At 25.8% G+C, this 72,089-nt stretch overlaps 4 protein-coding genes and 1 pseudogene across 4 annotated transcripts; 1 reads left to right on the forward strand and 4 right to left on the reverse strand.

Moving 5' to 3' along the window:
- Positions 1-1,640: 1,640 nt before the first annotated feature.
- LOC112686410 (acyl-CoA Delta(11) desaturase-like) lies at positions 1,641-18,755 on the reverse strand. Its single transcript, XM_025558665.1, has 6 exons — positions 18,477-18,755; positions 3,636-3,889; positions 3,026-3,156; positions 2,715-2,920; positions 2,474-2,659; positions 1,641-2,407 (listed from the first exon to the last, which is right to left on the reverse strand). Exons 2-6 carry the CDS (start codon positions 3,856-3,858, stop codon positions 2,143-2,145), a joined length of 1,011 nt encoding a protein of 336 aa, XP_025414450.1. The 5' UTR covers positions 3,859-3,889; positions 18,477-18,755; the 3' UTR covers positions 1,641-2,142.
- Positions 18,756-26,402: 7,647 nt separating this feature from the next.
- On the reverse strand, positions 26,403-27,252 carry LOC112686317. Its single transcript, XM_025558537.1, has 2 exons — positions 26,803-27,252; positions 26,403-26,745 (listed from the first exon to the last, which is right to left on the reverse strand). Exons 1-2 carry the CDS (start codon positions 27,224-27,226, stop codon positions 26,729-26,731), a joined length of 441 nt encoding a protein of 146 aa, XP_025414322.1. The 5' UTR covers positions 27,227-27,252; the 3' UTR covers positions 26,403-26,728.
- A 251-nt stretch (positions 27,253-27,503) lies between these two features.
- On the reverse strand, positions 27,504-28,008 carry LOC112686307 (annotated as a pseudogene).
- Positions 28,009-30,150: 2,142 nt separating this feature from the next.
- Positions 30,151-33,696, reverse strand: LOC112686326 (ATP-dependent DNA helicase PIF1). Its single transcript, XM_025558547.1, has 7 exons — positions 33,286-33,696; positions 32,965-33,217; positions 32,566-32,834; positions 32,265-32,500; positions 31,876-32,198; positions 30,600-30,745; positions 30,151-30,519 (listed from the first exon to the last, which is right to left on the reverse strand). Exons 1-7 carry the CDS (start codon positions 33,613-33,615, stop codon positions 30,304-30,306), a joined length of 1,773 nt encoding a protein of 590 aa, XP_025414332.1. The 5' UTR covers positions 33,616-33,696; the 3' UTR covers positions 30,151-30,303.
- Positions 33,697-44,148: 10,452 nt separating this feature from the next.
- On the forward strand, positions 44,149-71,607 carry LOC112686291 (MICAL-like protein 1). Its single transcript, XM_025558506.1, has 10 exons — positions 44,149-44,520; positions 55,972-56,127; positions 57,445-57,629; positions 60,930-61,021; positions 66,642-67,720; positions 68,647-69,089; positions 69,147-69,246; positions 69,309-69,434; positions 69,508-69,623; positions 70,975-71,607. The coding sequence occupies exons 2-10, from the start codon at positions 55,976-55,978 to the stop codon at positions 71,205-71,207; spliced, it is 2,526 nt and encodes an 841-aa protein (XP_025414291.1). The 5' UTR covers positions 44,149-44,520; positions 55,972-55,975; the 3' UTR covers positions 71,208-71,607.
- The last annotated feature ends 482 nt before the right edge of the window (positions 71,608-72,089 follow it).

Genomic DNA, 72,089 nt, shown 5'->3' on the forward strand with positions numbered 1-72,089 from the left:
GTTTTCGCATTGACCATGCGCAAAAACGGTAAATCATATTTACACAAATCACTATCGCGGATCCTGACCCCATCAATATTTCCTAATTAGTGACAATTTTAAATCGATTGAACACCAAATAAATTATTAGGTCGAGTTGGATTGGTTGACCTTATAACATTTTCTGTCGATACCAAACATTCTGATTATATTAATAATATACACATGAATATATTAATTCACAACATATTATGGTCATTACTAATTTAACAAATGTACATCATTATTAATGGATCACTAATTATTATTATGCTAATAATATATTAATAATGGTTTAACATTGAATAAGAACAGCTGTAATACACTCATCAACCATGCTAAGGCTATCAATACAACATCGTTTTTATCCTTAGTCAATTAAATAAATTTTTTTACCTAACAATAATCGAGCATTAAATATACATATCAAGTCTTAAACATTTATTAATCATATAGCGGGAAAGATATTTTGTTATTTTGATGTACTTTGCATATTAAATTATGACTAAAATGTCAATGTTTTACACAATTTATAAAAGTATTAAAAACAATTTACAAAACCCAAGTGGGATTTTATACTCCACCATCTTGACTACTTATATTGGTATAAAGGTAAATAATCTCAGTCATATTGCTAAGATTAAGATACGATTTGAAAAAAAAAATTGAGAAAAATTATTTATGCCAATATAAGTTTAAGCATATCTATATACTTATTATAATAGATTAAAATATATCCAAGCTACCATCTAAAAGTTCTATTAATAGTAGTTTTAAAAATGTTTATAAAAAAAAATTAAAACATAATGCTCGTTAAACTATGATTATAGCTTCTCATAATACTATAGCCACTAAATTCATATATTTTGTACATTGAAATAAACTATCAGCATTTTAGTTGAGTTTTCATTAATATTAAAATATACTCACACCATCAACTTAATTAGCATGTTCATTAACAAACAATACTGATTTTTGTATGTTTGTTTTAATTGTAAATAAAATGTTATTTATTTCAGTTCTTCATTTTATGTCTAATTATTAATATTCATAATCATAATATTATATTAAATGAAAGAACACTGGAAAATCAAAATTGCCTACACCTATACTTATTTAGGGCTTAATATTATGATGTGTATAATATATGTGTTTATGTGAACATGAATTTTGCTATCTATATTTTAAAAAATATACAATGAATATATAATATATTCATAAATAAAAACTAGAGTAATCATTGATTTCTTAGTGGAATCTGTTAAAATAATATATTTTGCTTATGTAAAAAATACAGATATAGACAAAATACAATGTTAACTAAATCAACATCAGAGCAATAATAATGAAGTTTTGATTAAGAAATTAATACAAGGTAAAAAATATTATAGAATTTACAATTAAATTTTGCATTAATTATATTTATGTCTTAATAATATAAATCTTATCAATGTCCAGTATTCATGAATTAAAAATCTATAGTTAAAATCTTTACTGAACAGATTGAAATTATAAAAAATGTCACATAGACCTAGTGCGACTTTACAATATCATGTTCACATATCCTTCATATATATACTTTTTTGCATTCATGACCTAATGTCATATTCATAAGCTCATTGTGAAATGTACCAATTTTTATTATAAATAATTATACTCAATACCTATCTAAATTTTGGGCAATGAACACGATTGGGTACTAATGTTTGAGCATTATTAGCACAATGTGCTGATTGTTTCCACAATCACCATATTTAATTAAATACTTCAAAAAGCTATCAGTAATATATACTTGTAATGGTAAATTATCCTTAAAATAAATATCAAGTGGGCAATAATATACATAAGTAAATTTAAATATGTTTGTAAAGATGCAAGTACTTTTTACCCAATCGCGTTGCTAATATTCACACAAAAATAAAAACTAAAAAATTACACCAAATTTAAAATAAAACAAAAACTATTGAAATACTGGATGCCATTTTCAGTAATTATCAATTTATAGGTGAACATAGATGTATTCTAGTCTTCATAATTATAAGATATTAAATAACATTCTATGAAGGCATTTAAAAGTTGATGAAGTCTTATAAATTAGAAAAATGCATTAGTAATGATAATAATCTAATTGCATTCAACTGGAACTTCTTGCCAACTTCCATCGCCATGCTTACTAGCAACTTGTTTGACAAGCTCCGCAGATGGTGTTTTGCGGTCATATACCCATCCAATTTTAGCAAACATATCCAATAACAAGGTGGTTGGATTGGTCATGTTACCTCCAAACTCTTCTGCTCTATAATCCCAAGGGAATGCATGATGATAGTTGTGCCAGCCTTCACCAGTAGTCAATATAGCCAAAGCCATGTTTTGCACAGGTAAAATGCGCCTGCAAAATAAAATTTAATAAATAATAAAAATAATAAAACGGTCTTGCATTAAAGAAGTAAATTACGTGTCGTATGGTTTAGATCCCCAAAAATGAGCAAAGCTGTTGATCGAAAATGTCATATTAGTGAAAATCACAAACCGCAATACACCACTGATTCCAATAGCTTCCATCCAACTTTCATTCCAACAAAAAACAGGTACAAGTACAGGCAAAACAAAACAAAGTGTTATTTTGAAGAACCAATAATATCTGTAAAAAATTGAATTAAAAAAATGATTTGTCATGTTTAAGAAGTTAAATTTACTTAGTGTGAAATTGGACTAAAGGATCATTGTTGATGTCAGACATATCAATGGTTTTACTACGACGAAATACTTCTGGGTGTCCACGCTGCATCAACCAACCAATATGAGAGAAGAACAATCCTCTTCTAGCATTATGAGGATCACCATCTGTATCACTAAATTTGTGATGCAATCTGTGATCATGAACCCAATCTGTTACTCTGTACTGGAACACAAATATAGAATATGTTAGGTTGTTATTATTATTATTAGATTTAATAACTTAATTAAATTTATTTAATAAAATATTAAAAATAATAGTTTGAATTACCTGTCCTGCAACTGAATAGCAAGCAAGAAGTATAATTTGCAAAGGGATTTTGGCTTTGAATGATTTGTGAGTATAATATCTATGGACACCAGCTGTTACACCAAACTGTCCAGTAAATCCAACAAGAAGACCTAATAAGAAAAAATAATTTAATAGCAATTCAATTTATTTATATTAAATTTATATATAAAAACCAAGATACATAATAGTACTTAATAATATCACTTTAATTTCCACCTTTTTCCTCGCAAATTAAACAAATAACATACTTATTTAAGCTATAAAAAAATAACAATAATGACCTTTTTAATAATAAACAATAAAATAAAAAAAAACTTTGGATTGATCAGGATACAAATAAAATCAGAATTTTTAACTTTAATATAATGCATTATAATCAAACAATTTTATTTTCCTCTTTTTTATGATACCTATTATTAGTCAAAATATATTTTCTAGAATAAATTTGTTATATAAATGAGTTTAAGGAATTATTAAAAAAGGGAAAAAAACAATTATAGTAATCTTTTTAATTAAATAATAAGTAGTGAAAATCCAAACCCAAAAAAAACTAAATGTCAATTCAATAAATAATAACAGTTGTACTTACTCCATGCAATGGTCATCAGTTTAACATTCTTCCAGTAGAGTATGGTACAGATAACCGCCAAGACATGCCAAGTGGTCAAATATATAGCTGTGGCCCACAATATTTCACGTTTTTGAGGAGCTTCTGGTTTAAATTCTTCTAATTCCTCTGTGCTTTCTTTGTTGTTATTTTCAATAAGTGGCTCAGCCTTCTCTTCGGTCTTCGTTCTTAGTTGTACTCCCATCTTAAAAATGTATGAGATTCAATATAGGTACCTGTGAAATTAAAAAATTGTAGTTCAACAACTAATTATATTTTGATCAAGTATATTACATAATTACTTAATGCACTATTAAATATACCAGATATCTAGTAAAAAATAAATTTCTTATACCAACAGACTAACAATATTTTTTCGTATTTCACTCTTTAAATATGAATATTTTGTTCAATTTAAAGTTATTAATCTAAACTAAAAAAAAAAAAAAAAATAAGATTCATATTGATTAGGGGAGAGGGGGGACTAAAACTGTAAATTATAGGAATTAAATTAAATTGGTTCTGTGAAATAAAAATTAAAAGTTAAAAGAAAAATTATATTATACTCCAAGTTGCGAATATACACTTCAATAAAATTAAAATAATCAAGTTTCAAGTATTAAATATTTAACTACATAAATGATTAATGAAGGCCATTTACTCTAAGGTTCGTCATAAATTCAAAAAAACGAATTCATATTACTTCTTTCACTATTCATAATTTCATTGATATCGTAAATAGAATTAATGTTAACTTAAAATATCTCAATTTTATAAATTTATTTATACAACATAGATATCATGAAGATGTAAATCTACTGATTTTTTTTACAAAAATATCTATTGAAATATTATATTTAATAAAAATAGATTTACACTTGTTAATTAACCGACAAATCAACACGCGTATTATCACGTGTTTGCTTTATATTTTTCGATAGCAAAATAACCCATTGGAACATAGATAAATATTATATTTTATTATAAAAGCCACACCTGAGCGGTAGATAAATCAGATAAGATATGATTATGGAGAACTTAAGATACATTTAACGATTAGAATAATTCTAATCGTTAAATGTATCTATAATATATATGTATCTATGTATGATATAATTATTATATCATTAAATCACCTGAACAAATCAAGCACCACTTAAAACAAGTTATATAATTCAATAAACAAGGAATTTTTTTATTTCCCAATACGAATTTAATTAATACATCATGTGTCAATAATTTAATCCAATAATAAAAATCTATAGTTTAAAAGTAGTAAAAATAAATCAAATCAATAACAGATATTTCTTTACTATCATTAAAGTAACATTATCTGAATTACAATTCTATGCATGTTATACACATTTCCTAGATTAGGAACAATACATTGTTATATATAAAAACATTTCCGACACAACAAAATACAATTTCATTATCATATTCATTTTCGCTAACAATAGATTTATTTTTAATATGCGTGTTCCGTTAAAACAATTCATGTCATGAATATAATTCGATAAATTATCATAGAAATACAATGACAAATTAATAAAAAAAAAAAAAATCATAGAAATAATAATCGTCAATTGACGATAACCACACATACTTATGACAATTTAATCAAATTTAATCAAATAAATCAGCGATTCTTAACCTGTGGTCCGCGGACCCCTGGGGGTTTGAAGCATCATATTCAAATCGTTTTAAAAACATTTAAGTTAAAAAGTTGACTAAAATTAAAAATAAAGAATTCCGACGTTGATGATAAAAAAGAAGTTATTTTTTTTTTTTTATTAGATTATTACATATTATTCACTAACACTACTTTTTTTTTGATTTTTCCGTTAATTTTAAAACTATATCATACTATTGTCTTATCTTATCGCTTTGAAAGAACGCTGGAGGGAGAGACAGCGCATTCAGCGGTCAGTCAGATGATTGGATTTGCGTAGATAACCATGAATCAGCTTACTCTATAAGCATAGTATTATAGCTAGCGAATGCGATACAAAGAATAATGCAGTGAGTTATTTACAAGCCCGTAGCATTTTGCATAATCCGTGATTATGTAAAAATAAATATTAAATGGTTTTGCAACTCACTGACAAACAAAATCGTTGGGGTACCAATTCTTAACAGTTACTTGGTCGAGTATGCGTGGCGTAAGCAATACGGTCCTAATAATTTATTTGAAACAATGCTACAACATATTGCACACTTCATGCCCCCGGAATTAAAATAATATAATATATAATAATCTAAAAAAAAAAAAACTGTAAAACCAAAGAAAAAAAAAAAGGATAGTGAATTAACGGAAAAGGTCCAAAATAATTATATATGTGTATGTTTTATAATTCCTACTAATGTAATTTGTAATATAAAATCATTATTGTAATTTTGGTTATAATAACATGAGATCATTGATTACAAAGTAATAGTATTTATAATCAATAATAAGATGTTTTGTAAAAAAGATATTAAAAAAAAAATTATAATGGTCTACGATTTCTAAAAATCTTTCACCAGGGATCTCGTTTCCGTGATTAAAAAAAAAAGATTAAGGATTGTTAAAATAAATCATAATATCGGACAGTCGTAGATTAAAATATATAAATATATAATAGGTAAATAACAGTGGTCATTACATTACTACTTGAATGAATATTGAACGAAATTCCTGTAAAAATGCATCATAATTAAAATGCATTAACAAGATATTGTTAGAAACCTACAACAATAAAGGGTGTTCAATTGACATAATTCCTAAAATAAATCATTTAAAACATAATTTTCAATGAGCATATAAGATACATAGACATAATTGTTACCAACTTTTAAGTGTAATTTCTTTTCAAAATGTCAGTTACGCAGAATATATTAAGTTTGTTGCTGCACGTTAAATATGTGCCACGGCCTATAATGTCTAAAAACTATGCTATAACATAATCTCATATTTAAAATAACTAAAATATTTATAACAATAAGCACCATCAATTCGAATGCATTTAGTATCACAAATCACAATATTCCACCAATCCAAGTTACATACATCCTTAATTATATAATTAATTATGTAATAACAAAAGCTACAATTAAATATTGTACATCATATAACAAAATAAAATTTTAAGAAAATGAATTATTGCATATAATTAAACAATATGTCCATAGCAACCCCGAATTTAGAAATTTTGGATTTGACAATTTTAAAATTGTTGGTAAGTAATAAAATAAATTTACCAAAACCGTATTTCAAAATAAAATATTGGAGCTCAATTTTCAATTTTATCTTTGAACGATACTGAAATTGTAAAAGGTATAAAAATATTTTGTTAGTAATTTATAAAAAAATACACTATAGCGAATTCTAGAAGTTCGGGAAGTCAGGCACCGATATTTATCAAATATAATATACTTATTTTCAGTAATATTCGGGAGATATATTACTTAATGATACACGACTAAGAAACGAAAAAAATATGGTTTTATATAATTTATACCATAAAAATCTAAAGCACTTCTTACATTTGTCAACGAGATAGCAAACACTACAACCGATAAACATGTTTCCAAGTTATCAAAAATATATTATTAAACAAATACATAACTAAAAAGCATGATCAACAACTTCTAACATACAAAAATATTTGTTCAGATGTAACTTTTAAAAGCACTTACATTGAACCAATTGAGAGACGACAATAATCGTGTTTATCAATAATCTTCAATAAAAAATAGGTAGCATTTAAAAATATATTAAACCAGTTAATACTGCTTTCAATTCTTTGAAAATAACAAGTATAGGTTAGTATAAACTATAAACCTGTACATTAAAACGAATACGTGTATTTTTTTAATAATCCACATATTACAAACCATGGAAAATGGGAACTGGTTTGTTGGTTAGTTTCTAATACATACTATCTACCTTCACAAAACACTCTTACCTAAATTAGGTAAAGCAATGCATATTAACTACACAATGATCCACTGTAAGTGAAACCATTTGACATATCGATTTACAGACGTTTATCTAATATTATAGCTTTGACTAATTTTTATTTCTAAAATACTTTGAATTATTTGGCTTTTATTACATTTTATTCTGTTTTAATGAAATTTAATACTCACTTCAATTATACATAATTTAATTATAAACATGTATTGCTAAATTTTTATTTAACGTATTACTAACTAACCTAACGTGTTCTTCAATAAATATTATTAAATGCAAAAATAGATACTTGAAATAATAATAACATGCATTTTTGCAACACCACGTTTCATGATTTTAGAAGAATAATTAAAACTGCTAAATAAGCTATAATTAGATTATTATGTACAAATAAGGATTACATTTACTTAGATTTTTCAAATAATCGTACCAGAATTTGAATTTCAAAAAATGTAATTTATTTTAGTAACTGTATACGTCAAGTTTACCTACTTTAAAATAATAGTCAGCTAATTAGACAAAAAAAATAAGTAATATTTGTGAAACTACAGTTTTGAGAACTCGTTGTGTAGTATAGATATCACATTAGATGGTTATACCGACCAATCTGTATTCCAGCAGTGACATTCTGTCTATTATATTGGTACAGAAGATTCATCAAAAAACTACATTTAAAATTAAATTTAAATTAAAAAATTTGTAAAAAATTAATACATTTTTTAAATTTAAAATATTATAACAAATTTCGAATAAAAAAAAACTAATTTACTGCAAAGGTACCACAAAAGCAATTACTTGGGATCAAGTTATTTATTGATTATTTTTGTCAGTCTAAGGTTTATTTGATAGTTATTATTAAATATACCTGTTTGTATAATTGTTGGTGCCATTTATCAGTGCTAAAATTTCACTGAAAGGATTATTCAAAACCACAAATGATATCCGTGATGACAGCATTAAAAAATAACATTTTTGAACGATATACTCCCAGAAAATAATTAAATTTGATAGGTTATTTGATAAGAAAATATCTTAACATTATGTGTACCATTTTTGGAACATTGTTCATTTGCCATTCGAGCTAATCCAAAAAGTACCGAACATGCCTTATTCGCTAGGTACGAACTTAAAACTTCATGAGAAAGTTTGACATTTTTATTTTAGTTTATTATGATTATAAAATGTGATTTTGCATCGAAATTAATGATTATCAATCGTATAATAAATTATGGTACACGTGGTCCCCCCGGAATTGTCAAATCTAAATATAATTCGATAATTAATAATAATTTCATTAATTAGGTTATCTCGTTTAATAGTAACTGTAAATAATATGTATATTTGAAAACTTGTTGAGTGCAGTTCATTACTGATAATGATTTTGGTATTATTAATAATGTAAAATATGGTTGTTGGAAAAAAAGGCAAAACGTGTACACAAAATGTGAAATATGTGTACGATTTAATTGTCTACAATGCTTAGCACCATAATATCAAAGTAAAATAATATTTTGTAATATTTCTTTAATAATTATGTTCAATTTATTATATAAATTATTATTTTATTATTTAATAAAATATTATTATTATTATTATTATTTATTATTATTTATTATATAAATGTATTATTTAAAATCATTATTGTTCTCCTAAATTTCTTTTATCTAAAACATTGAGTTCATAAGATATCAAAAAAGCAAGTTGCAAATTTATTTTGCTATAGGGTATGAAATATTTTCATGTGTTTAATTCATATTTACGTGTACCATAATAAATATATATATAACACTTTTAGCAGACTCCAGTTTGTCAAAACAATAAGTGTACCAAAAATGGTACACGTAAGTATCCAGGCAATGTATAGAAAAATAATGAAACCGAATAACGAATAAACGAATAACCTGCAAAGCCAATCAGTTCTTTAATAATTGAGTAAAATATTGAACTTAAATTATAATTCAGTACATTAAAAAAAAACTAAACTTCAGATTTCCAAAGCGTAACACTTTTATACTATTAATGTATAGAATATATACGAGACATTTCTATTGAGTAACCATTATTTGAATGTAGTCCAGAGATTTTTCTAAAAATACAGACTATAGTGACAATGACATGTATCATTCCTATGTCCTTGACAGGAAAATAAAGGAAAAATATTAAGGGGCTAGTTTGATGATTCAATAAATAAAATGTTCATAATAACACTTCCTCAGCATATTCCGATTTAATCTCGTCATTGTCTTTATCGTCGATTATATGTAGATAAATCTTATCAAAACTGTGAGCAAAATTTGAGATTTAATCATGTGTATATTTGAAAATCATAACATAATTACATTAAAGATATTATTAAATCAATTATTTAATTTTACCAAAATGGGTAGTTATATAGTTTATAATTTAAATAGCCTAGAAATATTTATATTGTTTGTCGTAAAACTGTACCTAACTATGATATAGAAAAATATTCAATTGTTATTAATTCAAATAGTTTACTTTTAAATATTACATTGGGGTATTAGTTAATTAAATGAAAAATGCGTTTAACAATATTAGTTTTGTACAACTTATATCATAATCAGCATTAGAAAAAATTAATAATTACTCAAAAATAAGAGGTTCAAATAAACGATTTTATCAACATATCTATTAAATTGAAAATTTAACAATAACACGAAATTAGTTATGAAAAACCGCAATTAAATATAAATATTTCCAATATTCTTATACTAAACATTGAAAATATGTTTGAAAAGTACATGACCATGAGTTAAACTTGAAAAAAATAATGTTTAACAACGAAATATAAAAGTATAGTATAGAATAATTCTTTATATTAAAGAACTGAATATAAATGAAACAGAAAATAATACTATTCAATATTATAATACACAGTTTCAAAAATTCGCATTTTCTAATGGAAAAAATTCAAACAAAATATAAAACATGAATAAAATAAACTAAATAAGTTACAAATCTCATAATAATTAATAATTATACACAAAATGTATGGAAAATTATACTTTTTTATTGGTCTCGTTCAACAATCATGATTACTGATAACACAAGACAATAATTTATTAGAATATTTTTAAAGATGAATTTGTTTTCATTAAATCACATATTTCAAAACTAGACTTAGACCTTGAATGTCAATAAAACCCATGAAGGTATGCATGAAATGAATGGTTACGAACATTTATTTACACCAGCAATTCAGCACAACAATAAAAATTTAACTTCAATAATTTTAATAAAATTAAACGTAAATGATAATTAAGATCATATTTATAAAGAAGCAATTATTTTCAACAATTTTAAAACAATACATTAATATGTTAAAAAGCCATTCTCAATTTCATTACCGCTTTTATCCTATACATTCATAATTATAGTATATTTAAATAGTTCTATTAAATTATCGTTATTGTAGTTATTTCTTAATGTAAAATTATTAATATTTGTACTTTAAATGCAGAACTATAAATTAATCTATACATTTATTTTAGTTTTACTTGATATAACTTATTTTTTTATTCAGATTGATTTTCACTGTCATAATGCATGACTAGTGAAAAAATGTTTAATAGACAAACATAGAGATTAAAATAATGAAAATTGAAGGAACTCAATTATATTTCTTATAACCATATCCCATTTTAATCAATTAGTTAAAATTTACCAGGTAATTAATAAATCTCACTACCAGTGTCATTATTGTCAGAGATAATTGTTTAGTTTAAAAAAATAGAAGCGAACTTATTCCATTATAGATTGATCAAAATCAAAATATGTTAATCGACACTATTAGGAAGCAGGTTTAAACCATTCATTTTAATCATCAATGCAAAACACAATAAAACGAACTTTAACCTGAATAAATAATGTGGCATATTAGGTATAGGGTCAATGTGAATCTTATCAAGAAAGTTTTTAGAATCATTTTTAGATAAGTACATATTCATGTGAAAAATATCTAATTTTAAAAACATTGTGTTATATTCAAGTATTTATAAAAAAAATTAAAATACATGAATCTTATTATATTATTCAAAACTAAAATTAATAGTGTTGGACGAGAATAGTTTTTTGAATTTGAGTAGAGTCGAATTAAAAACTTGATTAGTTGACAATTAGAATTGCCGAGTTCTTGACAAATGACTAGAAAAAAAATTCGAGTAGCTAAAAAATATCGAGTACTCAAGAAAAAAGTTGTGTTTACTATCTTTATAAGATGTCATTATCACGATAATAAAATATTAAAACTATAACACTCAATTATTAATAATTTAAACCATCAACCTTTCTGGTATTTCTACCGGAAAAATTTGGCTCGCAGTTATTTATAGTTTAAACATTTATTTTTCAATTAAGTAATGAAATACACTAACTGGAGTACTCGATTGAAGTCGAATACTCGATTAGTCCAATAAAAATGAGTTTTCGTATTTACGAATACAAACATTTTACGAAATCGAAAACTCGTCAAACTCTAAAAAATATACTTCTTATTTCTAAGAATAAATAATGTGTAAATAATCAAAATAATTATTTATATTTAAAAGTAAAAATTTTTTGTAATTAAACATATATACCAAAAATCATCAAATCAAATTACTTTAAGCAATAGAGTAATAGTATTATATCATAAATGGGTTAGATTTAAGCTTGTTAGAAATTTATAATATAAAGATAAGATAAAAAGAAACCTCTTTACTCAATACAGAACACTTTTCATTTTTTAGGTTTCAACACGTTAATCATCGTAAATACAAAACGCCAACAACAATTAAACTCACTTGCGGGATATATTAGTTACAATAAATAATAATACGTTTAATCAATATTAATATTTCACAGCATCAATTATTTGTGCAAAGTATTTTGCAGTATAAATTAAAATGTATAAGTGGTGGTAACATGAGATTGGCTAACTCTAGTATAGAATAAATAACATTTAAGATTACCTAATAATTAAATAAACAACGAAACACAATTCATCTAACATTCTATCAGTTAAGTATAGAAGTATACCATATACTTAAAATACCACCAAAGTACAAGTAGAAAAAAAGCTTTCCACAGTAAAATATTAATAAAATAATCTATTTAAAATAATACTAAATAATATAGAATTCAACAAAACTCCACTCCTGTTAAAGGATAGCCAGTTTAAAATTATAAATTTCTACCTATAATTAATTGCATGATATTGCTAATATTGTATTATGGTATAGTATCAAAACGGGCTAATACATGATGAAAAAGTGATTAAGTAAATTCCCGAAAATGTGTACGTAAAAATTAATTTTTTGCAAGAATATACAACTTACTGAAATTAGTAAAAAAATTATCTTCGAGTGCTCTATTATATGTTTCATCGAATTTCATTTGATGCGATATGTACTGGTACTGATCTACCGATATATTAATGGTATTTATTAAAGCTTATAGATTTATTTTACATCATACCATGGAAAAATCTAAAATGGCACTTCTGATAATAAAATAAATAACATTATAATTTATAGTTTACACGTAATGATAAAAAATGCAGACAAATATATTCAACATATTCAATACTATTCAATATAACATATTAGTCAGCATGAAAATATATATGTAACTGTATAATTGCTATTAATTTTTTGTAGGTTAATACTAAATATGTGATGAAAAAAGGTATAGCAAAATAAATAGTATCACAAACATTCAAGTAGAATGTACATCCCACTCCTTGATTATTGACCCAAAACCAACTTAATAAGTTGGCATATATGTCATATTCATTCACAGCTACTCAGAATAAATAATGGATATAATATATTTTAACAGCCCTTTAAATCCATGAAAACTTTCTTATAAAATGTTTAACGACTAACACTTACTCGTATTTAATAAATGTATAAATTAATGCTTTTCTCATCAATGTCTATGGAGCAATAACTAAAACGTACCTAATGCTTACTGGTAAAACTCATTTATTATTATTATTATTATTATTATTATTATTATTATTATTATTGTTACATCAAACATACAATGTATTTATTGTTTATGTATATCTCTAATGCGTAAGTTATTATTTTTTACTTTTAAAGTCCCAAGTTAATAACGAAATAAAAAAATGAGATCACAGTCCGTAGTATATAATATATTATACTTACAATTTGTTATCAACATTTTTATTCGAAAATCAATTTAAATACATTTAATTATCTACTACGATGTTTTTTAATTATTCAAAATTACATTTCATTTGGTAACAAATTGATTCAATGATGATAACATTTAATATGAATACTACGTATAATTTTATACAAATTTATTATGTTACACAGATAACTTCTGATGTGCAATATAAATCGCTAAAATAAACACGTTTTAACTGTAATTCAATACTTATATTTTGTACTGTATAAATTTAGCAAAGTACATAATATATAAATAGATTAATATGAAAATATTAGAAATATTTTTAATATAACAATATCCAAAGTGAAATAATTCGAACGATAAAAAAATGAATGTTATAATTATATATACCAGTATTTTCAACATACTATGCAAATACATATTATAAAATGTGATTTAGATATTTAAATTTGCTTTTAGTAATCATTCAAAAATATACATATAAACAACTATTAATACTAAACCATATATAACATATTTCTATATTCTGCAACAAATAATAATGATAACCACTTAATAAATTATTTAATATCTAATTATACAAAACAATTGTTAGTTAAAAAGTACATGAAATTAATAGAATTACTTCATATTAAAATATAATATAATGCAAAGTTTTCATTAACAAAAAATTAGATATAAGATTATACTATAAATTAAATTAAATACTACATCAAATACTATCGCTAAAATAAACATTTAACATTATTATAATTTATGTTCTATATCTATAGTTGATTAAGCATATAACTAACTGTTAACTGAATTTGTATTAATATTTATCTATACCCATGATTTATTAAAGTGGATAATTTTTATAAAATTAATAAAATAAATGGTTTTTAATTTTGTAATAATATTACGTGAAAATATAAGTTAATTTATCTAAAATTCAATTTCAGTGAACTAAAAAATAAATAAAAAATTGAAACCTCAACAATTTAAGAACAATAAGCTCTATAAAATTACCATCTTCAATTTTTTCGAAAATATACAGTAAAAAATAATTTATTTAAATTGTTAACCCATTGACGAAAATCGTGAGGAAGGGCTTGGAGGATTTAGCCCCTCTAAAATCCTACCAAGCCCCTTAAAAATTATTATAGAAGTATACAAAATGTAGTCTCAAACATATTTTTAAAAAAAATCTCAACTTCTTCAATAGATTAATAGGAATGTGGAATATTTTTAAAGGACACCTGTACATAAAATCACATTTTTATTCTTACTGTCTAAATTTATAATTGGAAATATGTGACTAGATATTATTTAACTTATAATACAAATCAAATGTTTAAAACTAATTTGAAAGATGGAAAGTAAAAATAATATTCAAATAGGTACTAATTTTAAAATTTAAATTTAAATAACATACAAAAGAAGGCTTAGCGTGTTGAACCATTAGAACTAGTTGGGGGAGTTCCTCAATAAAAAATTAAAGCACCATTATTTATTTCGTTTATTTACAAATTAATGAAGACAAACCCCTATGGTTTAATCGATCCATTTATATACACACTTTTAAACACTAGCAATAGACAACAATTCATTTTGTAAATCGATATCGCCTGATTTTGCCAATATTGAATCATATCGTAAATTGTACGACATCGAAAATATCTAAGATACATATTTTAAAATATTACCTACTAAGTATTTATTAGTTATTACTTATTAATAATTATTAATTCGAAAATTTACTTTACCTAGAAAATAAGAAAAATAAACTAATTATATTCAAAAAATAAATTAATGATAATATAAATTTTATAAAAAATTAAAACTATTTTTATTAAAATAATGAATGTTTTTAATCTTCAAACCCGATAGCTGTATTCTAGCAAATAAATTCATGAATATTTTACTTTTGTTTTCTATCAAAAATGAAAATATATGTCGATTTCTTACCAAAGAATGGTCAGAAGTCTTAAAGGATTTATAATATGAATTAAAATAGAGAAGATTGTTAATTCGATCTGGATATAGTCTACTTCTTCGAACAACTACAGTAGACCATTCTATTTAGTATATTAAATCTATGCAACTACCGACAAATATATTTCACCAATGCTGATCCTTCTGGGTATAAATATAAAAATTTTCCACCATTTAAGTAGACCTTCGTCACTATATTTAATACAAATAATACTATACAATTTATTATAGATCTTATCTAAGACTGGCAAATTAAATTCTGATTTTGATATCCCGATATATCGTACAATATAAATCAAAATAGAAAATTGGTCACGATATCGACACAGTATCGATTTATTGATAATATTGCCCACCACTACTAAATACTTACTAGCCACAACATAAAGATATTCTAGACAATAAAATTAATTGAAAAATTTCACAAACTTTTATAACGAAAATAAAAGACTAAATTGATATACAGAGCTCAAAAATATTTGGTATATTTATTATATTGATAATGTTAATGCTTTTAAATTTTATTTAACTATCAATATTATTACATTCTAAGAGGTTTTGTAATATTTATATATTATTCTATGTATACAAAATACCTAAATAATAAAAATAAAGATAACTAATATTCCGCGACCAATACTGTGTGTTGGTATTTTTAATCTATAACGAGTAATGGACATATTACCACGTTTGAACACTTAATTTGTTAAACATATTATTAACATATATTTTTCGAGGATATTTCTCAATGTTATTTTTATTTTTGAATCCTTTATTTGTAGAAACATCACGGCACGAATAAAAAACCAAGACTTAGTTGTTAATTTAAAAACGATTATGCAATACGAATATCCATTATTTTGAAAACACAATCGGCATGTGTCGACTTTATTGGTCATAACAACATGAATGATGACAAGCTTGGCCACAACAAATAATTAATAGACTAATAAGACTATTATGGTGCAATACATAATAATATGTATATCAATATTCAAAATCATATTTTTCCAAATTCTAAACACAGAAATATTCGCTTAGAAATAACTTTTTCACGATCAAGACAACGTAACATGTATACACATAGATACAATAAGTACATAGCCAGGTGTTGTGTAAACGATATATGAATATCGTTGTGCGACTCATATCGAGAAAATTACAACACAAAGCTGTGCGTATTGCGGATTCGTAGACCTCCTTCCGGCGCACCACACAAGGCCTATCAATTCTAGTAACCCTCATACGTGATTATATTCGATATAGATCGGCGTATGTGATCTGTTTTGTAACTCCACAGCCAACTGTAACGATAACGATAGATAATACCTGTACCGTCGTGTCGGACGTGTAATGGAAAATTAGTTGTGAACAGAGCGAAGGCCGCACATCCACGGTATCGAGTTACACTTTGCCTTACGCCAATTAACATTATGATCTGTTCCGACGGACGGAACGTAAAAGGTCGAAATCGCGTTATATTATTTAACTCGCGTGCGTACAACAGTGTACGTGTGAGTGACCGGTATGCGCGTGCGGGTGCGCGCGCGTGAAATAACGACGTGGAACGTTCAACGGAACAGTATCAATTCGAAACGTATTACACTGTCCGCGAAGGAGTATTGAACCGGCTGCATTGTATCGCAAGAACGTATCTCCGTGTGACGGTAAAAATGATTAATTCGGAGGATAAAATTAAAATACAAAAGGAAAGAAAAAAAAAAACGAAAAAAAAATTGAAAAAATCGTTGCGATTTTCGAATGAGAATCCGTTACGGCCAACTCGTTCCGATCAATTTTAAACGTGTGCGTGTTTCGTATCCCCCGCTCCGTACACCTTTTTTCAGTACAATGCGATGGTTATTACGGTATCACGAGTAGAGGTCACCCACCGGCTTCGAGTTCATGCGGTACGACCGGCATCGAAAACGGCGGCAGCGGGGGGTAGGGGGTGCACGGGAAACAAAAATCGTAGTAGCGACTGCCGACAGGACATAAAAAACCCAGTTCCGTGTTCAGACCTAAGAAAACTACACGAAACCGTGCTTACGAAATATTTACAACATTATACGCTGATGGTTTACCGTATACACAATATAATGGAAATAAAAATAATAACAATACAATAATAGTAATTATAACAATAATAATAGTAATAATAATATTAATATTAATAATAATAATAATAGGTTTTCGTCGTAGGGCCATTAAGACCTTCAAGATCAATCAATACAGTGTTCGTATGACGTTAACAAACTCGAACGTTTGTCCGACGTGTTTCATGCGAGGGATAATAATGAAAGAAATTCACTATCGTGAACGTGATCCGCCCGGTTACGCGGTCCGGGACGGAGACGATAAATAATTTTCGTTTTACCTTCACACGCGGTTGTAGAGCGCGTGGTGGGGGTCCGGCGCACGGCTATTGATTTACAAAATGACATTTTCGCGTGCACGAGGGGCAGTTTTATCGAGTGCCGGAAGAACAAAACCTAAGCTACCGGCAAGCAATCGAACATAACCGACAAAACGTGAAACGTATTAGAACTGTGGTCAAGTCGCGCGTACACCGACGCCGTAGCTGGGCCGCGACAGGTTATGTGTAGACGTTGGAACGCGATCGGCGGGGAAGGAGTCGAAGGAACGTCGTGTAGAGTCCGCGGAAAATCGAGAAAAATAAAATTAATAATATTGCAATAGAAACACCGTGCACATTTCACACGAACAGTACTTACTCGAATAGATTTGTAGTTGACGTTGGACTGCAGGCACGCGGCAGGAAAATATAACCTTATTCGTAAGATTTTAATTACTACCGAATATATAGGATTAAAAAAAAAAAAAATTGATTATATAAATATATATACTACGTAATGTATATATTTATATAATATATATATATATATATATATTTATATATATGAATATATAATTATATAAATATATATATATTGGAGATATTCTACGCGTGATCACGCAGAAGCACGATGGTGGTGCGCGTTCGACTGACTGGGCTCGGCTCCTGCCGGTTTTCGTTATTTAAGCGGTCGTCTCACGGGCAGTGAGTAGCTCGGGCGGAGGTGTACCGCGCGCACTCTTTTTTATAGACGTACGTACAGAGCGGTTCGCGCGACCCGTGCTCCTCACGACCGGTATCCGGTGTCGTCCGAACGAAACGCCGCGGTACCGTTAATAATAATGAATAATAAATGTAAATCGTCGCCGTGACGTCGATTATTACCCGATACGGCGATGGTCGTGTGGTTTTATACAACCGTTAAACGTGACATCGCACTGGAACTGTTGGATATTTCCGAACACGGTGGTATTATTTCTGTTCATTTCTGTTCCCGATCAATCCCATGACAACAGGAATTTACCAAAAAATATAATATATAAATATAAACCGGGCACGGCGATCTAGGACTGTTAGCGAAAACGCATATGATAAACGCAGCGACTTGATCGAAACACATAATTATTATAACGGTTTTTACACGTAACGAGTGGTTCGACGTAACGTTGAAGGAGAAAGCGTCGTGCTTCGGGCGACGATTGAAAAGTCGGAATCGACAACGCGATCGTCCTGTATAGTGTGCACGCGTAATATATTTTATTTTACGTTGCCGCACGCGCGCACACACCCCCTTTCGGAAGCACACCGGCTATGCGGCGGCGTTGGCACCATACTTGTCAGTGGTGGCGGTGCGCGGCAGTATCTAACCTCCTTGGATCCGATACGGTTCCTACACTGTAGAGACGGCCAGCCGGTCACCGTATCGACGATGACATCACAACTTTGAAGTTCCAGTTTTTCCATTAAAAATACACGTGTCTGCGTTTGTAGGTTGTGCGCGTGGTTTCAGTGGTTTCGAACGCGACCGCACGAGGCGTGGATATCGACCAATGAACGCGAGATGGGTAATCATCGATAGTGTGCGCGCTTGGCCGTAGACTGTGTACGATATGTACGTGCTCGATTCGACTGGATCAACTTCGAAATTTGGAACTCGGAAAAAAAGAAATGAACAAACACGTTGAACCATCGGGGTATCTTGATTTCCTCCGAATTCCACCGAGAATAAATAAACCAAGTGTTGTGTTACTATCATTTCAAACATCAATACGAACTATAGCAGAGTCGACCAGCCTTGACCGTTAAATACTGAAATATTCATGTTCGCACGCGGTGAAATATTTCAAACGTTTATATTATTTAATTTGTACCCGTCGTTTGCTATACCTAAATTAATGATGAATAACGGTAGTTTTATTTCGCACACGTGAAAATAATATTTATTAACAGTCGGCTGGCAGATCGATTGGCCCGGGTAAATGCTCCCGAATATTTAAAATCGCAGCGGTGGCCTACGTTGAAGTTCAGTCCTATCGAACGAAACAAACAACTATATCGTCGTACGATAGTGCCGAATCATCTTCTGTTAATTTCATATATTGGCAATGATTCTCATCGTAATCCAATAATAAAAATAAAAATAAAATGCATACGGACTACTGACGTATGTGCCTGTAAGCAACATCGATGTACAATTTTAATAATTATTAGTGAGTGTGGCCTCGACTCGCATGAAATAAACCAATTACATTTAATAGGCATTATATAACAAATAAACAGCGTATAAATCATTAATTGTTATCAAATATATGTATTTAAATCGAAATACGCATTATACTGTTCCTTCGTACTTCATTATAATATCATTATAATTATCGATTAGATACTTTCCTTAGAAACCATTTAAAGGCTATGTAAATACTTATATATAATGTATATTATATATACATATATATATATATATGTTGTCCATTACCTTCAGGTATCTGAATTTGGACATTTTTATGATTTAGATGGTGATGATGTTGGAAAAAGGTTGTAAATATTAACATAAAATTAAAATGCATAAATATTTATTTACAGAAATTAAAATTATTTTAATAAATTGATACCATCGTAAATATAAAGTATACCGTCAATAATAGTTATTGATTGTAGTGTGTTACTAAGAAATAATTATTTCATAGTATTAGGTACTATAATAGTCAGAGGGGAAACTGAATGTCTATACAAAATAAGGCCAAAATTAAAACCTGCAATACTAACTACGTTTAATGCTTCTCCGCGAATTGTTTGTGACTTACAGTATACGTAGTAACAATCCAATACCATACTTATATTAATACATCGATACATATTGTACTTGATTAGTTAGCAGAATAGTATTAAATAAGTATTGTGAACAGTGACTGAATGCGTATAAGTTGCAGGACAATGTTAACCCGGCACAGCGCCGGGGGGGAGGGTCTCTAGCCCTCCAGAAAACATTTTAGCCCCCTTGTCAACCTTCCCCCACTGAAAAATATGTATGATATAATAATGTCATAAAACATTATTTTTAAAGAGCTACATAAAAGCATTTATGAAATATAATTATTAAAAATTTGTAATTTATGTTAATACTTTCGTATTTTCGAAGATTTGTGTTTTAAGTTTTTAGATAGACTATGAACTGTATATATTTGTTTTACTTAGCTACTTATGATGTATTACCATTTGTTCGTTTTCATCTAATTGTGGTTGCACGCAGCGGCGGATTGGCTAAACATTTCGGCCCGGGAAATTACCGTACGACCAGCCCACCATCCAATAATAATAATTTTCCATAAAAGTCTCCTTTATTCCTGGATTAAATGCTCATAGAACTGTTTATATCACGTTTACACTAGGTTTTTATCAAAATCTTACAATTAAATACAATATACTTAAATACATTATTTTTATAAAATAATTTTCAATCCAAGTAGATCGGTCCAGTGTTATAATACGACTACCGGCCCACCGGGAACTTTCGCGGTATCCCGGTGGGCCAATCCGCCGCTGGTTGTACGTCACGAAAATAATAATAGCTGAATTATGTTATATGATATGAAAATATTTATATTTTATTTGAATAACCTCAGAATATGTTGAAAAAACCTTAGCTCACGTAAAAAAAATATTTGCTCCCCTTCTCTGGGAAAAAATTCTAATGCCATGCCTGATGTTAACTACCAAAAAAAAAAATTAAATATATCGTAAAAAAACGTTTTATTAAATAATTATTAATAATAAAATACTTTTTTTTAGTTTAAGATCATGGCTTTTAAATAGTATTTGTAACTTGGGGTTTTTTATATACAATGAGGCCCATATTGGCTTCTCTTATGGGGCGGTTACGAAAATATTTAAGGGCGCCTTAATTTTTGTTAATTAATCCTCCAGGTTACCTATGGCCCAATAGATTACAGATTAAAGAATCATAATTTAGGTTTAACGCTTGTCTTCGCAGAAATATAAACGTTTTTCAATTATGTATTACTGAAGACCATCGGGTTATTACTTGTTAATGAGAAACATTGGATATCTCTCCAAAATCTTAATGTAGCAGTAATTTTTATGGGCGCATCATGCATCGTAATTTTCATGGCATCTGCCCGGTTGCCCGCTGGGCCGGTACTGGCCTGTATACAATATAAAACTATATTTATTTATTTAGTTGACCACAGATTGCTACTGTTAATCCATGCTTTACTTTACCTGTAACATACATATACATGTATGAGTAATTATATATCAGTTAATATTTAGGTGAACAACTATGTGTATATACTTATCATATACTTACATTTATATTTATTTTTTTTGTGAAAACTCAAAAATATACTTCCTATAGTTTTGTATTCAGTATAGATAATACATTTATTAATAATGCAGATTATTGGTACATATAATTTTTCGATTTTTGTTAAGATTTAGAGGAGAAAAAATGAATAAATAACTTTTATATTATCAAAAATTTGGTGTCCAATAATAAAATACAAAGGACTAGTAAATTACAGGAAGGGGTGACTAATAAGAGAATTATTCTTGTAAATTGGAAATCAATGTATCATTGGTCTCAAAAAACGATTTTGAACAAAGGAGGTCAATCGATTAATAATTATACAATAACATAGTTTTGATTATTACACTAGAAATTAGAAAAACTATAAATTACTTAATGAAAAAAAGTACAAAATAATTTCGTAATCACGTTTTATGAGGGGGTGGCAACATTTCTTTCGATGATTCTAAGTAAAAACAAATACATTTTTTTGTATTCTCAATGGAAAATATGAATAATAAATAAATAAAATTATATGAAAAATAAATGTAATATTGTAAAAAATGTTATATTATGTAGTAGCGTTTAAAATGTATATTTTATATATATATATATATATATATATATATATATATATATATATATATATATATATAAGAGTATTTTTTAATTTATATGGTATTTTATTGAGGTGTAGGTATTCGTTTAATCCTTATTTATATGAGGATGGGACATTTATACCGAAAGATACTAATTAGTCTTATTAAAAAAAAAAAAAACAATTTTCCATAACTTTATTAAGGTAGGTAATTAAAACTCAGTTATTATTTTGAATTTTATTGTACAAATAATATGTAATAATTTACTGAAATTGGGAAAAAAAATTGCGAGCGGCATTTAATGAATATTTGATGATACTTATTTTCAATTTTGCACTCTAGAGAAGAAGGGCGGCAACATTATGTTGCCCCTGGGCGCTAAAATCTTAAATACGGTCCTTGGTACAAACATTATTCTTTTCGCTCAGAAACGAATGTATTTTATAGTACAAATTTGATATTATATCTTTTTAATTTAACTTGAATTGATAAAAAATATATCGTTTTCACCTACAATAATGCCTGATGACTATAGATAACCAGAACTAGCGTTATAGGGTGTATGAGGAGGGTGCAATACTCCCTCCAAATAGAAATGACTTGTTTATATAGTCGGCAATTATCAACAAATTAACATTTGTCGCAAATAATTACGATTTTTCAAAATATGTACGAATATACAGCATAGGTGGAACTAGGGGTTTTTAGCACCTCTAAGTTTAAATGTAGCACTCCTGTTTTTTTTTTCAAATCTATATAAGCTATAGTAATTAGAGTTAAATACCATTTTATTTTATTTTCAGCAATTTCAACACCCCCAATATTTGGGCTCTATTTGCGCCCATGATGTACGGTGTTACAATATTAAAATACTCGTATTATAAATGCTTTAAGTATTTTTATTTATATTTTAAATTTTTTTTCTTATGATACCTACTAAAAAATGGCACCTCTTTAAATAGTATTTTTAATGCCGCTGTAGGCATGGACCTACGTTGCTTATGCCTTAACCCCGACTTGTACCAATTTTTACATTTTTACATGAATATACTAGTAATATACACTGTACAGTATATTAACATAATCAGTTGCTATTAGATACTTTTAAACTCAAAACTTTTTAGTAACTATTTTTGAACAATTGTAAAAAAAAATCTGTGATTTGGTCACAGCATTCTTAATGTTCACAATAAGTCAATAATGATTTAAAAATGCATAAAATACGTACTCAATATTATGCTATATTACTATATTTCATTTTTATTTCATGACTATCATCTCAGTATAATTAATCTTGTTACATTTTTTTTAATTTTTAAAACTGTATTCAACATTTCCGATTTATTTGAACGGCTGTCTTTCGTTAGAGTTGAGGTTATCATTTTCAATGTACTAAACGACTGGCGTTTTAATATTTCAGTATTGTGAAACATAACAACAATACAACATGTCTATATGTTTTGTTTACTATAATCTATTGACTGTGCAATTTGAAGAATTGAACCAATATAAATAACCGTTATATTAAATTAATATATTAAAGGAACAATGAAAAATATGGAAATGTATTCAATGTAGAAGAGACAAGATGATGGGTTACATATTAAGGCATAAAAGTTTACTAAGAAAATAATTGAAGAAGATGTTGAAGGACACATTACAAGGGGAAGACCAAGGGTAGAATACATGACATAGATAATACAGGATACGAATAAAGGACACTACAAAGATCTGAAAGAATTGTGCCACGATAGAGAAGCATGAAGAGCTACAACAAACAAATCAACGAATTTATAGCAAAAAAAAAAAAATAAATAAATATTAAATAACGAAATAAAATTTCACGAGTTTTTTGGGGTCAATCGTTAACAGTTGAATTATTTATTACCCTTTGTTGAGTTTGAACTAACTATACCAACCAGCAACATAATTATCCACAGGATTTTTATGTTTTTCTTCAATTAATGTTCTTGATTAAGCAAAAATACGACCTTGGAAAAGTTTTGTGATTCAGCCATGGTATAAAATATAAAATAATAGCAAAAGCCCTTGGTGACCGTCGCTGTATATTGTTTTCGACTGAGTGGAGCTGCATGTCGTAGCCTATTCATAGTCGTAAAGTCGCAATCGCTTATTGACAACCAATCCACAGGAATTGCGTAAAAACGATGTCGTCAATCACGATTGTTTTTTCGTTCGACACAAAAAATTAATAATGAAAGTAGCCCATATGTTTAATATTTAATTCTGTAGTAACCAACTAGTATAATTTATTTTTTGTTTGAATGTAACTAAAAAATTATTATCATATTTAAGGAGTGAATTTCACAATTCTTTTAAACTATATTAATATACAGTGTATATACAGCAAGTATAGTTGTCACTTTGAATACTATTAGTAAAAGATTAAGGCATAAATTAATGATTTATTTGTTTTACGGATGTTTCAACTGGAAGAGGAAGTAGCACATTTAACTTGTACAATTCTTATATATTTATACAGTACTTAATGATTTTAATAAATAAATAATAAAGTACCTGTAGGCAGAATATTACGTTAATTAAATGTAATTGTATTTAAATGACTATTTAGATAACACTGTATTTGAATACGTTTTAATCAAATGATTTTTTCACAAATATTCAAATAACATTTTTTTATAATAATTTCCAACTATAACTATTTGATTAAAAAAAATTATTCGACTAAATTTCAAACGTAGTTATTCAAATAATGGTCAGTCATTTTATTCAAGTAAATATATAGTTGATTATTTAAAACATGCATATATTAAATACTACATACTTGTAAACATATTACAAGAATTATGATCGAAAATGATGTGTTCACAATTGTGTTCTATATTTTGTAATTTATGAATCATGTATAATTTTTCACTTCCTGTTTATAAAAAATGACTGATATTTTACATAAAATTAACAATATTATGTCCAAGTTTTTTTTTTTTTTTTAATTTTATATTACTGTAGTAGAAAGTAAGTTATTTTGTATAAATAATTAAATTGTTTGTATTTGTATGTGGTAAAAATTTATAATTTTCATTGAGTAATCATCCCAAAATAGATTTCGTAGACTATGTTGTTATACTAAAATATATTATTTATATACTTTATTATAATAGTAATCATCATATGCAATTATAAATTATACAAAAATAATATTTGGAAAATTATGTTGACTTGGTTTCACAGATTCAATCTGAATATCAATAGCTTAGATAAAAATCATTGTTTAAAATAAATTAAATATATTTAAATTTAGTTTTTAAAATAAAATTTAAAAAAATAATATTCTATTTTATTTTAAGGAATATTAAATATACTTTATGTTGATAAATAAAATAATTAAAAAATCATAAATAAATCAAATATATAATAATTTTATTTAATTCAGGTGAGAATATATTCAACTACACCACATATTATTTAACATACACTTATAAATATTATATTTAATCACGTTTAAACCCAGGTTTTCTGATTTCTGGTAGTATGTAAGTCATATCTTCTTTGGGACTCTATACTACAGCTACTTTCCTTTTCATCCTTTTAATTTTTTCTTCGTTTACTAAATCGTGTTAGTATTCATAATCAAAGAAGAGCAACAGTTGTTTTTTTTCTTTTAGTTCTTTTTTGACTATTTCCAAACGTTTCTTATTTTGTTTATGTTCCATATACCTTTGAAACTCTTCTCATCCAAAGGATTCATATTCTTTGTAAATCTGTAATAAAAATAATAAATTAATATAATATTTAAAATGTGATTTAATATATCATACCTTTTTCTGAAGTTGTATTTCTTTTTTTCAATTTTAATCTGGGAATAGTATCTTTCAGGTTTTCAGAATTTTCTAGTGCTCTCTTGTCTATAACAGAAATAACCAATTCTACAGTTTCCGAATACACAGGACCTTTTAGTATTTCTAGATGATCTGATAACTCATTCCATAAGTTGTAATAAGCTAATCCAATAGTTTTAAAACTACTTCCCTTAATAGTATTACCAGTTTTACTGATTGGTGGTCTTACCCACCAAATGATCCCTATCTGTAGATCAAAGTGATTATCGAAATGAGGATTTCTTAAAAAGTGTACACACACTCTTGTTTCTTCTTCATCATTATCTTTTTCCTCTGTATTCATTTTTAAATCTTCCCAATCACAGGAATTAATGATAAATTTCAAACAAGAATACAACTCCATAGTTTTTATGATATCATTGTTATGTACACAATAGTATATTATATTATTAATATTAACATTTATATGTATGTATTAATATGTGGGGTTAAATGCTGACTATGTATTTGTCCATTTTATACGTATACGCCTGACTACCCGCATCGAGTAGTCAGTCATGTAACAGCCAAGCAGTAGTGTATTAATTCTTGTGAGTCTATAAATATTTTAATAAACGACTCAATAAAACAGTGTGTTAGTTTTTACATTAATGGTGTGAATTAATAACTTCCATGTTGACTCCAAATTTGTGAACTCAAAACATTACTAGTGATCGGAGGAATTAACTGAACCGATTGCAGAACCCGAGCCTACGGACATAACCAAGCGGCTCACAACATCATTATCTAGTTCTTCTTGTAACATTTGGTTGGAAGCAATCACTGCAGCACTGCGAAAATTGTTTTCTTTAATAAATTTGTCCATCAGTAAATTGCATAAATAGAAATCTGGAAAAATTCAATAATTCAGTCTATCTTTTAATAACCTGGTAAGGTCTTCGGTATTATTTATGAGAAACAATCGAATGACAGCATGATGGGTGGATGGCAATAGCGTGCCAGCTTGAGCTGATAGATGAAACTTATATATTAGGTCTTCTAGTTTTTCTAGGTATGTTTTCAGTTAATGAGTTGACGAATATGTCCAAATCAATGGCATTTATCTGCTTTCTATCGTTATCCAACAGAAGATAACTTGTGATACAACATTTCAGGTTCGACTTTCTTCAGTAGCGAGCAGTCCATCCCTTCTTGCCATCAGTGGCGGCGCGAAATATTTTACTTCATAAGTCCTGTTAGGATTTTGCCCACCCACCCACTAATTTAAGGGTAGCTCGTAAAAAAAGCTCCCCTACTATTCGTTCTACATGCTACATACCCACTGGTCAATACCCACCCACTGACTTGAGTCCAGGGACTCAAAAATCTGCCATCACGCCGCCACTGCTTGCTATATATCATTGCATAGGTACGCATTTGTCAAGAACGAACTTGTTCTACGCAACTGACGAGTAGTTAAGCATGTCAACAGTGACTTCTTAATTGAAAACATGATGGTTTTATATTACGATTAACACATATTTAATATTATTTAAAAAGAGTATGTGTATGTATTAATTAATACATAAGTATTATTATGAATTATAATTTAAAATATTGTAGGAAACTTTTGGAAACTACAATCTAATATCAATCTCGCAACATACGATCATTATATTATCAATATTATACTACATAATCATTGTGTGAATACCAACCATTGATAATAGAAATAGCAAAAAAACCTAAATCATGTTTCCTTCGGGAGCTGGGGAACCCTTTTTTTTTTTTGAATTTTAAAATTTAAATATTTAAAAGTATAAAAATCAAAACTATTTAACTTACATAAAATATCTAAAAGAAATTTTTTAAATCATATGATTAAAATGAACTAATAATAATAATCTCTTTATAAATCGCATTCATAATTATAAAATGTAATTCAATTTTTAATTTTTATGTTTCTTTTCAGATCTTGAATTTTTTTTTTTTTTGTTTCAACTTAAACCAAGTTTCCTTTGGGAGTCGGGTAACCCCTTTTCATTTTTTTTTTTTTTGTAATTTTACACTTAAAATATTTAATGTATTTCCAAATACATATTTATCTTATGGTTCTTAAATTAACCAGTGATTAGGAGTATTATACCTTCAATATCAATATTTATCTCATTTTTAACAAATCTGAATAATTAAAAAAAAATCAAAAATAATGTTTTACTATTTCACAAAAGATAAAATTCATTAGATTTAAAAATAATATTAATTAATTGCTAACATGATATTTATTCAATTAATTTCTCTTCGATATTTAACAATACACGAGACTTGTATAATTTTTTGGTAAATGATTTTAGCTAATTAGTTGAGAATAAAAATAATTGATGTATATAAACACAATTCAATGATAGTAAGTCATGTATGTTTACAATTAAATTAAACCTTGATCATTTATCAGTTTAGCTAACTATTAATAGTATTTTTTTATTTATTTATTAAAAGTTTATAATAAATTCAGAATAAATGATGAATTTTCTATTCTACTTACCTATATAAAACTATGTAATGAATTGGTTTATGACAGGTACCGTGAAAATATGATTCAAAATTGAGTAATAAAATTACCAGCAAAATCTATTTATGTAAGATGCATGTCGTTAATAAGCATGGTTTTGTATTTAATTTTGTAGGCCCTATTACCTATTATGAATATCTTCTTATTTCAGGAATTAAGACATAATTGTTAAAATTCATGGATATATTTTTTATGAAGTATATTTGACAGGTATATTCAAATTTGGTTTAACAGAAGATTTGCATTATCAGATTTGACGTTTAATAAATTAGCATTTTATAAAATTTAGCAGTTCATTTTATTAAAAGTTATTATTGAATAATATATAAAAAAAATATAAATAATAATCCATGATAAATAAAGGTAATTATAAAACACATATGAAACATACATAAGGCATAAAAATGAAATTTAAAAAAAAAATGTTTTAACATCAAGCACATATTTATTCTCATTGTATTTAAAAATTAATAACTCATGAATAAATTCTATTAAATAAATTAACATATTAATAAGATATGTTGATACAATATGTACAATATAAAAAATAGAATCTATATAATGAAATTTTATATTTTTTAAATTATAAAAATGAATGCTATATACATTTGTAATTTATTTTTATTTTTAAGGATTTAATAGTCATTTCAGAAAATCTTACTAAATCTATAAGTCATATTGTTATACAGAGTAGCATCTAGAAGTCCAATAATTTGAACTAATAAATAATAAAGTAAAAATATAAATTTAATTGAATTATTTGAGATCAATATTAATTAGTTATCACATGGACTTTCAAAATGTAAGTAATTAATATTAAATTCAAAATACTTTATGTTTAATTTTGTAATCAATTACACAAATACATGACTTATCTGGTACATTTAACTGAAATTGTTAACTACATATGTACTCTAAATTAATTCAAACTATTGTTTTCCTAAAGCATATATTTTGTCAGATTTAACCATCCTATCTAATTTATTATAAAATGCTATAACATCAGGATTCGCCCAAACATGTTTCTTATCAAAATCTAAAATTCTTAAAGATTCTAAACTTTTAGCTCTAGACAATGCAACATAAGCTTGCCCAGCTTCAAACACTCGTCCCAAAGAAATTTCAACGCAATCTAGAGTTAAACCCTGTAAAAATAAAAAATAAATGTATTCTTTATTGTATTTGTTTTAACTATTGGTATTTATTCAATATATGCTATAATAACCTGTGATTTATGAATAGAAAATGCCCAAGCTAGTTTTAAAGGTACTTGTTGCCTTGAAATAAATTGTCCACTAGGAGTTTTGACTATCCACTTTTCAGGTTTAATAGGAACCAAGTTGCCACATTTAAATTGAACAATTGGAAACCCTAGAATGTCATTAATTTTAATTATATAGCAATGAAAAAAAAAAAAATAGATCAAATATCATAAAAGGTACTATTTTTTTTTTAAATATATATATGATTTCAATAGTTATTGAATCGAGTTAATACATACAATTTAAAAATGAATATAAACTGAAAAAACAATTAACGACAATATATTTAAATATAAATAATACTTTACATAATTATATCAATATAATGCTTAGTAAACATTTTGTAATACTAAGCCTTTTTATAAAATACTAAGCATTTTTTTTAAAAAAACATAAAATTAAAAATAAACAATTTTTAAAAGGTAATATTCTAAAAATATTCAAATTTTCTTATATCTATAAAATGTAATAATCATATTATTTAATTTAAAGTATGATTCACACTAGTCATACACGTACAGACAGACATTGTACTATACTGTTTTCATACCTTATCATAAAGGTTTTTAACCTTTTTAACAATGCGACACACTTTATTTCCAACAAAATGTTTGCAGCATACCAATCCATATAATATGTAAACCATATATATATATACCTACATTTTTTAGTCTATTTGAGGGTTAATTATTGAGAAATATATTAATACTATCATAGATCAAGATGACTGAGCCAAGCATGTTTACAATAAATAATATTATATATATCTATGATTAATTCAATCAGTTTTTATTGAATATCGATAATATTGATAAATACTACTGGTAAATACATAATTCTAAAACAGTTAATAGGTTTATTGTGGCATACCGATTAAAAACCAATGATATAGACCTATCAGTCATGGGTCATTCTAATAAAACATTCTTGCCCAAACTCTGTTGATTTGCTTAAGTGTATGAAGCAGATGAAAATTTTAAAATGAGAATTATCATATTTAAACAAGTATTAAAATATTTTGTAGAATGGTATGTATAATAATATATAAAATATATATATTATAATAACAATATGGTATGGTATAATTTCTATCAGTACATTTCTGACTACTGCGAATCATATTTATTTGTTTTAACTTAATAATTTTTTTCTGTTTTTAAATTTACTTCAATTGAATATCTTAGCTTGGATTTCAAAATGTAAAACAATTATTTTATTAGAATTTAATAGTTAACAAACCATTTTTATCAAAACTTTTGACTACTCCTCTAGCACCATTTACTAGTCCTGAAGATATACTTATGTTTTTTAATAACATTACTTGAGCACCAGACTTTAGAACAAAATATTTTTCTACAGGAGTATGTTCATCTAATGTTTTGGTTGGACCACTATCAAATGCTTGAAATTTATATTCTTTATCTGGCAACTCAAATAACTTTTTCTGATTAATCATTTGAGCATCAGCAGTCCGACAACAAAGACGTGTAGGTGCAATACCATTTTGTTCCATTAAATTAAATGCTGTGGCTTTTAATTTTATTGCTGTATCAGGTTCTATTCTAAAAAAATACTGATGTTAAACACAACTAAATATACTTTTATAGTTCATAAATTATTTTACTTACTTTCCTATTCGTAAGTCATTTAAAATTTTTATGAATTCACTGTCAGACTGTCTATGAACAAACTTTAAATTGAAACAACGAAAATTACATTGAACCCATGTAGCAGTTTGGAAGCAGAATCTAGGTTTTCCTTGTTTTATAGGAGGTAATTGTAAAAAATCGCCACATAATACTAATTTAATACCACCAAATGGTTCATCTCGTTTACGAACAGCTTTTGCTATTTTATCGAGTTTCTAAAAATTAAAAATAAAACCATGAAATACAAAAAAAAAAAAAGTAACATTAAGTTAGTACAAACTTCAAAGTATTCCCCATCTACCATGGATATTTCATCAATAATTAATGTTTTACATCTACGCCAAATTTGTGCAACTTGTGGTTTGGATGCCATTTCAATACCTCGTTCAATAGTGCATTCTCCAATACCAATACCAGCAAAAGAATGTAATGTAACTCCACCAATAAGACAAGCTGATGCTCCAGTACTCGCGGTTACCATTGTAACATCAGGTGGTAAAGTCTTTACTATGTAACGTAATAAAAATGATTTACCTGTTCCAGCACTACCTGAAAATATAAAATAAATCTATTTATTCTATTATAACATTTTAATTTCTTCAATTATACATAATACAATCAAATTTATTTCAAAATTAGGTATTCTGATTTACTTATTAATAAAAAATTTTTTATTTACCAGTAAAAAATATATTATAATTAGCATTAATAGCATCTACTATTTCTTTCTGTTCATTAGTGAGCTTATCTCTAAAATTAATCAAATAACCATTTTTGACATCATGATTTACCAATTCATTATTCAGTTTTTTTTTTTTAGTACTCGGACCTTCTAATTTTTTATCAACACGTCCAACATCCTTTAAATTTATGGGGCTGATTTCTTCAGTCTCACTTCTTTTAACAGCAAAGAGGCGTTCTCTGATTTTTACCTGCAAATATAATCACTGATAAATTATTATATATGAATCATTAAATAGTAAATCAAATTGACAAATACCTGAGGCGAATCTTTATGTGCTGTCACTTTAATAAAAAGCGTTTTTAAAAAATCTGCCAGTTGAGAAACAGGAGCATTTGATATCATCAACATAGCCTTGTCCGACTTAAAATTAATTGTGGCTTTACCATCACTGGCGAAACGTTTGTGCACAGCAATATCTTTCAATAGAAACCGATGCACTACGCTCTTATCGGCAGTTAAATCAATGAAAATGTCTCGGAAATCATTTCTAGTCATTAATAGAGTACTTGACGATGATTTGAAACGTTTTAAAACAATACCTTGAGCGTTAAACCATTCTACAGAACAGGCACATTGCAATGACATGGTACAAATATAAGTCTTAACAATACTTTAAATTATAAAAATTAATACATAATATATACAATACTTATAGAAATTTTGAAATTTTTTAAAATTTCATACACTGCAAGTTACCATTTAATTCTTTATATTATTTAAATTGATAACATTATTTCCGTTATTGTAGATAGCGCTCGGGCTAATTAACGATATAAATGTGAACTACGATATAGATAATATTTTTATCTACAGGTGATGTGGACCTTGTTGAATATTTGTTGTCAGTTGATAACATTAACTTGAAATCACAGTCTATGCATTAATTAAATATACATGTATATTTAATCAATGGTCTATGTATAGTAGAGAAGAATAGCCGATAGTACTAATACTAGTACCCAGGGCCGGCTCAAGGTATAGACGAGCTAGGCATCTGCCTAGAGCGGCACTTTAGTAGTGGTGGCATTTTAAAAATTGCCTCGAACATTTTTTTTAGTTCTATTGATGTTTTATGAGAAAAATATTTAAATTAATTCATTTGTGAAAACCACTTACATATATAATAAAATAATATTGTCTAAAGTTATTATATTACTTTATATTACGGCCTACGCTGGGCGTTTTCAATTATTCAAAAAATATAAATAACCACATATCCGATAATCGCGGTAATAATGGGTTTTGAGTAATAGTAATAGAAATTATTTTTAAGTCTTTTTACATATAATTGTATCCATAATATAAAAAATTAAGAATTCTTTTTAAGTAGATGTTTGATAGAAAAATAGGGGGGAGACTAAGTTAAAATAAGAGCTCAATTTTTTTTTTTTTTTTTAGAGGCGGCAAAATTTGATTTTGCCTAGTGTACTATTTTTGCATGGGCCGACCCTGACTATACCAATTAAAATTAATATTACAGCGTCGTTTTTGATGGCACTTTTTTAGTTCAAATAAAGTCCACCGGGAATAACTATTAACCGAATGCTTATAATACAGATGATATAATCTGTTATGAGTAGTATTTTATGCAAAATTGTAGTTTCTATTTAATTTTTTTTTTTTTTTTTTGGTATCTACTTAAATTTTAACGACAACGTGGCTCAGGGCTGGATCTAGAAATTTTTAAAGTGTGGGGGATGTACATTGCCATATATATATACAAATAGAATATATCTTTGTATCTTTAATTAAGGTTGTATCTTTAGGAACAAAGTTAAGTTTTAAAGTAACATAATATAATTATAATACAAATGAATGGTATACTCTATTTTTACAAAATAAAGTCAAGTTTTCGTTGTTTTTCTTTAGAAAATCTATTAATTACATTTTTTATGTTATTTTCACTGCCAACATTTATATCCTTATGGATATTGAATAAAAACTATCCATGTCAATCTTTCTTCTCCCATTCTTGCCCTTAACCAGTTCTAAGTAGCCTTTTTAAAGGGAAAACTTTCTATAGTTGCAACAAAAATTGAAAATCAAACTAAAACTTTAAGAAATAATGTATGTGTTGGATAGTAATTTTGATCAAAATGATTTAATGTCTAATTAGTAAAATTTATATTTTTAAATTCAGGGTTTACTAATAAAGAATTATTTTTGTTTTCACAAAAATGACCAAAACGACGTCAACGATTTCCTGCATTAACGAAGATAATGTTTCAATAATTTTACAACACAATTATAGATTTATGGCTTGTATATACAAGAAATTATAACCGATTCTGTTCGATGTACATTTTTTATATGATTTTATTGGTAGACGAAAAGTTTAGAATTCTCAAATGATCAATAAAAAATAATCTAATAACTTTTTATAAATAAATAAAGTTTTTTGGCATATTACGATTAAATTATTTGTTTAATTAAATTAATTAATTTGGAATAATTAAATTATTATTATAAAATAAATAACTGTTTTTAGTTTTGAAAAGGCAATATTAGTTAAAATAATAAAAATAAATAATAACTCATGAAATCATGAATTATTAGATGATCATCGAATAATCTCAAGTTAGTATTACATAACTATCAATTAATAAATGAATATAATATGATTTATATTCATCCACATTGCAAGAGGGATAAGATAATGTATATTATTATTTAATTAAGTTATTTTATTTTTATGAATACTGTGGGCTATGAGCCATGCATTTTTGTGTTCTAAAAAACCAAGATAATTGATTTTATTTTTTATCTGCTATTCAGGCAATTTTATAAATAACAAAAACTTAATTTATTTCAATTTTTTATATTTGTTATAATCAACATTGGTGTGATATGTAAACGAAATTAATATAATTATATATAAACATTTTATTGGTTGTAAAAAAATAATAAATTGACGGAATATAGTATAATGTGTAAAGAAATAGCTAGGTATCCATATTCCATTGACTGAACTCATCCCATATTAAAAATACACTTCAGTAATACTGCAGTAGATTGGTCAAATAAATCCTCTTAACACCGAGCTTGGAATAAAATTCCACTTAAGGAGAATAAAACGCATTTATAACATACGTATATTAATCTTATAATATATTTTAACCTTCATCCTAGTATGTTTAAATAATATTATCATAGATTTTTAGCCCAACTGATGATGTAAAATGAATTAATTATGAATGTATATAAAATATGATAATAAAACACGAGAATGACAGATTGTAATAGTAAAAATTATAAATACTGTGAATAACAATAAGAGGAAAAAAATATTTCATTCCAATATATGATATATTCCCATGGAGGACAAGTAGACCTTTGGTATGCTCATTCTTGAATTTCTTCCGTGAGTAAACATGGTTTCGTCGTTTGTTCTCAGCGCATTATATATTTTAATGTCTGATAAGTCATGGCTATAAGTATAGTGATGGCCATTTATAGCGAGAGGAGGTCAAAAAAGAAAAATTGGAATGGCAATGGAAATTGAATTGAATACATTATCTATAATGTACAATGTACCACATGTTTTAATTGGTTCCTAGAGGAAAAAAGATAATTCGATATTTCCAACACACTTATAGTCGTAAATATGATGCAATGTAAATAGTGCTTCTGCAAAAAATATTCAAATATAAGTATGATATGGTCTAAAAACAATACATTCAGTTGTTTATTAATTTGTAGAGTTGGATGAGTATTCGACTTGGTAACATTTTTTTTGTCGAGTACCTACTCGAATTTATTTCACTACTTAATTGAAAAATAAATGTTTAAACTATAAATAATTGTAAATATTTTGCTAAATATATATATATATATTGCAATATATATAGCAATATAGCAATATAGCAATATATTGCTAAATATTTTCAATAAGAAATAATACTTTAGAATTCTATTTTTATAGGACGGTTGATGGTTTATATGAATGGTGCACAACCCCTAAAGGGATCATCAAATCTTATAAAGAGGCTACAAATAATTTAATATCAAATGAAAAAGTTATATTGTTTATATTATTTTATATAACTTTATATTTATATTTTAGATTTTATAAAACTCTAATATTGTGTTTCTTTTTAAGTTTTAAATTAAAGAAATATTAAAATTGGCTAAAATTAACGATTTCATTTATACATATAAGTAAAATATTTTTATACAAGAAGTAAGTGTATAATATACAATTACATAATTTTGGTAGGAAGGGCCGCCTTCTCAAAATAAATTAATTTGAGGATCAATGATCAAAAAAGGTTGCGTACCTAACGCTGTTTTAAATTACCAATAGATTATTTTAATATTTTATCATCACGGTAACGATATTTATACAAATTGGTAACCACTACTTTTTTCTCGAGTACTTAAAATTTTTCAGCTACTCGACCCTTTTTTTCTGAGTACTCGTAAATAAAAATTGTCGAATACTCAAGTACTTGGCATTTTTTCGAGTTTTTAACTCGACTTCACTCGAAATAATTGAAACTCCACACGACGACATCAAAAAACAACACTCGTTCAACTCCATTAATTTGCATCTTTTAAGCTAGAACTTCTTACTACATATCTCGATTGTTATAATCATTGATTATAATACTAAACTATGAGTCACTTCTTCTATTAATGTATAAAACATTTGATCAAGTTGATCCTATTCAAGGACTTATGGCTTCATCAAATCAGCTTCTAGAAATTATAAAAATTTGTTAAGACGTTTTTGAAAAAAAGTTCCCAAAAATCAAAAGATATAAAGCAATTTTATCACAACTCAAAGAAAAGGCCAATGAAAAAATCGATATAGAATTTCAAAATATTCGAAATTTAGAATGCCTTCACCACTATAATTACGTCATCGAATTATTATTTAGAACAAAATTATACAAAAATGTACAATTAATGTTTGCAATAAATTTGTATATAATTAATTTTTGTATTCAATTATAAGATAATATAAAGGTAACAAAAGTTTTCATTGCATAACTAAACGATATTCTAAAAAAGTAAAATAAGTATTTGGTGTATGATGTATTTTATTTAATTTTCAACTGGATAAAATATAGTGAAATAAAAATAATAAAATAGTGCGATAAGAAACAAAACATGTATCGCCCCGAACGCGACACCACGTTATAAACCTGTATACCCGCACCACACTCGGCGTTTGTGATAGCGAGCACAATTAAATATGAATTTATTAATGCTGTTGATTCTTATAGCCATTTACCGAGAGTTTTATTGTAGACCACCGAAAAAACGCTCAGTGAGTATTAGTAGTATTTATAATCAATGTTATAATGTATGATCACTATGATTTTAATACATTTTTGTGTAATCGTGTACGGGAAAATGTAGAGTATTGTACTTTTTTTCTTTTTATAAAGATTTACCGGTTTCAACTTCATACTTTTAATTATTATGTATACGGGGTACAGAGGCATTCCCATGATTTTTTATTGTGGGGGGGGAGGAGGAGTATAAAAATGTATTAAATAGTGAACCGTGGGGACTGAGCCATGTTAGACAAGATTAGTTAGATCCTAAGTATCATTTACATGGATTTAAGTCCCCGCATCCCATTTCTTATATAAAAACAACATACATTGGTGGTATCATGAGATTAATTTATTATTCATATCAATATATGAACTCAGCGGATTATAATACAAGAACAACGATCACAGATATGTACAATAATAAAAGTTATTGTACATAATTGTGACAACGATAAAGATAACTGTAATCCGTACATCACGATGTATGGAAGAATCTTCTATACACCGTGTTGTATATATCGAGACAAAGAATATACAAGTGTATTATTTATCTCAATAGTTATATACCAATCACAGATATACATAATAATATTACATGTACCAGTGATATCAATCGTGTGGTAAATGTTAACGAGTCAAAAAAGTATATTTATTGGTTATATTTATTTAATTGATTATTACTAAATATCAAATGAATGAAAATAAAATCCATTGAAAAGAAAGGCCTCCCCCACATATCTCCCCCCCACGAGAACTCCCATGACTGAATGGAAATTTATTAGTTGAATAATACTTTATTTGGTAACATACTTTAACATGGGCGTAAATAAGGAAGGAAGCCTAATATACATTTTTATTTTGATATTTAATATTTCTATCAATGTTGGGATTTTTCTAGATAAATTATCTAGATAGACTTTTTGTCATCTTTTATCTATCTAGATAAATAACGCCAATTTATCTAATTACTTATTTAGATAATTTTATCTAGATAATTGTGTGAATTCTTGTCAAGATTAGAGTTTTTTTTTTTTTGTACGGAGACGAATCCAATAATTAGAGATCATCAAAATCAGTCCAGCCGTTCTTGAATTATAAATTCTGTAACTAAACCGACTTTCTTTTGTATATATATAGATTTTGTATTCATAATTATAATTTGTGCATTATTAAAATAAGTAATTATTATTTCTTGGTATGTCATTTTGTTTGTATTTTCATGTCGGGAAAATATGTTTAGTATTTTTAAACTTAATTTCTTATTTTTCCATGAAAGTTCCAAATATAGTAGGTATTTGATTTTAGTATACAAACGTAACTCATACGCTGAATAGTCAATACTTCATTCTTGGAACCCGTTAAGTCGTAACTACTTATAGAATAATGAAAATCATCAAATTAGATTATATGGAAAACAATATTGTTTACTTAAAATAATCTCTTATGTATTTTTTATTCATCCTAATATTTACAAAGCAATTTTCGTTGTTTTTTTTTGTGTCACATTTTAGTGATAAATTATCATTAAATATTGTACATTATAAAAAAATACTGCTTAATGGTACACTACATTACTACAATAAACATTAAACAATTAGGTACCTACCTATTGATAATAATGATTATAATTGAGTCTTTATAGATATTATTAAAAGTATGAAATATTGACCAAAAAATAACATTTTTTTAAAATATTTTTTTTTATCTAGATAAAAATGAAATTATCTTTTATCTTTATCTAGATATTTTAATTTTTTTATCTATTATCTTTATCTAGATGAATTTGGACATATTATCTTTCATTTTTATTAAGATAAATTTTGCATTATCTATTCCTAACACTAATTCCTATTGATGCACTGAAATCTGAAATGGTCGTTGCTAAAAATAGTATAGCTCAAATATCTAATAATTTTATAGTTGATCGTAGAAAATATCAAGGTAATTTTGCACGAGAATGATTTTCCAAGTTCATTTCAATTATATTAAATAATCTAGACATAGCTAAATAGTTCCGTAACATGTGAGAGGAGTTTTTCGGCCATGTAACGTATTACAACAAGGTTAAGAAGGTTCATATTACAGGATAGATTTAATTTGATATCTATTTTATAAAAAAAAAAAAAAATTGAAGCCAATAAAATTGATTTATGTGTTATTTTTTATTTGTTTTTAAACATAAATATATGTTGAATAAAAAAAAATAATTCTCTGTTAAATAAAATTGTTTATAGTATTCTTGAATAAATACTTTTTAGAACATATTATTACATTATACGAATGTTTTGAATTTGCATAATATTGATGAGAGGGGTAGAGAGCCTTCCGTGAATTTCTTAAAAATGACACCCTAGATAGCTAAATTTACGTACATCCGCTTTGAAGTCACCATCATAGACAATTATAGTCAGGGGTGTGCGTAGACATTTTTTTTCAAGAGGGGCGATCAATATTTTCACTACGATGTATTTTAAAGATATTTATTTCACAAGATAATAATCTTGATAATAATTAATTTTATAGTACTAGATAGATTGATAATGGATTATATAAATAACTCTGGTAAATATTTATAATATTAAACTTAAATTCTATAAAAATGTTTAGACGGGACCCCCCGTTTTTTTCAATCGGGGGTTGAACACTCCTTTTTCCCTAGGCACGCAACTAGTATATATATTGCACCGTCAAAATGCAGGCTGAATAAATACATAGTCAAAATAATTTTAAAACAGGTGATAAATATTGATTTGTGATTGAGTATTTGAAACATAAAACGCAAAGTTTTAAAAAAGGAACTCGTTCGTAAATCACGTTTCTGTTACTTTAGTTTAAAATTAATGTTTCGTTTTCTATTCTAGGCAATTGGAACAACTAACAAGTTAATTTTTTCGTTCCATCAAAGGAACACATTTATACTTCAATTATTATTAATATTTATTTTTTTTTTTACAAATAACTAGGTAAGATAAGTACATATTAGGTAGTGACTAATGATTTCTCTTGTACATCATTTATACTACAGCTACATACTTTATTTTTAGTTAAACAGATTTAGCCATGTAGATACTAGGTACTTACTTTAGAAATCATATTAGATTTTAGTGACATCATTGGTATCATGTTTTCACATGAAATATACCATGTAATGTTAGTATGAACACCTACAACTGCAATATGTTTTATTTTTGGGAGCGGAAAAAGTGTTGGTGATCCCGATTTTTACGGGTTGGACATGTGGTTAAGTATAATATAATATGTATTCGTTAAGTATTATATTATTTACGGGTATAAAAATATAGTTCGTAATCAAAAACGAGTGATGAAATATTCAGTATTTCGATACTTGAGTCGGCGTGTTATGTGATCTTTCTTAGATCTATACTGTGTTCTATATTATTATGACTGTTAGGTACATAAATATGTTTTTTTATTTAATTTAATTTTAAATTTTAATGCAGCATCATATGTGGACGAATTTATCGTGAAAATTTCAGTGATCCAACGTGGTGCGACGCTATGCGTCAATTTTGTCCTGTGTGCACCGCCAGACTTCCGTAACAACCCACGATCGATCAGTAGTTGCAACGTTAAAATGCGATTAATTGCACGATATACCTAATATCAAACTATTTGATCGCGTTCGACTACGTTGACCATTTTCGGCGAAGGCAATTATTTAAGGAATTCGATAAGAAACTTTAGAAGTGAGGCAATTTTACGAATTTGACAGTTTAACACCATAGGCGTTACCAGAATCAAGGATCTGAAAGGTTAAATTTAAATAAAGATTTTGACATATGATCAAATTGTTGTAGGCTTTTTTTATTGTTTTGGAGTTTTTAGACCCTACTAAATTAAGGTTTATAATAACAATTTAACTTTTTCAAAATAACAATGATTTACTGTTGAATTAATGATGCGAGTATTTTTAATTTAATTAGCAATTATATTAATTTTATTAAGTATGAATTGTCAACTTTATAAAATTATTTGTTAATTTGATTACATAATTTGTTAATTTAACCGAACAAAATTTCCATTAATTGAAAAATTGTCAGATAAATATAATTCGATTAAACAAGGTTTCAAACAAATAAAAGTGATGTTTGTTAATTTGGTGATGAATAATACTACAATCCTATTATTAATAATACAATTTGTTGACTCTATGTTAACAATGCTTTTGTTAATTTAACTGTTATTTTTGTAAATTATAATGAGGTTTTTTTCTGTGTAATCAATGATTGTATATACCAATTTGAAAAATTGGTGATATAGGTATTTACATTTACTATCATTATGATATTATATATTTATATATGTCTGATCTAAATACTAGGTGTAACTTTAAAGTTTCATGTACGTCACAATAGAAAATAAATTTGATAAATGAGGTTTAAAATTGTTTATTTGACTTTCTTTGTTTATTTTTTTTATAAATCTTTATCTTATAAATAAGTAGTCCTCAAAAAGAACGGTTTAATCCACCTCTAAAATATTTTCATACAATTTTCTTCCAAAATCAAGTGTAAGGCAACTTTCTAACTTCTAGTTTTTTGCGTGAAAAAATTAATATTTGAAATACACTTTAAAAGTGTAGATTAAAGTACCACGTAGTTGTATTCAACACCATTTATTAATATTGCATCGATAGTAATTAAATTAACGTCATAATATAGGTAAGTAAATAATTATAACTAGGTTTAAAGGTTTAAACTGTGATCGGCTTACGTCTTAACTTTGTATTGATACAATTATTTATTATATCTTCATAATTTATTTATTTTAAAATGTGACTCTCAATGCTATGTAAAACTTACATTTTGAGTCTTTCTTCGGTCATGGATGTCCGGGGCCGGTTTTTTGAAAACTTTAAATGAAAAAAAATATAATTGAATTATTGGATAGCTTATTATATTATTTAATTGTGTAACGTGTGGTGAGGGCCCTGTTGTGGTGCGAGCCCATTGGCTATACCTATATTTTTTTTAAATAATTTACTTTTTGTCTTTTCCTTGCATAAGTATATTAAATATTTTGATATACCTATATGTATATTGGTATATTTCTTAATAAAATTGAAAATGAACGAACAAATAATAATTTTAATATAGGTTTTGAAATTCATTAAAACTGTTGAAACAGTAAATCGAACCCAATGAATTGAAAACAATCATATTTTTAGTACGTTCGCGCGTCATAATAAATGGACTTTAAAATTGCAAGTTCATGTACAAGTAGTAAAGTCCTAAAGAGTAATTTTACAAAAAACACTTCAAGGCCTGTGCAAGTATGGCCCATCGTTTTGACGTTTTATCATTTATAAATCATGATGATTAATGAACACACTGTCCGACAATTAAAATATACACGTACTTACGCGCACGGAAACGTACGACGCGCGTTATACCCTTTAAAAAATATGCCCACGGATAGGCGTGCTTGTATCTGCGATGTATCTGTCCGAGCCACGGGCCACGACGAGTCGTACAAAGTAATAATGTACGTCATAATATTATTATTATACCTTATACGGGTACAAAGAGTCTTTAAACGGATATAATTATGGACTCTCTAATGCAAAGCAGTGTATAAGGTCAGAAAGTATAGTACAAATCATCTCGGCACGTGAAAACACCATACACATTCGTTCGTCTCATCCGGTCGCGCGCGCGCATCTCGGCCCGACGCGAAACCCATTCTGCGACTGACCTACATGTTATTATTATTATTATTATCGTGTGCTACTACGAGATACTACTATTATGGCGGTCGTCGAACATTTTCCGTCGTCGCACGCGGCACCACTGTACAATTGTTGCTGTGCTCGGAAGTCGTTTTATTTCGCGTGTTGGTAATCGCCTCGCACACACATGCGTTGACTCGGTCGGTAACGTTATTGTGATCAGTCGTTCTCCAGTCCGCGGTATCATTATCTCTGTACGCGTTATCCGTTCGCTCGCGCTCGCCGTTTTCGAATTATTCCGAAGAAAAAAAACCCAGACCGCAACGTTCCCGATACCCGTTCGTTTTTGCCCTCGATACGTGACAATTTTATTCCGTTTTGCGGTATCGTACGCGTTGACCGTGCACGGTGAAATCGGCAATACACTTAACGGTGCACCGCTTATTACGCCCAAATATCGATTTCCAGTTGGCCGGGAAACCGAGATAAAATTTTAAACTTAAATTTTCTAACCAGGTCAGTACTGTTTCCATGGTGTTACGCTATTGAAATGCTTGGTTTAGATTAATATTCGTGTAGTTCAACGTTTATGTAGGTTATTTGAAGTAGTTTGGAGTTGACATTTTGTGATCCGTAAAAACGCAGTTGACATTGTTTAAAAGACAATTTACGACAAACATTTTTTTTTTAATTATTATTATTTTTATTATTGTTATATTTCATTAGTATTGCACGTCTGGTTATGTTTCTTAGACTACCATACGTTCGTAATAGAATATGATGTACCGAATTTTATTTGAGAAATTCATGATGGATGAGTGAAATCAGAATATATGATACCAGTGGGTAGGTACAGGTACTTCATCAAGTAAGACACGTAGTTTCTTAGTATTGATATAATACTTTTTCAAGTTGATCAATTCTTAGAAACTAGGTATGTTTGGTGTCCTTTTGAGTAATTGATTATATAGTATGCCAGAATTATAAATCTCATAAAATATCCGTAGAAAAAAGTATAGGAAGTATATTCTAAAATAATTAGCTGCATAATAATTACTTATCATTAAAATGTAGTGTATTTTAGTTTAATTTTATCCTAGTTGTTTATGTTACGTGAGACTTGTCGCCTAAGGAATTTGATTTATCATTGATTTTGGCCAAAATTATCTTGTTAATTATATATTTTAATAAAAATGTAACCAACTTCTCTATGTTGAAAATAATCTCGTTCGTTGTTGAATTTTGAAAATGTGAATATAGGTAGATAGTATAGAAAGCCTTTTTAATGTTATATTCTGTAACCTAGTATAGAAATCGATCTAGGAAAAGTAGAGCAATTCTCGAATTGAAATAAATATTTATCGAGTGAATAAAAAACGAAAGAAGAATGTTTTATAATTTTCTATATTTAACTGTAGTGAATTTATTGATACAAATTTTATATTATGACGATTTCAATGTTAAATACAAATCCGTTTATTTCGTAGATATTATTGACTACCGGGAGCTGTCTATAATATTAATATTTATGTATGAAATTAGTTACTGTTTTTCATAATTGTCTTTTGTGCATACATCGAATTTGAAATAATCCGAAGTATTTCAGGGATTTTAGTGTTTATTTATTTTGCATCTGTATATGATATAGGTAATATAATTAATACTACGACTTAATGAGAATTATTATTTAAAAAATTGTTTTTAAAGATTTTATTTTTGTTGGTATTCTCAAATGACAATTCATTTTGAAAGATATTGAATAATTTTCTTATATTTTAAGATTATTGAAATAACAACTTGCTTTAGAATTGTCGTCGCCATAAGTAATTTACTTTATATGGTGGTTAGAATCCCTGTTCTGGGTGTTTTCAGAATAAAGAGGGTTAGACATCTGCTTTGTATAAGAATAATTTCGTTGTGTTATAACCCGATAAAAATCAAATCCTAACAACCCTAGATGGTTAACCTTTTTAATACTTGATTGTAGGAACCGCTTATAGGCCCTGAAACCTAAAACGAAAAATATAATGTAGGTACCTGGTAACTACTTTGGCTGGTTTGGACAGGTATATGTATAAAAAATTCAACCATATTTAACCTGATATTATCCCTCTCATTCTTGGTTTACTGTGTATGCTTTCATCGTTTTCTCCCCTATAGAATTCTAACTGGGATATAAATATTAACAAACAATAGGTTTTTTTTATAACTTGTTGCTTAACGTTTATTGTTTTTTATAAGCGATTACCTGTGCCATTGTCTCATATATATATACGTATATTAGCGAGATTAATAAAGATTTTATAATTTGTGAATATAAGTAGTTATTTGTAAAACTAGAAATGAAAAGTAAAACCTATGTAGTATTTTTATCTCGATATTTATAATACAAAGCAAATCATTTAGTGTCAGAAGAACTGATAAGAGATCGTATCGCGTAGACTAATAGGTTTAAAAGTAAAATAGGATTATTAGGTCACGATTCTTGCTGCTGAGTGGCGGCAACCAGTTCGTTTGATCAACAAAACAACATTAACATTGGGCTGGTAAATAACCACTAGGTATGAGATGGAATAATAAAATAAAAGCTATTGTCCCCAGAGGCCAGATTAAATCATAACAGGTTTTTTTTGGTACCTCAAGCTAACAAAAATCACCATTTTAATTTGTATTGTACATATGTGTACCGGTACTTGTTTTTAAAACTACGATTTTTTTCGATTTTTTTTTTTTTTTATCAATACCTACGGATTAATAATAGGCGTCAGGTGAAGACCCCTGTGGTTGTCGGTTAAATCAAACACTCATTTCTTACGATGATACCGAAAGTAATATTGTTGGTTCTAGATCGTTTTTTTTTAAACATTTTTACTCGTTTTATTGTGTAGAAAAATATTTTAAATAATATATTTAAGAATATTAATTGATATTTCAGTTTTTTTCGTGAACATGATCGTAGGTGAATTATCAGTTTTCATTGATTTTGAGAAATTGTTTATAATTTTTCAAAAATGGTATAGCAATATTTTATTTTTGAATCAAGTTGTTTTTTATTTAATTTTATCCAAGTGAAATCTGATGATCTGATTCAAATAGAAATCGGCTTGGGTCCGAAAGTGATAGACATTGATAAAAGACAATTTACAGTAATCAAAGAATTGACTTGTGGTCCCTGTAAGTCTTTCAAACTTTTATTTCCTTCTTCAAAATATTCCGCTTTATTATTTGGAATGAATTATAACCTAAATATATTTCCCCTATGATCTTCATGATTCAATAGTATGTACAACTCATCGTTAGAACATAGTGTAAATTCGTCTTACACTCCATTTGTTGATTTCATGTGTGATTTATTTTTTCTGTGTAACAAATAAATAATTCTAAGTTGTTGCTAATATATTTTTTTTAAAAGGAAGTATAAAGTATTATAATAATATAAAATATTATAATGTGATTAAATTTATATTTATAGTTTTAGAAATATAACATATGTATAATTAAAGTACAAGAAATAAACTCTTAGTATGAGGTACAAAATAGGTTTAAATAATTTTAATTTTATGAATACTACTACACTATAACTCTTCCAAGGTATACTTTAGGTTCTCGAGTATTACAATATTTAAATATTTGTGTGGTAACTTAACCGTGGTAGCCATGGTATTCGTGATTTTACTTTTGTATGTGGGTATACTAGAATGGACCTTAGCTATAGATGAAGACATTTTTTTTAATATTTTTTATTTCTCACATTAATAGTATCAAGTATACTCGGTATAGGATTGTTTATAAATCCTATGGCAATTTGCTATTAAAGTGTTTTTCTGGTTACTAATTTATTATTGACAATGAAAACATGTTTTAGCTTTTGTTTCTGATTTGAATAATAATAATAATATTTAATAAATAAAGAAATAATATTAACACCTATGAGGTAAGACCAAATATTTTTTTATTTAAAACGGAACAAAAAAAAAAATCTTCATCATTTTGATTATGAACAAATTTTTTTTGTATATGTATAAGAAAAGTTGTCTGCGTAAAGAAAACGGTTGACAATTAAATAACTGACGAAATAACCTTAAAACTGTAATAATGAAATAATGAACTATGAAAATAATTTGGTAATTTTGTATTAACGCTGAAATTCCGATGTTTATATATTATAATAAAGTTAATATTTTTGTGTTATACATCGTTCGCCACAATAGGTATTTTTATATTTTATTATTATAATTATCTATCCCAATACAATACCAAACAGCCCTGTGTCATTCACCGTCGTCATTCGTCACCCGTCAACCATGCATATATATATATACGTCACATGCACATATACTAGTTAAACATAATAGAAACAATAATTCATCAACTAATTAAAATTTACTATCATTATTTTTTACAACTTTCTGAAAACTGGACGTATGGTTATACCGTATGAGTGCAGTTTGTAAGTAGTATCACATTCATAAAATGCTGTATATTAATCATTCATTTTATTAAATACGTGATTTTATTGTTAAACTAGAATCAAAATATTCAATTTTTATTGGGTAAGTACATAGTTAATATTATAAATATATTAAACTAATATGTTATGTGCGTGTCTTATAAAAAGTCTAGAAATATTTTTGAATTTAACATGACGAGTACCTACTAACATTGTTTATAAATTTAAAAAATGATTTATATACCTAAGCTAAATATTTCAATTATAAATCCAAAATGAAAATTACGTATTTTCCTTTAACAAATAAAAACAATTGAAGTAATTGGTATTATTTTTAAAATAAATTAATGTTTATGTGTTAAGTTCAATAGGCATAATGTTATGTCTGTTGATTTCTAATTTTTTAATTTTATTGAAATTTAATTCAGAGTAATTCAGTTTTGTATTGCTAATTTATAACCTATTATTCATTTATTTTTATTTTTCTTAAAATATTTGAAAAAGTACAAATAGATAAATTATTTTCTCGTAATTCGTGGTATTATATTAAGTAGAGGATATAAGTAACTAAACAATTTAAACAAGGATTTCAAATGTCTTTAAATTTTACAATATTATAGTTTATAATTAATTTACATTTTATAATAAAAAAAAAATTCAAGTTAGATGAGGAATTTTAGAAGTTGTGATGATAAAACGGTTGTGACTATAAAAATTCCATGAATATTTTTTGTAATTAGTAATTATAATTACACTATCATTTTCATATAAATACTTCGGTTAAATTAATATTTATTTATAGTTGCATAAGATAATAATTTTAGTTTAAGAAAATGGCAACTTAGTAGGTATATAGTTTTATTTCCGTTACTATATTGTCATTCATATTCAGTTCACTTTTTTTTTTGACCTGTACCTTACAATATCTTGTTCGTTAAATAGAGCATGTCATTTGAATAATACAAATATGTAGCTATCGTGTATAATAAAGACATGGTAATAGAAATGATGATAACAGCCAGGTTTTTTACCGCGTAAATTTATCTGTTATTTTTGTTTACCAAAAAAATTAACATGTGGTACATCAAATTATATGTCATTACTGGGCCAACATTCATAAAATATCAATAGAATGGAAAGGTTGATGTATAAATTATAAATTATTTTATTAGTGAGTGTATGTCACTGATCTCACAATATCAGTTGTTATATATATATATATATATATGTTTTGAGAATTTTTTTTTTGTTTTTCTTATATTTTTTACATATGGAATCTGATTTGATTTATTTACAATTTATTTTATAGGTATATTATTTCTATGGCTGCGAAATCAAAAATATGGAAATTTACCTAAATTTCATGTTTCTAATAATTAATAAGTATAATAATTAATTTAAAGGTTTTTAAAAATTGTTAAAAAACTTATTTGTACCTATTTCGTTATTTTCCATTTATAAAATATAATATTGTTTCTATCTTTTTTTTTTTTATCATGTGTATTTATTCAATGATTTTTATGTGGAAGAACAAGAGAGAGTACTGCGTATTTTAGCATCAAAAATATATGTACATTATGGATAATATGAAATAAAATCACAACATTTAATTTTTTTCTTGTTAACTAAAAAAATTGAAATCATTACGAGAATTTATGATTTGGTAGATTTAACTTCTCAGAAAAAAATACTTGAGGTTTGGTAAGAAAGCACAATAATTTCTAGTTTTGACTTGTGGTGCATTTAATAAAATATTTTGTAATAATTTCGGGCAATCAGCTTAACCATTTAAAATTTTATACTCAAAAAGTACATCGATAAAATTACGTTTAGATTTTATTGAAATCATATTAGATTGATGTTGCATCTTAGAAATAAGGTAGCTGGTTAGAATGAAATTTTATTAGTATTAGGTTTATAATTTTACGTGTATATTAATACATATTTATACTTAATATTTTGGTTTATATTTATTTTCGTAATTTGAAAAAGTCATTGGATAGTATATGTTATGAAACACTTGATATTCTGATGTACCTATATTCTCTTGTTTTCTATAATATTGTAACAAAATATTGAAATTTGAGTATTTTTTTCTATGTGTTTAATATTTTTGTGTGGCTAAACTGGTTTCATTATAAACCCAAACAAACGTCAACTCGATGGATATGTGCATCTGTCTGATGTGCTCGTCGGTCCGGAAACACAAATGAACTTGTTCTGTGTGGGAAAAAGTCTGTAGGTAATGCCTGTTATAGGATATGAGTACAGCTAGTATATAGTGGAACTTCCGCACAGGAAGTTGATTCACACATACATAAATAAGGTACTAATGTATATATGTGTATTAATTCTTCTAAGTGCATTCACTGATATAATATAAAATAATAAGTAATTTGTGTATAGAAATATAAGAAAATCAAAAACTCATATTTTTTTTTTTTAATAACTCTTCGTAATCCATCAAGTTTGTTCTTCGAATCATTATTTTATTTTTATGATCATGAGTTAAATACATAACATATTTTATATGTTATCTTAATATAAAATAACTTATGAAAAGTTATAACACTTTAAATAATACATATTACCATCTATTGTTTGATTAATATTTCCTCGTACTTAAGGATTCTGTATATTTTACTATGTATTATTTTGCACTGATGAATATTCAAATGTATATGATTTCATACAATTTTATAAGTATAGTAGGTATGTATAATATTACAATTGCATTATCTATGCATATTTTATAACTATAATACATTAATTTAACATAATATTCTAAATTTTACAAATTTACCATCGAATTATCACTGCGAGTAATTTATTTGATTTTCAATATTTTTATTTTTAATGTCTATCTACTTATATTTTTGTACACGTTTCATTCCCCCGACAAATAAGTTGTCGTTCACGTTGATATTGACTATTCTCCTATTATTTAATGTTATTTTTTCGTATATCACAATAGAAATCTTGCTTTATATGATTTATTATGCATTTGGTGTTCTCTACTTAGTATTCATGTATAAAAACTCAAAAAATAAATAACATGTTTAGAATTTAAAAGACAATAATTAAATTTTTTCAGTTACATACATTTTACATCAGTAGAATATACAGTATACAATAATATAACATAAAAAATCCCAGATTTCAGTAAAATTTACCATTACAGAATATTAATATTCGTTAGATATAAATTAAAACATTACCTCTTGGCTATTATGAATAGAAACCATTGCAATTGTATACATGAAAATTAATTTTCTGTGAAGTTAGTTGTTATGTTATATATTGTATTTATAGAATAATTTATCGTTTTTTTTAAAACTTTAGTATTTTTACAATTTGTTTACCTACTGAAAGGTTAGCATAATATGATATATTATAGGATTATAATTAATTTTTTTAGGAACTATATTATAATATTATTATATTTTTGTAATAAAAATATTATCTTATTACGAGTTGGTTTTCTAACATAATTAATAAATAATATGTATTTTACATAAAGTTGGAATATGTTATAACTTAAAATAATTCTTTATTAAAATGTCGATTTTTTTATTACGTAATTACTATCTATATTTACCAATAAATTCGAATAGCCTTAGATTTTTTTGATTTTTTTCTCTTATTTTCATTCATGGAAACTTCTGGAAAAATTAAATATGATTTTATTAAAAATAAATATGAGTAATAAAATGTTTAAAATTACAATTTTTTATTATTATATTAAATGTATAACATACTTTGATAAATTTGTATTATTTATAACCCAAACATAATGTTGCTAAATATTTTAAAGGTTTATTTTGTAAAAATAGTTTTTTGATTTTTATAGATTGTACGGAAAAAAAGAATGTACTAAATGTACATTTTAGTACCAGAATCAAAATGTTGAATTGACCAACGTTACTTCTAAGCAGCAAGATCATAACTCAATTTTGAGTTAAAATTCTTTTTGAAAAATTTATACTTATTCATCATGTTTTTATACAAAAAAAAAAAATAAAAAAAAAAAATTTAATTCTATGTATGGTCAACAAAGGGTTGATAAAAATATGATCCAATTAAAATAGGCATTACATTTTTAAATAACATTTTTATATTATTTCATATTATTGATATAATTTTTGTTTCTTTAATTAACTGTACTTGGGCCTGTTCTATAATAAAATAAATAAATAATGTTTATAGATCTACATTAAAACTTCGAAGATAAAATTAATCCTTAAAATTGAAATGTTTATAGCAAAAACTAGTTAAGTATATTTAAAATATATAAACAGTAGTAAATATAGTACTATACATGCTACGCAAAATCGAAGTAATTGCTCATCATCTAGAAAGTTGCGTTTTTTTAACCGTTAATCGGTCATTTATTATTATACAAGGATTTGGAACCGGTCTTATAGTATATTCTTGATACATACGCGTTATTTTCTAGTCACAGTAGTAATTTCATGCAAATGACTTATTAATTGTGAATAATAATATTTTGCAATGAACTCTCTTATTAATATCTTTCAATGTATATGCAATATAATTTTAAACTATAAATATTATTAATATTAAATATTAATGCGTTTTATAGAAAGGTCTAACAATAAATTAAAATACAAAATTTAATTTTAAGTATAAATTATTATTTTATTTTAATGATTCAATGTATCTTCTAAAAATAGTTTTACTTTACATGTCTTTCAAACAAACAAGTATTAATTTTAAATTATTTTGTATATTATTATACACATTTTAAATTATGAATCAATTATATATTTAATAGTTCTAACATAATTTTAAAATTAATTTTACTATTATTTTTTTTTAAATTTATATATACCCAAAAATTAAATAATTATATATTTTATAAAATTTTACTTGTTTTCATTTTATAAAATACGTAATCATTTAGCATATAAGTACATTTATATTTAAAACAAACAATAATAAAATTAATTATAAAATTATGTTCAAAACTAATAAATTTATAATTTTCCTCGATTCATATTTTAAAATGCATATAAATTAGATTAATCAAACTCTAACTTAATGTATTTTATGAATAATCAATCAAATGTCATTAGTTATTATTTCAGATCAATAAAGGATTTTAGAACTTTTATATTATTGATTATTATTTTCATAATATTTTTAAATTAAAAGATATTTTATAAAATATTTATAAGCTATTAAAAAGTTATATGTATGTATTAATATAATATATGCATTGCTTATTAAAATTACAGTAGTAATATATTTATTTTTAATATTAAGCTGCGATTAATTGATGGAAATCTAGATGTCATCAAACAAAACCAGAATGAAAATCACCAAGATTATATTATTAATTATTCATCTTTATTTTCATTTATATTTGTCCATATTAAGGAAATTCAAGGACGTACTCTGATATCCGTTAAATCCTTTTATAGTAACTTGGGGTAGCCGTGTTATTAATTTGTGAAAATATTCAATTTTTGAGACATCCTTGTTTTTTTTAATTAGTTCAACTTTTTTTATGCTCATATAACATGGTAAATTGAGGTTCATAATTTACCATATGTTGTTATATTTATATATTTTAAGGCTCGTTTAAATGCTATAATAAATTGTAATACTAGAAAAAATGAGAACTTAAGTTTATTAAAGTGTTTATCAAAAATGTTATATACAAAAAATAAAACATCATGAAAAGCACTTAACAATTTTGAGTTTAGAATTTTCTTTATTTTTTTCAGAATTTATAACAAATTATAATTTTCTAATCAATGTTTGATAAAATTCATCTCATAAAATATATCGTAAGTAATCGATGCTAAAACAATGATAAGGAAATATTCTGGATACATGTAAACAAAATATTGTGTAAAATGTTTCTTTCTAATGAGTTGATTTCTCGTGTGTAATATATTTTACTTCATTTTTTTTTTCATTTAGGCATTTTAAATGTAACTAATATTAATGGTCACAAAATGGTACTTTTAATTGGAATCTGCCAATTTATGATCTTTTTTCTCAAATTAATTTTGTTAGACGTTTTCAAAATAGATTTACAATATTTTTTTTTTATTATAGTTCTTAGCATAATAGTGGGATTTATAAATGAAATACATTCTTTAAAATGTGTTTTCTAGTACACTATTTTGAAAAATGTTCTACTTTTTTTATTATTTTGTTCGTATGTATACCATAGAAGACTAATTGAAATAATCTAGTATAATACGATGCGTAATATAATAAAGAGAGTTAACTTTCAGCGCAAATAGTAATTATAAAAAAAAGTCGTTAGCAACTTTCTCATCCTCTAATCCTTTAAAAATATAACATAATATATTATATTACTTGGCATTCGATTTAGATAAAAAGTATGCCAGTTATCTTTATTATTATACTGATAATATCGGGTTTTAAAAATGTCATGTTCTGTTTAAGATCTAATTTTAATATTTTTAGAAATCAATTACAATTTGTTTTATTATTCATAAATTCTAGTTCTTATTAATACTAGATCACATAGAATTTAGATTACATGTATATACCTATTTTATGTATTTTATTTATTTTTTTAATCTTGGATTTTTCATTAAGTCTTACTACTTAAATTATCGTCGCAGTACCTCCGCTGGGAGGCTTCTGCAGTCTGTTTAATCTACCTTATTTTTATTTATTTAACTTTATATGCCATCAATTGTTCTTATTGTTCTCTTTTATTACAGATTGAATAAAATAAACTTATGAACAAAAAAAAAAACTTAAATTATTAATATTGCTTACATCTTTGTTCAGATTTTTTGACCTAGATATTTTGTTATGCCCATTTATAGAAATAAATCGTACCATCTTGGTTTTTAAGATACGTGCATTCATATTTTTGAACCAATTAAATAATCCGTTATGTAATAATAGCGTTTTATTGTGTTGTCAAATGGGTTCGTCAAAAAAAAAAAAAAAATAAGATTCACATCAGTATAATCTAGTCGCTTTAATATTTCACATCTGTGTATATTGACCGCTAAATAACAAACATTTTAGATCTATTATTATCACAGTATAATTATCAGGTACCGTTGCGAATATAAAACTAAAAATTGCTAATGACCTATCATACAAGTAAAATAATGTACAGTGGTTAAATATCACATAATTTTTTAGGCTGGGGATGGTTTATGTATTTAGATTTATAGAAGTAGTAATTAATTAACAAAAAATATTTATATTTCTTATATTTTGGTTACATAAGAATCCCGCGACCGTTAGAAAGCCTTTAGTAATTCTATTCTTCATCTCTTAATTCAATAATTTTTTTGTATCGATACTCATTACTCATAGGCATATTAACATAGAGGTAACTTAATTTCATAGTTTTCCAAATCAAGTCTTTCATTCAACTAATTCTATAAATATTTTTATATGCTATTTACTAAATACAACTATTTGTTGCATTGCTACCCATTTTTAATTAATTAATTAATGTTAATATATTTTTATATTTATTTTTTATGAAGTACAATGGGTGAAAGACGTGGTACAAAAGCATTAGAACTGTGGTGTAAGCGAGTGACACAAGGATATGATGGAGTGTCTATTGAAAATATGTCTACTTCGTGGAAGGATGGACTTGCGTTTTGTGCTCTTATTCATCATTTTAGACCCGATTTGATGTAAGTAATTTTTATTTTATATTTTAATATAAAGTTATTTACCTGTATAGTTTATTTTAAATTATTGTTTTTATTTTATTACTTTTTTGTATCATATTTGAACAATAAACATCTGTATTTTTTAAATGGTAAATTTTTAGTAAACTCGAATTTTTAATCGTTGATTAAATCTATGTCTATATATTTATTTATGACGTTATACTTTATACATTTTATTTAAATAAATGTAATTGGAATATTCATCGAACCTTATTGAGCATTCGTAATATATTATAAAAACATACATTTCTAAATTTTATATTAGAATTAAATCGTAATCTAATATCCTTAAACGAACATTTTTTTATGTATTCCCGATATTCACCGTATAGACGTTACATTAATTATAAAATGGCGAATGAATTATTAAATCAGCACATTTTCAGAGCATAAGAATTAAAAATTATTGGAATAATTATTTTTTATATATAAATAAATAATAACAAACTGATCCATTATTATTTATTAGGTATGCTTATATGCATTAACAATATATTAAAATGAGAAACATTGTTTTAGTTCATCAAATTAATTTTCATAAATTTGTGGCGTTTCACTCTAGTTTTTTTTTTTTTTTTAGAATCGTATTTTATATTCATTTTTGGGCGGGGAAAATTAATTGTATATATTAACTGTAATGTTGTATTATATCATTTCCACATACATAAGAGACAGTACCTATGTATATTTTATTTAAAATAATATAAAAACAAATAATAATATAATAAAAATAGTAAATTTAAAATTTTCAAGTATAAAACAAAGATTATTCTATTTAAATTAAATATTTAAAATCTTTAAAAGATTAATAACCTCTTTCTAGTCTAGTAGCTGCCAATATTTTAACGATCTTTATACCTATATGAAGTCAAGGTCACTTCATTTCAGTATCACGTATAATATATGTTTCAAATTGATAATTCGCTTCGGTTATTGTAGCATATTTTCCAAGCCCATGAAATTAGTATTTTTCCCATCTATAAAATAAGAACTAAAAAAAATAATAACAACTACTACAATAATAATAATAACAATAATAAAACACTCATGTAACAAAAACATCAGGGAGGTTCATATTTGAAATAAATAGATGAGAAAATTGCCCGAAGCAAAATAACTTTTCAATACATAGAAAACGAAGCTCACATATTACAGAAAACCGTAGCGAAATATCATTCTTAGATGCAGTACTGCATTTTTCGTGTTCTTTTAAAAAATAATTAGATTTTATAATAAATATTTCAATATTGATATTGCATCGTTTAATATGTATTTCAGTGATTATGATAGTTTGAACAAAAATGATGTTTATGGCAATAATGAACTAGCATTTCGAGTTGCTGAAAACCATCTAGGAATTCCTTCACTTTTAGACCCGGAAGACATGGTTTGTGTCGAAATACCAGACAGATTATCCATATTAACTTATTTATCACAGTTCTATCAAACATTTTCATCACAAGGTAAGAAGTTATCATAATTATTTGTTTTTTAAATTTTAATTGTATTTGGTTCATAATCCATAGTTATTATATAAAATTTTGTTTTTTGCAATAAAATGTTACTATAATATTAGGAATTGTTGCATAATAAACTAATATTTTTATTATTTCAATTATTAACTAATAAATTTTTTAGAACTTGGTATTAATATTATTTTGTTTTTATACTATTTATTAATCGTGGTGGTTATAAAGATGGTATTTTTTTCTTAAGAAACTAGTCACACAAGTTTAACGGTATTCCTTCGATATATTTTTCATGATACTATTAGATTTTACCGTATTATATTAATATTTAATATTCGTATGCGTTTTATATTCATGACTACGACGAGTACTGTGTTCACAATGATTTGTTATTGTATACAAAGTATTTACATAGTCTTTTTAAAAATTGCCTATAATTTTTTTAACTACTGGACATGTGCAATGAGTAGTATGTTCTTTCTTAGAAGAAAAAAATAAAATCAAGTTCGTGACTATGTGATTTTTTCCTGATAATTTTTTAAGTAGATTCCTCTACCAGGACGGTAATTTAAAGGCGGTGTATGCACGCACGTATATGTTTAGTCTGCCGGAAATAGTGGCAGGAAACCTGTTTCTATCGGGTGCTTGTGATCGACTTGGTCGAATAGTAAAGCCTAAAACAGACCACCAATGAGGTATATAAATATGTAACCAATTATAAACCTGAGAAAACCCTTAAATTTCTTGCAATATATAAATTCTTACGTATTTATGTAATTAAATTAATTTTATATTTTATTTTTATAGGAGTGTTTTTAGTTACAATTGGAATTTAATGTTTCATTTTATTTTTGAAAATATAACTAATTGAATATTATTAAATATAATGCAAACTTTCTATGTTTAATAAATAAATATATTTGTGAATATGTTTTAAGAATTTAAGAATTTTGATTTCTCGAATATTCAATTGATATTAATCTGATGTTATAATAATATGTACTTAATTTATTGGTCAATTCTATGTAACTCTATTCTAATAATTTCCTATCTCCAACACAAACTATAGCTTAAAGGAGATAGGACAATCAATAAATTGTAATATGATAAATTATTGTATATAAAAATTAAATATTGATATAAAAAAAAAAAAAAATGTAAAATAATATAAATTCATAATAAATTTTAATTGGTGATATGTTGATATAGATTGATAAATGACCAAATATACAAATATGTTGTAATTAATCGTGATATTCACCAGTTCACCACTGGGTTTAGTAGACGCAACTTTTAAAAATTCATGTTACTTAGTTTGATAGGTGGAGTTAGAAACGTTTCTATAATTTGGTCTGTGCGTATAATACATTGCTGTTAACTTAGCATTGCCGTTTGGCAATTCAACGTGTATCAAGAGAAAGACATTGAGTGTGTTAGAGAGAGACATGAAACCGGTTCTCACAACAGTTTGTAATTTATTAAGGTCACATGTCCGCGTTGATCCTGATGAAAAACTTTCACTGATAGTGATTTAATTTTACCCTTTGCGCTTTTTCTCAATTTCAATGACTGACGAAACATCTAATTCGGATAATCTAAAAATAAATACCATAAAGGAAATGTAAAGTTGTAATTCTCAGAAAAACAATTTGCAAGCAATTTTACAACTTTACATTTCCTTTATGGTATTTATTTATATATATATATATATATATATATATATGTATATATATATAATAATTTTGCAAAAATAAACATTGTCTGGTACGGCTTTAACGTTACATTTATCACATAGCCGATGTCCTTCCAAAGTGAAACTGGTTTTCATACAACATCCAATCGTGACTTCAACATTTGAATTTTACTACATTTCAATTAGTTATGCTGCTTGGTAAAAAATAAAAAATATTTTCCTTCAATATTTGGTTCTTTAGGTCCTTTTATCATTTGACCCCTCAGTACGAGTTATTATATACATTTTTTCTGTTTTTGACCTTTTGACCACCAGTCTGTAGATTTAATTCGCAATTGATCATAGAGTTCAAAAGAGTCAAATAGTTAATTATACTTATTAATAATACAACCGATATTTTCTTCAATACTACTTTAACGATTTCTGATTATTTTTTGAATGACCTATAAAAAAAAATACTTTTTTTTTTAATTTTAAATGTATGTAGATAATTATTTTTTAAAGTATAAATTATACTTATAATGTATATTAATTAATATTTTTCCTAAATAATTACTATATATTGTAATTAGAGTAATAATATTACATTACAAACAAAACATTTGTTGATTTTTGTAATGATGAAAGTTAATGTTTATGTATTTTTTGTCCTATTTTTGGTGTCGCAATTTAACAATTTTACTATCGTCATATTATGATAATAGATAATACATTTTGAAAATATTAACTAATATTAGAATACTATTAAGAATACTAGTATTCTAATCCCATTTTCAATGTAGTTTGAAAATATTATAAAAATATTTTGAGTTAAGCAATGAAAATATTTAGTTCACTTTTTCCATTTTTAAGCATTTTTTAATTGTAATTATTTTTAAATTTTGTAATTTATGTCCATGTTAATAATAATTGTTTTACTTCGTTATGTAAATTATAAAAAAGAAATTTTTATTTTAGTATGGCGCTATTATATATTATCATATATAAATCTGTTAATTATTTTATTATTCATTTTTAACTGAAATTAAAATAAATATCTCATTTAAAAAAGGGTTTTTTAACTAACTATAAATTAAAAGTAGTCAATATATTATAGAATTAATTCAACTTATTATTTATTTGTTTTAGTCTTGAAAGGAATTAACTGATTCATTTCACATAAATTTGAGTTTCAAAGATATTCATTAACATTTTTGTATGTAGTTCATTATATCTTACTTCATTTTCGTATTCCATATAAATGTTTATAAATGAATATTTTTAGTTTTTTTTTTTAATCTCTGTCAGATATTTGCATATTTCGTTTCTTTGTATAAATAACTGAGTTAGAATTAAATTGTTTCATTACAATGCTAATCTTTTATTCGAAAATCCAGGATGCAGTCAATTGCGATATGTTGTGCTCACAGAATAATAAAATTTACTTATGTGGCTTATTGTTAGTGTGGCTTGTACTCGTCTTTCTATTCATTAATATGCCCGCTCACCAGCTATTGCTAAGCTACTGTTCATTTCTCTGCCAACGCCTTTCAGTTTTGGTTACTTTTCTGTTTGTATATCTACTATCTAGTCATTATTAATACATTCAATTTTCTTAACAGCAACGACTCCAGTGAAAACGTCACCAGAATCGCCTACCGCAGTTGAGCGACCAAGAACTAATACAGGAACTAGCCAAACTCCTCCAACAAAGGTAAATACATTTTTTTATTTTCTCATATTTTTAATTTATTTTCTTGACTCAATAAATTTTAAATAATCATTAATTATTAGCTTTTGAAATTATTAGAATTAAAGTTTTATTTTTGGCTCTGCAGACCATTTTCCTGAATGTCACAATGTGTCAAATACTCTCAGTGTTTTGTGTCTTATAATAATATAGCTTAGATATTTTTTAATTTATCATTTTTTATCGCCTTAAAATACCATCGTTCATACATTTGTTTTTGTTTTTGGTTTTATCATTAATATTAAATATCTATAATATCTATAATCTTATGACTGCATAATTCAAAATTATGTACAAGTATGTTGAATTTGTAATAAAAGTAATTAAAAATATAATGTTTTTAAAAAAATATCATATTTTTATTTGAAATATGTTTTACGTTTCAATAAATTACCTTACGTTCGTATTATACATTTTTTTATACCTTTTTTATTTTATATGTCTTCAACAATTTAAGTACTTTATTATTTTATAAACTCTTTTTGCCTACTATTTAGTAGTAAAGGAAAAAAATAGTAGTATAATTTGATCACATACCTACTAATATGTTATAATTTAATATATCATATAAAAATTAACTTCAAAGTTGATCCACAAACTTTTTAGTAATTAGTTAATGTATGATGAATATTTTTTAATTATATAATTTATTTACTTTGGAAGACTATAAAATTCTTAGTTTCGAAATATTTTATTTATTAGATTATTTATATAAATTTAAGATTTAATTAAAATATTAGGTTTTCAAATTTGTTATTAATTAAATAAAAATGTTTTCATTAGTATAGTATAATAAACATATAAAATGTCCACAGCTGGAATAACTGAAAAAATTATAAAAAATCAAAAAAGCAAAAATAAATCTATTTATTTGGAAACAGAAAGACGTGAAACGAATTTATATTTAAAAATTAAAGTTCTATATCAAATATAAAAAAAGAAGCATTTGCTTTAAAATCCGAGCCCTAGTTATAAGTGATAAAATAATTTTTTTTTCAATAAAAATGAATATTTTGTTAAAAATATTAATTAACATGGTTAGATAAAATGGTTTTTATTATGATATAATTTCGTATTTATTTTTTGTATTTACGTATTTTTACATTTTTCTTTGGCGGAGTAAATTGTATATTTAATACTAAACTTTGAGATATTTTAATCATTTCATTTTTTTTTTTTTTTTAATAAAATTGAAATAAAATAAGTTATCAACATAAGCTTATTTTTTTATTTGGATGGTTTTAATAGTAATTTTATTGTAATTTAAATTTAATTAAACATAAATTAAAATAATGATTTTATTATTATTATTATTAAATATGAATGTATTAATATGAGTATTGATAAAAACAATTTATTTCGTCGAAATGTACTATATTTTTGATTTTGATTTATGCATAACCCAAAAAAATTATTATTTTTGTTTATTGTCCAGGAGGACAGCTTGGATCTTATGGGATCTTATAAGCCTGAGATCTACTGCTAGAAGGTAAAATATCGACATGCATACATGTATTAATATATATATTTATAAATATTATTTATATATATATATATATATATATATATATATATATATATAAATATATATTGATGTATTGTTATTTGAATAAACATGCTTTGGGTTGTGTGGTGAAAGTTATTGTAGATTCTGCATGCGTAAATTGCTTGAGTAAATTTTAATCATAGTTTTGTATTATAGATAATTGTCTTTTTTTATTGATTTATTCATAACTCCCGCTAAATCAACCATCAATTTAATTCAATTTTTTAGTGTTTTTTTTTTTTTTTGTTAAGTTACCATTTTGACTTATATTTATTTTTTTAAGAAGAAATGTTATAAAGTTATTTGTTTTTGTAATGTATTTAAATTTTACCTTAAATGCTTGATTTAAATATAATATAATTATATATATATATATATATATATATATAATTAAATATATGTTAATACAGTGCATTTTAAATTTGACAGAGAAATATTTTAAATTAAATATAATTTAGCTGATTAGTTTTGATTGCCGATGAATGATAATTGCTTTTCATATTGAGTAGCTTTGCAAATATATGCAAATCAATTATTTTGGTTAGATTTAAATTTAATAAATTATGTTCACGAATGAAAGTAAGGTCCAGCGCCCACGAAAGTAACGTGACGTGTGGCGTGGCAAATGATGTAGCAAGTAGCGTGTATCTAGTATGTAGCACGGTACATTGTATCAAAACAATATAGTAAATAAATTTAACGCCTACTAAACTGATACAACAGTGATATGACAAATGTCATGTTACGTTGGTGTCATTCAAATGTAGAATGTTCTATTTTGTGCCACGTGCTTGTTCTAGTGACAAACGCTAGACAAATTATAGTGTTTTAATTTATTTTATTAATTTTCTTAAAGTATTATTTAAAAATGAAAGACAATCTAGATTTTAATATGCATTTAGTTGGCATCATTTAAGCTAATCTATGTATTTATAACCTGAGTATTTCAGACTAAAGTAACGAATACGTAATTAATAATACCAGGAAAAAATAATTTATGAATAATAATCCATATTATATTAATTATAATTCCACTTGTTAGATATTTTCTACATAAATATTATTTCGATCAATTATTTTATTATAAAAAAATGATTGAAATCGCTCAGGGTAGGCATGCGATAACATATAAAAACAACATTTAATTTTTTGATTTTTTTTTCCAGTATGGATGAGCCCAATACAGTTTTTATTATTATTATTTTTTTTATTATTTACGTTATCAACACTGATTAAATTCATTAATGCCAAAACACTCGTCGCCTGATGAAGAAGAAGACATTAACTACTGGTATTACTATTTACTAGATATACATAGATAGGCATTGTATTACACCATACGTAATTTTGTTGTTACTCGTTTGCTACATCACTTGCTACGCTACACGTCATGTTACTCTGGTTGGTTCGCTGCCTAACAGTTGACATTTTTGTTTTACGGTAACTAAATTTATGAAAATTTTCTAATTTATATGGTAGAAAATAATAAGTATACATATAGTATAAAATATCCTTCGAGTTTTTATAATTTAAATTGTATAATATAACTTATTAATAGAACTTTATATAAATTATAAAACTGTGCAATATTCTTATAGTCTAAATTAAATTTGTGTTACAACTAATACATGGGATAGTATTATTATCATTTACCATTATGCCAATTATTTGAAATAGCATAGTTCATATAGAAAAAACAGTCGAATGACAAACAAGGTGTGGTGATTTTACACACCTAGTTCCGACTGTGGATGACTCACGGGTTAAAGTCATCGTTTTTTTTTTTTTTTTTTTTTTTTTGTTGCAAGTCATATGTTTACAAATATTGACTTAAAGTCAAACGCACACAATGATAGTGATAGAATATTAAAATTATAATTTATTTCTTATTTAATTTTATCAAGTGTCGTTAGTTTATTATTTGTGTCCTTAAGGTTATTTTCTTTATACTTAAACTTATGAGTGTAAAAAATTATACACGCATTCTATTTACGTGGTTACAAAAAATATTGTCACTTTAAATGTACTGTGCGGTTTATCGTTAAACGTCGTTGAGTTTATGACCTTGCCGATTTGCCTAATTATATTCATCGCCGCACATAGCTGTTTCAGATTAAAGTAAATTATTATTTGTATTATTTACTATAGACTTGTTTCATTAAAGAAAATGAAAACCAATTAAGTATTAACGAGGCATTATTTGTTAGTTTTGCTTTTCATGTCGTTTGTTCACTTATTTTATTTACGCCTGGTTATTACTTTTAGTATCTGATTGTTTTAACTCAGTCATAACATAATATTTATACTATTTTTGATTATTAGTCTTATATTTTTACTTTTATATTACTAGTTTTTATTTTATTTACTTTTAAATTCAAAATTGTGAAAAAATCATTTTAACACGAACCAAAAGTAAGTCGTAATTTGTAACGTATGTAGCTTCTGTCTTCACAAAAATTGTTCAATTTAATATTATACATCGATAAATTAAAATCCGTTAATATTTTAAAATATTAAAAAATAGAACTTGTTTCCTTAGAATATAAATTTTATTTCTTATTATAAATTTGAAGAGACAGTTTTCTTAATTTTTTATCTAATAATATTATATATAGTTTTTATGGCTTAATCACATTTATTATACGTTTACTAGCTACTTGTTCATAATGGTCGATGTCACAGAGTTGTAAAATATATTTAATACTTGTGTGATAATTACAGATGTTAACCTAACCTATATATTTTTATCAAGTAAAGGAATCTTAGTACATTATAATATTGCTTATGCAGTGCATGTTTTTAACATTAAAAGCAAACGTAAACAGTATCTCAGTATTTTAGTAATAAGTAATTTAGTAATTTTTTATTTTTTATTTTTAGAACTTCTAGTAAAAACTATTAAGCTTAAAAATAACAGTAATAACAACAATTAATTAAATAAAAGTACTACATTTTTTATTATTTTTGATACTTATTGATTGGCGTATTACTTGTTTTCTAGAGTTTTAGAACAAATGTATTTTGCTATCCGTATATAATATATTTATAGTAACAAATTAGTGAAAACATTGGTCAATATAAAAATGATGTTAATATATTAACTATTGTATATAATATAATATTTATTATAATTAATGGTTTAAATGGTTTTACGCTTTAGATATTCTTAAATCTAGATTTGATTTAAAATTGATTTATATTTTCCATTGTAGAAAATATATTCTGACCAGAAATATATATATTTTTTTTAGTTAAAGTGTTTGATGTAAATTTATTTTTAATTTTAATTCTATAATAATACACGAATACTTCATTCAAGTAAATATTTATTTGATGTTGAATGTGAACAAAATTTAAAAATTATTCTGAAGCAACTACTAATTATTTTTTATTCCCTTGTAACCCTTGTTCTTTCTTTTTTTCTGCTGTTTTCTAAATATTTGCTGTGGTATTTAAATATCTTGTATCGTTATTAATATTAAATACATATTTTATATCTTTGATTAGTGACTATTATATATTTAGAATTATTATCTACGAGCTTATCTCTTTCAATTTATTATTTTTTTAACGTTTTCCTAGTAATATATTTTATTTTAAATTAGTTCATGTGGTAAGCCAAGTAATTTAACTCATAATATGACTTTTTATATCACTAAATGCATAAGGATCAGATTACAAAATTGATTTTATTTTCCATTAATTCAAAGTAGTTATTTATAATTCAAATAGTTAAAATTTAAAATAATACTCATAATTGAAAATTCAATATTTCTTTGCTTCATTTTTTGTATATAGGTATTCCATTTTACATTTAAAGGCAAATTATTATTTATCAAATCTAGGTTAATAGTCGTTGTATAAAGTTAACTAAAATGTTGATAAATAATAATGAATAAATATTTTTTTTTTTATTAAGAACTTCCTTCGAGTATAAAATAAATATTAACAGTACGTTTTTTAATTGACCGGTGTACAGTAATATATAATATTTTTGTTATTTAGTTAATGATTTTTTATTATTTTGGTTTGTTTCAGTTAGGTGCAGGCGTTGGTGGTTGTAAAGTTTGCAATCAGTCCGTGTTTTTAGCCCAACGTCTGCTTATATCTGGTCATCTATTCCATCGGACATGTTTTAAGTGTGCTCGATGTGGTGCCCTACTAAGTGTGGCAAATTACTACGAGACACAAGACGGAAAGTACTGCTGTGAAACGTGTCCAGATGAAGAGCGAATGGTATCTCCATCAGTCGAAGACGGACTCGGATCATTGGTTGGTAACCGTAGAGCACTGTTCGAAACATTGGCTGCTGCCGATTGTACAGACGACGTTAAAGTGTCGAAAAAAGCGCAGCGACCAGCCACACTTAAAATGACTGATTCGATAACCGAAGAAAAAATTACTAGTGATGATAATGACAGCGGTGTCATTGTCAGTGACAAAAAAGAGTCGAGTGAAATAAAAACGTCTGTGAGTGCTAGTGGAAGTCGCGAAACACTTTCAGATGTGGTTGTAGACGAACCCAAAGAAGAAAATTTAGTAGAGTCAGGAGACAAAACAATTGTTCCTTCTACTGAATCAAATAATAACCCGATTGTAGCTGACAATCAACTCGAATCAAATAAATTTAATCATGTATTGCTGTCAGAGGATCAAAATAAATTTAATGAAGAATTAATTGAAATTGCCCTTGTCGAACCACTTAATGATATTCAGATTCCATTATCAGATGACTTAAAACAAGTCTTAGAATGTCCATTAGCTAAAAATTCCGAAGACCTAGTTGAATCTCCAGAAGATTGTGAAATTAAAACTCTTGCAAATAAACTACTTAAAATGGATTATTATGAGAGTAATACAAAGGTACCTGTTCCTAGTCCTAGAAAGAAAATAAAATCTCCAACAAAAAGTAATTATCCTAATATTTTGAATCCTTTTGACGATGAAGATGATGATGATGAAATTACAAACAAACATCATAGTAAAAATCCATTTGAATCAGATTTAGAAGACGAAGTAGAACAAGAAACTAAGAAAAATATTAGTTTAAATCCATTTTCAAGCGATGAAGATGAGAATGAAACATTGTCTCAACCTCCTCCTATGCCCAAACCTAGGTGAGAATTGTATATTCAATTTTGAATAAATCATGTTTATAAATATATTTTTGTTTAATGTGTTTATAGTGAAATATTATTTGGTTGTTTTTAATGTAAAATTTCATGTTAAATTTGTCGATTTTAATATCCATTATTGTCAGAAAAATCAAACAGTTAAATCTATTTTACTTAAATGATCTATTTTATTTATTTTTTATAAATTAACCAAAAGTTTCTAATTTTTCAAAAAATTTAAACACAATGCCATATTTCATCTTATATTATTATTATCTTAATTATGGTTTGTATTAGTGATGGGAATGAATGATTCGATTATTATTTTTCGACTATCAAAATAATCAAATGATTTTAATAATCCAAATAATAGTACCAGACATATTTATTAAAAGAAAATTAATTGAATTATTCGAAAAAATTGCGTGTTTTACTCATTGTCTATTGGGTATTAAATTAAGAAGTTGACTGTTTATCAGTATTGTATTATTATTTATTTTATTTTTAATCATTGGTATAATTCCCGGTATCGGTAATCGCCACATTAATTATTTTAATACGTATAAATATTTGGGTTGAAAATGCATTTCACTTGCACGCTTATAGATAATCGTTTGAACATTTATACTACCAGTTCAAGCAGTTAAGTCATGAATCATTTGATTATTTGATTATTTTGATTTCGATTACTAATCATTTCGATTACTGAAATCATTTGATTATTCCCATCACTAGTTTGTACCCAGTATTTTATTTATTTATTTATTTATTTTAATACTTATTTTAAATGCATGTAATTAACTCAATTTATTATAATAATTATTTTTAATATTGTGGTATTTAATAATGCCCAATACTAATGATAATGTGATTTCAAATAGTTATTTTCCATTTTCTCATATGACTATATGTATTGGTTTTTATTTCAGAACAATGTTATCTCCTATTTTGAAACCTCGTCATCAAACTCATCGTAAACAAAGTAGTGCTTCTAGTATATCTTCTTATTCAAACACTCCTAGAAAGAAAAAACCAGCACCATTACCTCCAAAATCAAGATCATCTCTTGATTATTCAAATAGTATGCAAACGTCATCTCCGAATAGCCTGGAAGATTCCAGTTATAGTGGCAGTGAACCATCATCAGCCACAAGTAATCAAGAACGGTATAGGTTACATAAAAGTACACATGGAAAATGGAAGCGAAAGAAAGGGCCAGCTCCTCAGTGTCCAATACCACAAAGGAGACGAATTAAACCTATGCCTATGGAAGATATCAAACAAGAATTAATAGATATTGAAATAAAACAGCAAGAACTTGAGAGACAAGGAGTCAAATTGGAAAAAGATATACGGTTAAAGTGTAATGAAGGTATGTTGTAAAATCATAGATATGTGGTTATTGTGTAACCATATAATTGTGTTTTAGATTTGAACAATGTTGATGTTGAAGAAATGGTGTTGCAATTGTTTGAATTAGTTAATGAAAAAAATGAATTGTTTAGAAAACACGCTGAACTTATGTATTTGTAAGTATTTTATATTATAAAAAATCCTAGGTAATTTGATAAACTAAAATTAATATTTTTAGACGAAGGCAACATAATTTAGAAGAAGAGCATGCTGAACTAGAATACCAAATACGTGTATTAATGGCTCGACCAGAACACACAAAAACTGATACCGAAAAAGCACGAGAAGAAGAACTTATTCAAAGGTTGGTATTAGTAATGTATGTTAGCATATTATAACAAATTTGTTAAAATATATTATTTATTCAATATCAATAGATTGGTTGAAGTTGTGGAAAGGCGTAATGAAATTGTTGAAAACCTAGAAAAAGATAGATTGCGTGAAGCTGAAGAAGATCGTAGTGTCTTCAATCAAATTGGAACTTTTGCTCAAGGTTCAAAAAATATCCATCGTATAGTTTACTAGTATAAAATATGTTGGGTCACCATTAATGATTTGCTGAATGATGTTTTGTTTGTTTTTAAGGTGATTGCATGTGTATGACAACAGTTTTTTAAGCTTGAATATTAATGTGGTGTGGTTTATATGTAATTTATTTGTTCAGCTTAATTTATATTATTCTTGCATATTTTTATAATTGCATTTAGATTTAATTATTTTTCAAGTATTTAAAAATTTTATGATAAATATATCAAGACAATTATTATTTTTTAAATTAATGTGTGCTGTATGAAAATCAAAATTGAATTTGAATAGTGCTTTTATCATTTTTATCTTTAGAAGACGCTTTACCTGAATGTATTGTCTTAGTCTTACAAACAAAGAAACTGTGTTTAGTAGTATATTTGTTATTTTGTTAGCTTCAATATTATAGTAAACTGAATTATTATTAAACAAATGTGAGAACATAATCTTTATTTGTTGGGTTGTTTTTTTTAGGATTAATACATTTTTGAACGAGTTATGAGTAAGTGAAGTATTACAATACAAGAACTCATAACTCGTTTAAAAACTAAAATATTGTTAAAACTGATTAATTCAACAAAATAATAAGAATTAATATAAAAAAAAATTATATTACTTCAAAGCTAGACAGAGACAACACATGTGGGTGTGGCATCCTTCTTTTAATCAAAGTCAAGTTTACATAACATAATATTATATATTAAATTGGCTTGCTCAAATGTATGTTTAAAAAAAAGTTTAAATATCTATATTTATTGTAAATAAGTCTTGTTGTCAAAATGTTAACAACCAACATTTATACTATTTTATCAAACCAATTATTAAAAAAATTTAGAATAATTTATTCTCAACCAACACACTTCACACAGTTCTAATTTTTAATTTGATGTATTTTTGTTTTTGCATATCAAAATAAAATTATTTATGATTTTTTTTTTCTTTTTGTTCAAACTACTTTATTTATTGTTTATTTATGTGTTATGACTTACCATAAATTTAAGTATTTTAGTAAATTCTGAGTGGCAATATAAATTATAATTGTATTTATTAAGAATGGGAAAAATATATTACTTTTTAACATGAGTAGGTAATTTTTATTAAAAGTGCTTATTAAAACACATTAATATACTACTTCCTATCACATGCTTATAAATTGTAATTATTGATATGTGACCTTAGTATTTTATCTGTTATTAATAGTACAACTAAAATTTATAGTTAAAATTATACTGATTTTATAGATAAAAAAATAATTTATAATTGATTATTATTTATTATTTATTATTATTTAATTAATTATTTATTATTAATTATTTCAGATGAAACGTTGCCATGCATTAAGTCAGTAGATATATCGATAGTGAATGGCAAAAAAACCTTCTCTAAAAGACTGTTGAAGAATATCAAAAAGGTAAAATCAAAAAAAGACAAGCCTGATGATTCATCACCATCTCAATCCCCTTCAAATACCTCACACAGCAAGGGTACTTTAAAGAAGTTTATGACTTTAGGACATTCATCTAAGAAATTACTGAGGCCTAAATCCAGTTAGAACAATATATATTTATATATTATTTGAATAATTCATTTTGTATTGAAATATAATAAAAAGATACATTTTATCTAATAATTACTGTTAAGATTGTTATTTGTCACTTGATTGTCAATTATTGTTAAGCTGAAATGTATTCAAATTTTCTATCGATTTAAATTTCGTGTGAATTAGCAATTATTTGTTAATATTATACTATGAATTAATAATACCATTTTTTTTGTTGCGATTTAAAGGGCCATGTTATGGTTAATTATCATAATGTTTAAATAAGTATTTAAACTTGTTATACACAAAATCCAGCATATTAACTATGAGCTTATGTGTGCATAATATTTATGTATTTATCAATATTTCAGTTATGTACTTAACTATTATACTATTATTTTACATAGAATAATTTAAAATATTATATACCAATTATATAACCAATTTACATGACATGATTAGGATATGAACCTATGTATATATATTTATTGTTTTAATATGTTTATATTTATGTTTCTAATTAAATAAAAAAAAAAGGTGAATTAAAACCCAGTTTAAAATGTGTTTTCTTTGATTTATAAAAATATATTAGGTATTTAATACTTATTGCAATTAATAAATAAAAATATTTAAAACATACATATGTATATTTAATTTCAAAAGTATATGTGAAAAAAAACAAAAATTTTTAGCATTGGTTTTTGAGACAAAAGCTGTTGCCATATGGCAACACTAGAAGCTTACAATAACTCATTTCACAAATAATTGTTTTATTGTATTTTATTTTTAGATATTAAGTGAAAATGTAATATCGCCTTACTCATTTCATAAGTGTTTAAAGTAAGATATTATACCTACTATTTTTATAGATTTTATTGTTTTTACATACATTTT

The sequence above is a fragment of the Sipha flava genome, unplaced genomic scaffold (assembly GCF_003268045.1).
Source record: "Sipha flava isolate LNK unplaced genomic scaffold, YSA_version1 108_pilon_pilon, whole genome shotgun sequence".
Classification (NCBI taxonomy): domain Eukaryota; kingdom Metazoa; phylum Arthropoda; class Insecta; order Hemiptera; family Aphididae; genus Sipha; species Sipha flava.

Coding starts and splice junctions, on each gene's coding strand:
- LOC112686410 (XM_025558665.1), bottom strand. CDS start 3,858: ATGGGAGTACAACTAAGAACGAAGACCGAAGAGAAGGCTGAGCCACTT. Junction 3,157..3,635: donor ACTGATGACCATTGCATGGA/GTAAGTACAACT, acceptor TTTTCTTATTAG/GTCTTCTTGTTGGATTTACT. Junction 2,660..2,714: donor TTAGTCCAATTTCACACTAA/GTAAATTTAACT, acceptor AATTTTTTACAG/ATATTATTGGTTCTTCAAAA.
- LOC112686317 (XM_025558537.1), bottom strand. CDS start 27,226: ATGGAGTTGTATTCTTGTTTGAAATTTATCATTAATTCCTGTGATTGG.
- LOC112686326 (XM_025558547.1), bottom strand. CDS start 33,615: ATGTCATTGCAATGTGCCTGTTCTGTAGAATGGTTTAACGCTCAAGGT. Junction 32,501..32,565: donor TAGATGGGGAATACTTTGAA/GTTTGTACTAAC, acceptor TTTAATTTTTAG/AAACTCGATAAAATAGCAAA. Junction 32,199..32,264: donor AATGACTTACGAATAGGAAA/GTAAGTAAAATA, acceptor GTATTTTTTTAG/AATAGAACCTGATACAGCAA.
- LOC112686291 (XM_025558506.1), top strand. CDS start 55,976: ATGGGTGAAAGACGTGGTACAAAAGCATTAGAACTGTGGTGTAAGCGA. Junction 56,128..57,444: donor CATTTTAGACCCGATTTGAT/GTAAGTAATTTT, acceptor TATGTATTTCAG/TGATTATGATAGTTTGAACA. Junction 57,630..60,929: donor TCAAACATTTTCATCACAAG/GTAAGAAGTTAT, acceptor TTTTCTTAACAG/CAACGACTCCAGTGAAAACG.